The following is a 72089-nucleotide window of genomic DNA, read 5'->3' on the forward strand; positions in this document are numbered from 1 at the left end:
TTGAGGCAGGTTTCTCAGTTCCCATGATGTGTACAGTGTTCGTAAAAGGATTAAATGACAGCGAATATGAAGACCAAAGGTCTTTTTGGGCGCTCATTTTAGCTGAACATTCTGGAATAAAGACCTGTGTTGTCATATCAGATCTTCACAGATGTACTGGTGTCAAACAGTCCATTCTCTGTACTCGATGAGTGATTTTGCTGTCAAATGATAGGTAAAAATTCGAATTTATAAATCAGAAATCCTATTTATATCTCTTTCTGCCATTTACTCAGAATATTTTCTAAAATAATGTACAAAATATGCACAAACACAACATTATTCCAGCAAGACATTTATTACAATGCATATATTTCTGTATCTTTTGTTCATTGTTTTAGAAAATATTCAGAGTAAATGGCAGAAAGAGATATAAACATGATTTCTGATTTATTATTTAGAATTTTCACCTATTATTTGACACCAAAATCACTGAAATCGGCCCAGGAAATGAAATTCTGATGTAAAAGATTGTTGGAAATTACGCCATTTTGAAATTTACGTGGCTGATTTTTCAAAAGAATGACCCAAGAGGTGCAAAGGTCAAATTTTGATGCTTCTTTTAAATGGTGAATGATTTTCTTTCGCTTCTGTGCTCTACTAAGAAGGAAGGAGACGGAAGCAGACATTAGCGTCAGAAAGCTAGCTGGCACTAATGCTAACTAGTAGAAGCAGTGCTTAAAAGGTGCTGTTCATATACTTTAAAAAAAAAGTTATTTACATTATTTTATTGTCTATATATTTATGTTGTCTTATGATGTGGGTTCATAAACTGGGTTCCAGTTGTGAATTTTTTTTTTTTTTAGCTAATCTGCTCTACTAAGAAGGAAGGAAACAGGAAGCAGACGCTAGCTGGCGCTAATGCTAACTAGTAGAAGCAGTGCTTAAAAGGTGCTGTTCGTATACTTAAAAAAAGTTATTTACAGTATTTTATTGTTCTATTTATTTATGTTGTCTTATAATGTGGCTTCATAAACTGGGTTCCAGTTGTGAATGATTTTTTTTTTTTAGCTCATCTGCTCTACGAAGAAGGAAAGACACAGGAAGCAGACATTAGCGTCAGAACGCTAGCTGACGCTAACGCTAACTAGTAGAAGCAGAGCTTAAAAGGTGCTGTTCATATACTTTTTAAAAAATAGTTGTGAATGATTTAGCTAATCTGCTCTACTAAGAAGGAAGGAGACAGGAAGCAGACGGCGACAGCTTAGTATGTGATGAAGTTTTATTGATTCACAGTAATGATGAATGAAAGCATCATGATTTCTGGTCTTCTCACTGATATTTTGCCTCTAACTCAGCCAGTGTGTATCACCGACAAATTCTTAGCGACAAAAATACAGGTTATAACAAGTGCTGAGCAAAAAGAAACAGCCCCAGGTCATTTGGTGTCATCATGTATGCATCACAGCTGAGAGTAAAAACCTATGAAATGTGTTGTGAGATGAGGTCAAAGTCCCTGAGAGCACAGCGTTCTGTGATTATAAATGTCGATCTCTCAGTGTTTAGTGAGTGTAACTGGCCATGGAAGAACAATAATCCCAGTGCTAACGCATGGGTAAAAAACAAAATACAGTAAATGAAATGAGAGTGGTGAACCTGTGAACCAACTTAAGTTATGTAATGTCATATAAATTTAAATAACACCGAATATGAACTGTACATAATCCCTCCCCCTCCCCATAAAAAGTATATCAGCGAACGCTCATTCTGGACCAGCGGTGTCAAACTCATTTTCACTGAGGGGCCACATCAGCATAATGGTGACCCTCAAAGGGGCCAAGATGTAACCGTCATACAGAATAAATGTAACTAAATGTAACCAAATATAACGTAAAATGAAGATACTACTACTCTGAAACATATTGCTAAATAACTTTCTGTATTTATTACTTATTCAATTTCACTCGTCGCATGACGCAAAAACCATTATACACTGCGATCTAGTAGCGGTGCCGTCACTTTGCGGGTAACGCAATCGCCATGCATTGTGGGAAATGTAGTTAAAGCAGCATAGACCTGTTTTAACACAAATTGTTAAGACCAATTTATCACTCGCGGGGCCACATAAAATGACCTGGCGGTCCACATCTGGCCCCCGGGCCTTGAGTTTGACACACGTGTGTTCTAGACTTTTCACACGGATCCACGGACAGTTTGAACTCAAACTCGCATCGGTGAGTCAAATATCGTAAAAAAAAAATACAAAAAAAAGGCCAACGAGGACGAAGACGGCAATCTGCGAAAGAAATTAATTCATTACGTCTACGCGTAAAAAGTCTTTTACGAGAGACGCGTCCTGGAAACTGTCCACTGGACATCATCGTAACGGGTTTAAAACGCATAAGAACGCGATTAACTCCCACGTTGTAAAGAAAATGGGAGTTGCGTCATGGTTTGGCCTAAAAAAAAAGTCACTGATTCAGCAAACAGAGCGTAGAAAGATACGGTTTAGTAGAATAAAATAAGGCCACTGTTTACGGTGTTGAAGCTTGAATTGAGATTTTATATTTTTTTCCCCTCCCAGACAAACATGTTGTTCTCGTCGGTGGAGCTGAAAATGCCAGCTTGTGGTCGTCGTATGTTCTGCCTACAAAAAAAGCAGCTCTGGTAGTAAAACAAAAACAAAAAAGACTGCACGTCTGCAGAAGTCCTTTCCTTCCAACCTCGTTCCCTTCCTATCTCACTTTCTAAATGTCTCTCGTACTCGTTTCAAATCCATATCCAACAGTTCTATAGAGTGTCTCGTCATGAAGCACTTGCTGTAGCCCCAACCTTTAACCGTAACCTTAAGTCTAACCCAAACAGATGTAATTAAAAGGCTTTTTATACGCTCTCAAAAACCCAGCCTGCCTGCCTGCCCACCACAATACTGTGGTTTTGTCAGCATTTGGTTTTTCTCCCCCTCCCATGTGAGAGGCTTCAAAAGAAGAAAAAAAAAAACTGTACAATTACAGTTGTTTTAATAACTAAAATAAAATAAATCAGAGAATTATTAATCCGTGTCATGGAAACAGCACAAAATGCTAGATTTGCCGTCATAAACCCCAGAAATGTACAGTATTGTTATCTGAATGCTAACGAACACGCTCATCACTGCTGTGTTACGTGTGAATTTTCATGAATAAATAAAAATGTACGGCATAAATAGTACAATAGTAGAATATGAAAACTACACACAAACTTTTATATTTCACTTTCTCAAATGTAAAAACAACGTAAAGTAATATTTGATAAACGCCCTTGAAAGTCAATTTAGTTTTTTGTTTTTTTGTTTTTTTTTAATTGTGGGACCGAAACTGGAAATACTGATTTAAAAGATAAAGTGCTTTGTTCCATAAAAATCATTCGACCTCCCGTTTAGAAGCAGAATTCACGACGTCACTTTTACAAAACAACGATTTTGTTAAAACCAAAGCAATTCATAAAAATAAAAACTACGCGTAAAAGGAGACGCAAAAACGACCCAGAATGCATCTGACACAAAACACTGTTCACCTGAAATGTAGTGAGGTTAATTAAAAAAAAGTCCACTAAGCACCAATATTGAAGTAAAAGCTAACAGTTACACAGGGATCCGATAACGAAGGAATTTGGGTCAAATAATGGCAAAAAGAGCTAATATTAGCACTAAATTAGCCTTTCCTGACATCTTCTCCCCGCATTCCCGACATCCCCGTTGTCTTAGTGACAGATTATCTATAGTAACATTAGATCTTTTCACGTGTATACTTTCTGAATAACTAACGTAAGTTACTTAGTAGTCCACATTCACAAAAACCAGTTAAGTTTGAAACAATATCCTATAAGAATAACAATATCCTGTTCCTGTTCCACTATTGTTTTCATTGGCTGTTGAGTTGAGAGTAGAGTTTCTTCGTCGGTCGCTGCTGTTATGAGATGTTCGTATATGAATATTTCGTCCCACACATCTGCAGAGGAGATGAACAGGCAGCCATTTTGTGTGTTCTCTGTTATTATGGCAGGGTGCTAATGTCCCAATGGCGCGTAGAGCTAATCGACCTCAGCCCACCCTGAGTAGTCTCTAGGCCCCCAGTGGAAAAGCCTTCATACTGAGCCGCGCGGCGTGGTCTACACAAAGTTGTTGGTGATTTGCCTCTGATGCTCAAACAGGTCTTCGATCTCTGCACTGTAAGCGTCGCCTATTGGGGAGGGGAACAAAAAACATTTTATTATTAACAACAAAGCAAAGGAGAGGTAGGCAGTAATAAAATGAAGTAAAGAAGAAGCTGATCGAGGCGTCGGGTCCTCACCTGCGTGACATCCGTACATGTAGACTCGGTGGCCGTCGTATTTGCACCGGCATCTCATGACGTTGTTCATGAAGTCGGACTCGGCCATGTCCATCGAGGGGTTGACTTCCACCTGCAAAACAAACGCGATGTTTATATTCACGAGCTTGTTTCTGAATCACCACAGGTGTTTGTCACCTTAAAGGAAGGTTACACACCTATGTTTTCCGAAAGCCCTACAGAATACAGAATGCTAATGCTAATGCTAATGCTAATGCTAATGCTAATCCTAACCCTAACCCTAACCCTTACGATTACCCTGACAAACATCGACTGATGCCGGGTCCGTCTGGAACATTACCTTGGGGATAAATCCGCGCTTTCCCCCACGAGCGTATGGCTCGCAGGCTTTCGGAACATAGGGCTGTTCCCTAAAGGGGTGCTTTACTACACCGTTTTTCAGCTTTGTATTACTTGAATAGGGGTAGAATTTTGGGAAAATTGTCTTCCCCAACCCTCAGTTTCCCCTGAGTTGAGCAATATCTTCATTCTTGCACACCTGGTCCCCACCAGTGACACTTCAGTCCTGTTAGCGTAACTGTTAGCAAAGATGGCGGACACTGTTTACATTCTGGGAATGAATGGGACTGAGGTACAGGTGAATCTATAAAGTGTGGAGTTAGCATTGCAGTTTCTAGCCTTACCTTAACCCAACTCAGGGGAAACTGAGGTTGGGAAGCACAATTTTTCAAAAATACTACCCCTATTCTAGCAATACAAAGCTAAATGCTAATTGTGAAGTGCAGCCGTGTGTTTCATCAGTGGGACAAAATCATTAATCACGTCCTTGTTTTTCACTTTCATCAAACCCTGTATGTTGAGGTAACTTTATATCAGCCTTTTTTTTGGAATTTTGTACATAAATAAACATGATCACAAAAAAGTAATGTGATGGGAAAAGATTTGGCAAAAAAATAAGGCACGATGATGTGACTGAACGCTTCCACATTTCACTGCTCTGGGAAAATGTTGGATGAAGGAAGAAGGAATGATGAGGAAACCACATCATTCCTTGACTACTACAATAATACAGTACATGGTCAGCAGTGACCGTGTACTGTATCATTTCTTGCTTGGTGGTCATTATTTGAATCGTAAATTTGCTAACTGTTGATATAGGAAACACAAATTGAGATGAAATCAAGCCCTCCTTTCTCCTTTCTATACATACGGTACAGACAAAGCCTTTAATATGAAGACCGGTCGGATGCAAATAGTTTCGAGGGCCTGCTATTAAACAGCACTCATGGCTGGTTCGGTCTTTACAGTCAACCCTTTCTCATCTATAAAGGCTTGAATGACTTTTCCATACCGTATTCCTATTTTTTGCGCTTTCTCATCGGAAAGATGTTCACTTGATAGTCCACAGCTAAGTCTGACAACTCCTGTCTGAAACACATTTTACCATGTGTTATGCAGAGCCCGGCTCACATTGGCAGATTGTTTGAGGAAAGCCCATTGTTAAATATTTTATAACGCGTATGAAAACGACGAAAAACAAAGAAACTTCAGCCCACATTAAACATGGCAACTGGCTGATTCATGGAATGTGGTTATTCCACAATTTAGCCTCCAGCTCCTGCTCCTCACACTAATATAGGTAAAAAACAAGGACCGAAGCCTATTGTAGTAGTGTAGTTGTGCATATTTACAGAGGTGGAAAGTAACGAAATACATTTACTCAAGTTACTGTATTGAATTTTTTGGGGGGGTTTTAAGTACAATTTAAAATCAGGATTTAGTATTTTACTTGAGTACGTATTGACTCAAGTATTGTACTTAGTTACTTTATAAATCCTATCCGTTACTGAGTAAAAGGGGGAAAATACAGCAGAACCTGACGAATGATGATGTGATTAGCACCAGCACCACCGCCTGAACATAGAGGGTGCTACGCCAAAAGTTATGTAATGTGTCGCGTCGGGCGCGTGAGCTCCAAAATAGTTTTGGATTTCTGACCCCTTGTCATATTTCTACTACCCTCACACCCCACGCAAAGTAACTAAGGGTGAATTCCAATTCCTTGCTTAACCCTCAATCTCAAAAATGCTCCCTCTAGTGCAAGTGCTGTCTCAGAAAAATTAAGTTGAGGGGCAAGTTTAAGGGCTGTATCGCCCTCAATATTGAGATTTTCCGAGACCACCCTTGGGAGCAAGGGCTACCCAGAATGCATTGCGTGTTTTCACATAACAAAGATGGCGCCGAAAGCGGCGAAACGAGTACGCTACAAATGAAGTATTTTCTTTGTTAATAGAGATATAAAAATGATGAAAACCATTGTATTATCTTAGTTTAGGCCCATATTATGGATTACTGACGTCATTGTTGCGTAACATTTATTTTTATTTTACGATTTTTATTTTGTTTAATAGCCGGCCGGTGCGGACAAGCGACCGTTTGCTATCGTTTACTTTTCAGCTGAATATGTCCGTGGTTGTGGTATTTGTATGAGTATCATCTTATAACTAACTGACAACCTAATAACTTGACTGACAAACGGATCGTAATAAATAATCCTGACGTAAATGTGTTCTTCTTCTTCTTCTTCTTTTTTGGAGTTGACAGACTTGACGTAGCTTTCGCGTTATGCTGCCCCCTACAGTCTGAAGACATATCTGCATTTAAGGGGTGTCCCATTTCTAAGTGACAAAATAACCCTCAACACTTGGTTTTGAGGGCCAGTTAAGATTAAGGGTTAAGATTGAGGGTTAAGATAGGAATTGGAATTGGCCCTAAGTAACTTTTACTCAAAGTACATTTCAAATGAACTAATTTTTACTTCTACTTGAGTACATTTTCAGATGACTACTTTTACTTCTACTTGAGTAATATTTCATCAAAGTATTGGTACTTTTACTTGAGTTTAGTGTTTTTATATATTATTTTTATATTTTAGTTTTTTATTTTAGTACTTTTTCCACCTCTGCATATTTATGTGTCTGAAATCTGTCTTATTTTAATAGCTGCTGTGCTAATAGTCTATCATTTGAAGAGTAGCTCTGTAACTGCTGATACAACCGTTTCTCTTAATCTGGTCTGGTGATAATACTGAGACGACATTTTACTCTTAATAGCTGCTCTGTAAACTGCTACACCCTCTTTAAGTACAGGTTACAAGCGGCGACAGGGAGAACGAGCGCAAGCTACACCAAAAAAAAAAAAGACAGGAAAACATTCAAAGAAAAAAAAAAGTACATGAATGCACAAAAAAAACTGTCTCTTAATTTTAAAATCGGGCTAAATTACAGCGTTGGACCCGAGTGTATGAGGCCTTTGCAGGAGGTTGGTTCACTGCCAGAATGTGTTGCTCGGTAAGAAAGTGGCAATAAAAATAAAAACAGGGCAGGAGGAATTCCTCGGTGGCAAATTAGCCGTTCCTAATGGAAGGGAGAGAGTAGGTGCTGCTTGACTAAAGGGAGGCAATAGTTAATTTGGGTAATTGACGTTTCATTAGCAATGGGTGGTTCAAGGGAAGGGAATGTGTAAATGTGTATCAGACGAGTCAGACATCGTGTGCACTCACTTTACTAGATGAGTGAAATAACACGGCTGTAATAAAGCGGTTTGTATTTTTTTTTCCAATTCTGTAGCCTAGATATGCATTTAACTCCTCTTCTAAATTCGGTTATTGCCGTTCAAGCTAAAACCAAACCTGACCTTTTCACATTAAATACATCCGTCAAATTTATTTTTTGTCTTCCTCGTTTATCTTAAACTCTATTTCTGCCTCCGCGTTCCGTAGCGACGCACCACGTTGTAATTACAACGTGCTCGACATGCCCAAAATACACAGAGTGCGTTTACGTGTGCGTGAGTTACATCTATTATGAGTGAATTAAATAAATCCATCCATCCATCTTCAAGTGTAATTACAAAGAAAAGTGTGAACTCTCAGACGAGCGAGTTGCAACCATTACAGCCGATCCTCCACAGCACCGGGATGTAATTTGCAGCGTGCTACTGTACTGAGATCTGAGGGCTGCTGCATGCCATGGTGAGCGCGGAGCAGGAAATAGGACATAATGGGACACGGAGTCCTTGATGTGTTTTAGTCGAGCAGCCGCAGTGACTCGACTGACTGACCCAGGTCAAGGTAATGACAGACGCAGAGAAATGGCTGAGGTGATGACTGCGACGACGGGGGAAGCTCAGAATGTTTAATTTGAACATAATGGAAACCTCAAGCAGCCACAATGACATCCACCATGACAGCCTGTGAACCTCTCGCTTATGAACAATATCTGTGACCTCATATAGAAGTTAAATAAAGCGTTGGGGAACATGCTATTTCATTTTTTTTTTTTTGCTGAGAGAGACAGATGATGTTTGCTAAATATACAACTAAAGACAAATCCTGTGCCCAATTTATGTTTTCCACCATTGAGTGGCACCGCCATTACAGCATTGGTTAGTCTTTTTATTTATTATAATCACACAAGCGATATTCATGTCTTAAATTATAGTGAAATTGTTCTGACAATAACCATCAAATACAGGAAAAAAGACAGCTTTATTACGCCACATTTTCAATAAATTAATCAATTTGACAGTTGTCTTTAGCCAGTAAGCTAGCTTAGCAAAACACACTGGAAACAGGGGGCCATAGCTAACTATCCTGCCTTTTTTCAAAGCAAAATGGTGCCTCAAAAGCTAATTAATTAGCATAGTATACTTTGTTAGGAAAATATAAGTTTCACTGTCAGTTTTATCCAGTTTTATCCAAAGTCAAAAAGTCGTATTTGTCTTAAGCCAGTAAGCTAGCTAAGCAAAACAAACTGGAAACGAGGGCCGTAACTTGCTAACATGACTCTGTTCAAGGCAAAATGGTGCCTCAAAAGCATATTATCCTAGAGTATGTTTTTTATCAAGCGTTTTACTTAATGTTTGACTGATATGGATAAGTTTCTTTACCAACTGAGCTTAGACGTTTTTTTTTTTTTGTGCTATGCTAAGCTAACTCGCTTGTCACACTACTACCTTCATGTTTGCTATACAAGACGAGAGCATGACGTCCTCTCATCTCACTCTTGCTAACTTGACTTTTCCATAAAACCCAAAGTAAATGGTGTAGTGTCTAAGAATTAAGGCTTTTTTTTCTGTGTAAATAATTTTTTAAGTTTCAAGTATTTTTAGAACATTTGTCCAATGGGATCGTGGTCAATTTTCCCCGTGCTTCCTTTTCCGACAAATTCACAGCTAACAGATCAGAACGAGTGTTGTTGACGACGTACAGTCCAAACATATGGCTCTTTGTAATAAACAAGAAATGTTTTTAAAAATGATTACGATTACGATGTGGAGGGATGGTTGCAATGCAGCTTCAGTGGGACAGAGCTTCAAAAACAGTTTTCACTGACAGCATGTCTCTGACATCTAATGATGAGAGATTGGCGAGTAAGCTTTTGTTTTCTCGTGAACCACAATGACCCAAAACTGTGAAAGGGCACGTGTGGATGACACGGAATTACATCTGACCTGAAAGATGTAGTCTCCTGGTCGCACGTCGGTCACATCAACCCACTGACAGTCGATATCGTGGCGATAGGTGTCCCAGCAGCCCACAGAAATACCCTGGTCACCCATGTTGTAGCAAGAGAACCGCTTTTGGACTCCTAAAACACAATAATAATAATAATATTATCAGTCGTAACATCAAAAGCTAATTTCAGCTCTTATTGTTTCTAGGAGCGTTCTGATATGCACATATGAACATGCACATGAGCGATCTAAAACATTAAAAATTTAAATTAGCTGTCATTAAAACTGCTGGTATTAATTTACTGTCACTAATAGGAACAAGTTGTTTCACTCTGACTAATGAATGGTGAAAATTACCATCAGGGCAATACGTGTCCTCCAGACAGAAACTGGCCTTGTGTCCCTCGGCGACCCTGGTGCCGTTCAGAGTCAGCAGGTCGTAATGCGTGAACACCTCGATGCTGTGGTAGTGCCTGGAACGACAGAGGGTAAAAAATCTGGCTGATACTGTATCTGAGTGTGTGCATTTACACCACCCGAACACTGGCTCCCTATGGCTCGCCTGTAGCCCGAATGACCTCACCGCTTGAACGCGAGCATGGGTGTCGCCGCAACACCTCCCTCAGAAGCTTGTTTCAGTTTTGCGCTCGTCCTGAGTGAATGGAGGGCTTTCAAACGCACGTCCGTAGATGTGACGTGTTGTTGTAACACACTGAGGCGGACCTGAGCCGTGCATGGGCTTCCCTGTGCTTTGTATTACACCTGACCCTGACGGCAACTGCAACGGTTCAGCCGTCATTTGCAATTTGACACGTGCTGCAGTCGCAGCTAATGAGTCTGAAGAGACGACGGCTCCGCTTCGGGTCGCGCTTAACCGGCTCTCGTCACAGAGACGCAGTCTGACAAGAAAACCAACATACAGTGGAATAAACTGAGAGGTTAAGTGGAACGTGTCAAGGGTACACTTGAGGACGACATGTCGTCCATTTAAAAGTGACACACAAAATGCTGCTCGGGCCCCCGCGACACACAAAGGCGCTTATGTTTGCCGCGTGCCGTGCAGGCCTCTCGCTCTTAAATCCTGGCACGTCACGCCGGGGCATGTTTTTCTTTTTTTTCCTGGTGAGCAATTGAATGCAATTACATTAAATATAACTGAAAATTACACACAACCTGGAAAGAGCAATGACATTAATGCGTGCATAAGCAATTTATTTGGAGCCGAGAGCAGGTGTGTCGGAACATTTCACAGTTCACCTGTGTCCCGGACGCTCTCTAAACTGCAGCTCTATCAAAAGATTAACCACAAGGGCGAGTGCCACCGTCGCACATTCAGGACATATTTAACCACTTCTTCCCTGACCCTCTTTTTGGAGTCCCTGTTCGAAAATGACATGCCCAAACTAAATAGAGTAAACCTCTGCAGTTACAAGCTCTATGTGGATTATCTTGGTAACACTTGTGAGATTCCACCAGAGGTGTAAGTTTCACTGTAGATGCCACTGTGTCAGAGTAAATGTACATGGAGCACAGCATAACTGAAGGATTTTTTTCCTCTGGCCTAAAAAAATATTGCATTTTAAAGCAAATATCACCTTTAAAATATGCAGTAGGAGCTTAAAAACACATGGAGGTCAAGTAACAACGTGGACATGAACTGTGCAAAGTCTGATGCTGCTGAAATGAAACAGTGTAAAATTACAGAGGTTTTAGTAAAGAGATGTCTGGGCGTTCTCTCTTTTGGCACAGCTTGGCACCATCTGTGCCATTTGAGATTCCAAATTATTAAAAACCCATTTAATTTTATTTATATGTCACTACAGGTCTAAAAAGAACTTGTTTTGAAAAAAAAAATAAAAAAAAATATGATAACTCGCTGTAAATCGATGCTCCCTGTGCGGTGCATAATAACAACTCTGTGACTCTGTAGCGTCTTCAATTACGCAGCGCCATAGCTCTGGCTTACCTTGGTCAATAAGGGTGATTGACAGCTCGTTTTAAACCTCTAAACCAGTCAAATCTGACCCCGGTCTCCAAATCACTTCGTTAACGAATCAAAAGGACATAAATGCATATGACGCATTTGTGCGGACATTCGCCCTTCTTTAATCAGAACGATCTAATGTCGCTCTATAATGATCAATCAGACCGGGATTTGTCCCCAAAGCATGCTGGAAAGTGTAGTTCTTCATTAGAAGTGGTTTTGTTCCGGTGGAAATAACTTGTTTTGATAAACTGGTGCCAAAGGTAAGACAACATTCCTGCTTGTATTTCTTGAAAGTCAGTTGTTGTTTTGCTCTTATTTTGGGGCTGGATCCGTGAATCTTGGTCGTAGAGTGATAAAAATGGTACCGCTGGAATTCTCCGCTGTCTAGTCGACACGTGTTTTTTTTGTTTACATAATCACGCTGACGCTCCGGTGTCGCTTTTCAATGTGTGCGCTGTGGCGTTTTTTTTCCACTCCTGCTGTTTGATCCATCTGTGTTTTAACTGTGTTTCGCAAACATAAGAATGGTTTATATGAGCTTTAGAGTTTCTGACGTTTCTGTGGGTATGCAGCATGTCTGTGTTTGTGTTTAAGTTAGATATGGTTTTTGTTGCTGCGTCTGACGGTACCGGGGGCAACCGTGAAGAAGAGGTTAAACAGCCCTTCACGTCCTAATATATACCTGTGACACTGGTGCCATGTCCAGCTGTCTCTCCCAGCCTTTGGTCTGAAGTCAGAGCGTCCCAGGTTCATGATGCGAGAAGAGAAGCGTAGCAGGCGTCGGTGGCCATAGGGCCAGTTCATCCTGGCGGCGGACGAGGACAGGCAGTTCTCCTCGTTGGCGCAGGTCAGCAGGTGGAGGGGTCGGTCCTCGAGGTAGGCTGTCTCCTGGACCAGCTGGGCATCCAGGACGAGGTCAGGCGCCGCTGAGGGAAGTCGGATGTCAGAGGTTAGGGTTATGACTCAACAACAGCCAGAGGAGACGTTTGCGAGCTGCAAGACGATCAAGCTCGACTTACTCTCTGAACAGCTGACCCCAGCAGACTTAGTTCCGCCCCCACGAGGACAGTGCACGTGGTTGTTGCGACGGCACTGCTGAATCGAAAGCTCTGTGCCCACACAGTGTGTTCCGCTGAGGATAACCTCGGCCGCATTCGGGTCACCAGTCCAGTACCAGGTCTCCTGGGGGTCATACGTTACAGAAAAGTGACTAGTACCATCAAGTCCAACAAAGTAGATATAAGGGCTGTGACAATGGATTGGCCTCCATTTTTTACACATCGATTTGACTGTTCCTCCATCAATAACTCAGGCACTGCTCATTAGAGTTTGACAAATCTTGGCGGATTGATGCTTCTGTCCACGAAAGTCAGATATTTTAAACATTACCGGAATAAGTTTTAAGTGGGAGTGCCCCATTGTTTTCTTCTTCTTCAGGACATCCTTAACCCATTAAAGTGACATACTCGCTGATCTTGTTTTACCTCATGAGCGCTGACAGCGAAGCCCAGGCCGAGCTGTCTGCACACCACCATGGCCTCATTGATGCCCCAGTTCTCACTGCAGACGGAGCCCCAGCGCTTGCGACCGCCAGCCTCCAACAAAACCTCCACACGGCCTTCTGAGGGGAGTCTACCACCAGCAAGCCTCACCTAGAAGACATCGAATCTGGGTTTGAATGGCCGACTTCGCACTTACAAAAGGTGGCGCGAGTGGTAAGCAGTGTTCTCACCGTGTTCTCCATGCCGGTCTTGGGGATGTTACAGCGCACCGAGGCATCCTGGCTATGTTTGAATGTCCACGGTTGGACCTCTTGGAAGTAGCAGTCCAGGATGGAACGTTCTGACCCCATACACTGGACGCTGTTGATATGGATCGGTCCTGTGCCTGCAGAAGGGGTCGATGAAGATGTTAGATGGTAACACCTTATCACACAAAGAACACCAGTGAGACTCTGTATTCCCTTGACTTGAGTGAGATTTCTTTGTTCAACTCGTCAGAAAGTTCCTATCTGTCATGACGACAAGCAGCAGCTCCACCAACCATCTACTTTGGCATCTGTCACACTTCACTGCCACCATTGTGTTGCTTTTGGCACAACAACAACAACACTGTGTATGCAGTTCACCACCCTGGTTGAACACATCAGGCTTTTACTGGTACTTGTTTGTCCTTTAAAACCCAAATAATCCCCAAACAACATGAAAGATGGTGTTCTGAAGCCTGCTGCCACTATGATGTGACAAAACGGAACAAACCATGGCTTCAGTGTTTTCTTTAAACAAAAGGCACCAAATTGCAAAGTGGGAAATTGGATAGTATTGAAATAAACATCCTAAAAACCACAAAAACCAGGGAGTGGGGGAGGCGAGAAAACCCAACAAAGCAGGGTGAAGAGGACGATGACTGAGAGGGTGAAGACCAAACTGCAGCCGAACCCAATCTGTCTCTCTGTTGGTTTTGGTAGATTGAAGGGTTCTACTCCCCAAACCGGTCACCATGTGTGGGTTCGTACGTATGAAAATGACACATGCAAACCACTTCTGTCTCTATCTGCATGCTAAAGGCCACAAAGTACATCCACGCTCCCAGTGTTTGACTTATCAAGACGAACACGGGGGGCCCCCGGCTTGCAGGATTCTCGAAAATGAACGGTGACACGTTGTATTTAAGCCTTAGTTTTGGGACATCCACGATAAAAAAAAAAGCCTGAAAAAAAAAAATTCCAAGAAAAGTGGCCACACACACACTTTACATGCACACAAACACACACACACCCACACAGCAGCATTTTAGTCCCTGATGTATGTATAGACCACTATATGTCTGTGTACTTCCCAAGCAAAATTACACGGTAAAATAACAATCTTGGTCAAGTAAGGAAATAGAAACAGTGACCCTGTAATTTAACACACTGATGGTGATGATAAAAGTAATGACGATGGGAGTCAGAACATTGGCAGATGGAGTCCAAACACAGCTTCAATTATTCTCTGATTCAAAACTTCAAAAATCAATTTAAAAAAAATTCATTATGAAATCGGCATAAAACGTCTAATAACGATCGCAGACGCTGTAGCGCAATGATGAGTGTGTGTGATCCAAAATGTGGCATCTTAAATTTAGCCTTTTACAAGATGCAGTTAGAGCTTAATTACCATATAATTTGAATTGGCAGATGCCACTGATCATTTGGACGGATTAGAAAAATTCAATCCCGGATATGGAAACAGGGCTAACATCGGTCACATTCTTGTTGAGAATAGGACGAATAGTTGGGTTCGTGGTTACAAGGGAAACCCTGTTCTTTTCCCATCCCTGAAATTACACACATTAATATAGCGTGTGTGTGTGTGTGTGTGTGTGTGTGTGCACAGTGTTGTTATTTCCAACGGGCTGTCTTCCTTTTTTAAACCCTAACACAAACGTACTGTCGTCAGATGGGTCTCTGTTTCTCAGCCAATTACTAAATCATGTAAGGCTGTAAATAGTCGCGTCTGCCTGTGGGTTTTTGTTGGGTTTTTTTGGGGTTTTTTTAGGTGGAAGAAGAAGAAGCTAACCAGCATCACAATGTTTTCTTTTTCTAACAGGATTTTCAAAACCCACGAACAAGAGAGTTAAAGGCTGACACATGCAGTCAGTCAGTGTAAAGCCCAATTTATACTCCTGCGTAAAGTGCTCTGCGTAGCTACGCAGAGTCCTCTGCGTCGACGCAGAACCTGTCGAAGAGCCTCTGCGTCGTCTCCGGGTGCACGGAATATTTTTTAAGTGTCCGTCACTCCGTCAAGGGACTACGGAGACGGCAAGAGCTGCGATTGGTCCTCAGGACAGGCCGAGCTAAGCTGCTCTGTGCCGGCTCTCAGTGCGCTCCGGGCGTCCTGACAGAGGCGGAGCTGATCCCCGCCGATAACGCCGCTGCCGAACTATAAATACGTCATATCTTAACACACACAGCACATGTTTAGACTCTAAATGGCCAATTTCTCGCCTCAAATTATCTTAAAACTGCGTTCCGTGACACAGAAAAGTGAGAAACGGCCACTTTTTCAACAACAACAGTCTTTCTCTCTCTTTCTTTCTCGGACGCCATTGCTCACTGTAGCCAGAAGCACAACAACCTTGCGCAGCGACCCCTACTGATCGGGCGGGAAATTGCAGCGAGTGTCCGTCACCACGACGCAGAAGTATAAATGCTCGAGGCGTCTCCGTGGTGACGCAGACGGATAACGCATACGCAGTCGGAGAAGTATAATGTGGCCTTAACATGCAACCAATCAGATTAGTGAGACCACATCGGGAGCCAAGAATCTCTGTCACACCGGATTATCTCCAGCCAGTCGACCACAACCTTTATCACCTTTGTTCATCATAAATAATCCTGTGGGGTCGTTTTGTTACACTCTTAGAAATAAGGGTTCCAAAAGTGTCCTTCTACAAGGGCTGAGGTTCTACCTGGAACCATTTGATTCTGAAAAAACCCTTTCCCGAAGAAAGGGTTTTTCAAGGGTTCTTGGTCACACTAATGGTTCCAGTAAGAACCATTTTGATCCAGAGAGCCCTTTAAAACCCCTTTCCTGAATAAAGCGTTTTAAAAGGGTTCTTGGTGGAACCCTCCAAAAGGGTTCCAGGTGGAACCTTTATAAAAAGGGTTCTGCTATGAGGACAAGTCGAAAAACCTTATATGGTTCTACTTCGCACTTTTCTACTTGGAACCATTTGTTTTTCAACTGTTCTTGGTAAAACTAATGGTTCCAGTAAGAACCATTTTGATCCAGAGCACCCTTTACAACCCCTTTCCTGAATAAAGTGTTTTAAAAGGGTTCTCCTATGAGGACAAGCCGAAGAACCTTATATGGTTCTACTTAGCACTTTTATTTCGTGTACACTCATAGAAATAAGGGTTCCAAAATTGTTCTTCTACAAGGGCTGAGGTCTTAATTGGAACCATTTGTTTTTCAAGGGTTCTTTGTAACACTAATGGTTCCAGTAAAAACCATTTTGATCTAGAGAACCCTTTAAAACCCCTTTCCTGAATAAAGGGTTTTAAAAGGGTTATTGGTGGAACCCTCCAAAAGGGTTCCGGGTGGATCCTTTATAAAAAAGGTTCTACCTAGAGCCAAAAAGGGTTCTCCTATGAGGACAAGCCGAAGAACCTTATATGGTTCTACTTAGCACTTTTATTTCTAAGTGTACACTCTGAGATATAAGGGTTCCAAAAGTGTTCTTCTACAAGGGCTGAGGTTCTACTTGGAACCATTTGTGTTTCAAGGGTTCTTGGTAACACTAATGGTTTCAGTAAGAACCATTTTGATCCAGAGAACCCTTTAAAACCCCTTCCTGAAAAGGGTTCTCCTATGAGGACAAGCCGAAGAACCTTATATGGTTCTACTTAGCACTTTTATTTCTAAGAGTGTACAGCTTAGACAAACAGTCTAGAGTTTTTCTGTCAGAATCAAGTGTAACACAACGTGATTATGACCCATAACCCCCCACACACCAAAAAATAGAATTTACTGCGAAACATTTGTACAAAACTACATGTTTAAACAATTCAGCCTTTCAGGGACGGTTTTCTCTGTGAGTCTTTCATCAAAGAGTCTAATTTAGGTTTTTTTTTTCCGACAGCAACATATAGGCCTGCGTTTATGTGGCCTTTGAGCACATTGAGAAAATTATACGTCCCAGTAAAATGTCCAACAGACTTGTGTTAGAGACAAGAAGCTGAGTGAGGATAGGATGGGGGCGGGGGCTTTGAAGTGCAATCATCCCGCGATGGCGTACGGGTGTCTGAGAGGGAGAGAAAGTAAGAGTAAGAGAAGTATATTTGTCTAAAAAGTACAACAAAACATGACAAAGTGCTAGGTTCTCAGTGCACCTGCTATTTTGGTTCATATGTGTGCAAACGGGCTGAAATGGAGAGGGATTTTGATCATTAGAGGATGTGGTAATTCATCCATGAGTACAATGGTGACACAGTATAGTTTTTAAAGTTTTTGTTTTTCGTAAAGCATGTCAACGTTAACCCATTAACCCTTTATGGGGTACTCAATCAAGGTCCATGAAGGCACCATATGAGGTTCCATGTCTGTGTTTCGTGTATATTCTTATATAAAGTGAAAGAAACATTATTTTTAGAACATTGTAGAACATTTATAAAGAGTGTTTCCCATTCCTGGTCCCTGGTGACCCCTGTCCTGCATGTTTTAGATGTGATTTCATCAAATTACCATGTATTAGTTACCATAGATCTCTGCTGATTGGTGAAATCCATGCGTTTCTAAGATCTTGGGCTAACACAAATAATAGTTCGTTTGCCCATTCTAGGGTTAAACCAATGACTGAAACAAGCAGTAACTTACATCATTCTCTATCATTCAGCTGTGTTGTCCTTGTATCTGTCAGCTTTATATCAACATCTGCTGACATTTTGCCTTGCGAGTGAATTGAGAGGAAAGTAAAAAACCCAAGTCAAATTGTACGTTTTGTGTACACACACTTAAACGCGGTTGGGTAAAGTTGTTTATGAAATAAAAAGCTGGACTGGAAGTAGCAACTGAAGCACTGAAGATGAAGTAAATGAGCGGCTACACATGAAATTTTACATTTAACGTCGTTTAAAATGCAATCTGAGGTTTGGAGGATGTTTAATTATGACCGCAAAGTTGCATTTTAAGCAATAATTCCCTCAAAATTGATGTAATTCCAAATTGTGTGTGTGAAGGAACTCGTATAGGATAGGAAACCGGCATTTCCAGGGGTGAGACAGTCAGGAACCCGTGGAAGGTAAATGTGTCATTTGTCAAACCAAAACCTAAACTGCAGAGCCACATCTGAACGTTATATAATTGTGAGACTTATTTTATTATACACATATGGTGCAGTCACACACACATAATCATGTGAGGCACAAATAGAAATAGAAATTTGAACGCTTTTGGGGCGACGACTGGATCCACGATGAACCTGAACCCTGAACTCTCTGAAGGTCACAGGTCCAGTCGCTACTGATTCAGTGACTTTAGGAGAATCTACACCAGAGGTCACTAACAGGCGGACCGCGGTCCGAGTCCGGACCCAGACGCCGTCCTGTACGGACCTGGACCTACAGTGAATAAATTATTTAAGTATTTCAAATGTTGACGAGGTGCTTCTATTTTGACCGGCGCAGCTTCTCTAGACTTTACGGTACTGGTTGAGCGAATCCGGAAATCCACTGACCAATTGCATTCGACTCGAGCCATCTAAAAGCCAATCAAATCTGTGCATCCCGCTAAATGGCGAGTGACAGACAGGGAGACGAGTGAGCGATACAGCGAGAGAAGACGGAGAGAAAAGAGAGTTTGCGGCGAGAGAAGACAGAGAAAAGAGAGTTTACAGCGAGAGAAGACACAGAGAGAAAAGAGAGTTTACAGCAAGAGAAGACAGAGAGAAAAGAGAGTTTACAGTGAGAGAAGACAGAGAGTAAAGAGAGTTTACAGCGAGAGAAGACAGAGAAAAGAGAGTTTACAGCGAGAGAAGACAGAGAGAAAAGAGAGTTTACAGCAAGAGAAGACAGAGAGAAAAGAGAGTTTACAGCAAGAGAAAAGAGAGTTTACAGCAAGAGAAAAGAGAGTTTACAGCAAGAGAAGACAGAGAGAAAAGAGAGTTTACAGCGAGACAAGACGGAGAGAAAAGAGAGTTTACAGCGAGAGAAGACAGAGAGAAAAGAGAGTTTACAGCGAGACAAGACGGAGAGAAAAGAGAGTTTACAGCGAGAGAAGACAGAGAGAAAAGAGAGTTTACAGCGAGAGAAGACAGAGAGAAAAGAGAGTTTACAGCAAGAGAAGAACAACATTTTTGACCAAACACAACCCCATCAAATGGGGTTGTGTTTAGGTCACAGAAAATAAGCACTCTCAGAGCTTCTTTTCCTTTAAGAGAGAAGAAAATAATACATATGTTCAGTGTTACATCTGTATAATTGTATAAAAGTGACAATAAATATTGTCCAAATGTTTTTGAATTGTTCTTTCTGTATTTGATCTGACAGTTCAGGCTACTTCAGTATATATCCCACTACTAAATAATAACGCAAGTTAGACATTATGATGTTCCGGACCTTTGCTTGAGGACATTTTCTCAAAGTGGACCTATTCGAATTTTAGTTGATTATCCCTGATCCCCTACATCGTCATCTGAACTCTAACCCAGTGACTAAAGGTGCCGATTGACACCAGATGACAAATAGTTTGAAGCCAGGTGCCGAAAATATCTGATACACCAGCATCTGTGCAGCAAAATCCGCAGACTGTCCGCCCCGTTTTTCCATCTCAATCAGCATGATTACAAACTACGATCTACTAGCCTGAAGCTTGGGGGAAGCCATCCCAACATCTCTTGAAGGGTGGGACTCCTGCAGTGCAGTTGGACACTGACGAATCTGTGTGTCACCAAAGCTGGAAGAACTTTTCAAATTTAAAAGGAAAAAAAAAAAAAAAAAGACCAAAGCACTCAGCGGGTGAATGAAAAAGCTCGCTCGATGCCAACAGGATTATGTCTGTGGCTTTAGTTACCAAATACCAAACCACCATGGCTTATAGTGTTACACTTAGTGTGCGAGTTTGTACGTGTGTGTGTGTGTGTGTGTGTGTGTGTGTGTGTGTGTGTGTGTGTGTGTGTGTGTGTGTGTGTGTGTGTGTGTGTGTGTGTGTGTGTGTGTGTGTGTGTGTGTGTGTGTTGTGCAGCTGGTAGTTCTGGCGAAACACTCGCATAATCACAGTGGCAGATACTGTAATCAACAGCTTCGCAAGTTAACATACGTAGTCAGAGAAAGAGAGAGAGATAAACACGAGCGTACATACATTATCTGATCGGTCAGAGCAGACAGGTGTGGCGTCTGCGCGAGACAAAAACTTCCTGGAAAAAAAAATGTCTCGCTGCTTCTAGAAAACCATGACGCACACAAAAAAACACGTTCAAGAAAACAACTCGATAAACTCTCACCTTGACCCATGAAAGCTCCTTGCAAGGCCTCCTTGGCCGAGCCAAAGCCCAGTTCTCTGCACACCACGCTGGATGCGGTTCTGTCCCACATGTGGTCCACGATGGTGCCCCATTTCCCGTCTCGCAGGACCTCCACGCGACCCTCGCCCAGCCTGGGGCCGGCCTTCAGACGCACGGGCTGTACAGGGACGACACAGGGATTATAGTTTGCTGCAGATATCTAAACACGCACCGTATTGGTGTTGTGTGTTTGAGTGGATGAATCCTACCACAGCTGGATAAGGGGCCTGGGGTCTTCCTGAGGAGATGCGAGCGAACTGGGGTCCCGCTACGCACTTGACGACCGCGTGTCTTCCGTTCTTGCACGGCGTGGGACTGCGGGGGATGGACAGCTGAGCATGACACTCCGACAGGGCGTTCTCGGTGCCCAGGCAGTGGACTTTCTCCACCCAGAATCCCTTCTTCTTTGCCATGATGCTCAACCTAAAAAGAAGAAGAAGAAGGAAAAAACAAGTGTTTTTCAGGTGCTTTCTCACCTACAGCTTTTGGTGCGCACCAAACGTGTTTGGTCCCTTGGTTCGGTCCCTTTGCATCGGTTTGAATGTAATCTCGGTACTTTGGTGCGCACCGAGACTACCCCTTCAGGCAGGTCTTGGGGCTTTATCTGCCCTACTTTGGTCGGGTTCCTCCGGTGTGAAAGCAACCAAACCAAATGGGACGAAACATTCTAGTTTAATGCATTATGGGTATGAGATGTGATACGGGATTCTGTACCATTTTATAGGCACGCATCTAAATCCATATATATATATATATTTAAGGTCTTTAAATGAAGTGTGACAGCTGACAGTATTTCAGAGTTACACAATCGTCAAACACGCTTTAGAGATGTTTCATTACCTTGTTGAGGGATCGGCGACCTTGGTGTCCCAGATTTTCCTGCAGGAACAAAAGACGGACGTTAGTTCTGTCACAGTTTTATTGCACGTATTTGAAAAAAAGTATCGCCTCCCCCCCCCCCCCAAAAAAAAAGATATGCTTTGTTTTAGACAATGTGAACAACACATTTACCGACGACTGAGAGCTCAGATCCCCACTTGATCTCAAAAATCCAAATTTAACGTCTGCCCGGAATAAGCCGAGCATGTGGCTTTATGATGACGCGTGTAAATTTAGGTGCATTGATGTTCATGACTGGTAAAAAAAAAAAGAAGAAGAAGAAGAATGCTCTATTCTTGTGTTCTCTCGGTGGATTTTGGTCTCTCTTTATTGCCTCGTAGGGTTCAGCACATTGCACATACGGTATTTCCATCTGGAATGCAGACTGTTGGCTATTTACTGTGTTTATGTATAGAATAAGTGGTCAACGTATCATATGTTCCTGAACTATACGGCGACAGCACTTCCTGTGTCCACCTACACAAGCAATGAGCAAACAGGAATGTGCTCGGTCCAAATGACCCACACATGCCTCTGTCAAAGATTTAAAGCTCACATAGAGTGGTCCTGTTGCACATATATGTGAGTTATTGAGGTCTACTTACATACATTAACTTGTTTTTATGGTAAAAAACATCCTAGTTGCTGTAAACGAGCCGATAGAAATCTCTCTTTTCTGACGGTGTTTCCCAGCCGCGAGATTTGAGACTCAACTCTCTCACCCAGAAGACAGAGTCTTGTGATTGGCCAGTACCCGGAAGTACCCAAGCTCTCAGAAGCGCAGCTCCCCCCTCTGGAACGGTGGATGCACTGCTACTCATTATCAAAACATTGTTTTAGCAATGTTTAAAAATAGCTTCTTCACGACTCCCCGCCGCAGTCCCTTTTTATGAGTTTGACCCAGAGTCAGAAGACACTGTTGCTCGTGAAACACCTCCACAACGGACGTTCTTCTTCTTCTGCGGTTCAATGTACGCAAACCGGATGTGCCCGGACTAGTGCCCGGAGCAGGAGGATCTGCTGTTCAGGAGAACCGCTGTTTACGTAACCGGACCGGGTTTTTTCAGAGATCTCGCTGAGAACCGAGATTAAAATAAAACACAGCGTTCTCAGCAGTGACTGAAATGTTTGTTTTGAACCTTCAGGGCTTCTTAAACAAGGTAATGACGCAGATACACACAAAAAAAAAAGCATTAATTGGAACTTCCGGTCTAGGTCCGCTTTAAATCTGCATTATTATCTGAATCTGCAGAAAGCAGGATAAAGTGGTAGGAAATGGTAGGATGTCTCGGGTCGTGGCTGCAACTCTCCAGAACATTTCATGGAAATCACTTTTGTAGTTTTTGGCCTAATCGTGCCAGACACTGAACACTGAAAACACGACCGGCCGACTTTGATTACAGGAACTGTTGCGTTGGCTATTGCGAAACTTCCGCGTGTAACATCTATAAAAGGATTAGAAAAACACACACACACACACAAAAACCAACCCGCGAGATATATTTTTTGAACTATGTTGTTAACCTTCAAAGCACTTCATAACATCCAACATCAGCGATGGACAACATTTCTGGGAAAACAGGGTTTGACCAAACACCAGTATCCAAACAAAACCTCTGGCACGAGGCCGCGGCTCTGAGAGAAACAGACGTTTATGCACCAATAAGTAGTCACATGAAGAAGAAGAAGAAGAAGAAAACCCTCTGTTCTCTTGGCAGAAAATCGGCTGCAAAGTGCACGTACCATCACACCACATCCACATCAGCTCCGTCACACAACACAGAGCTTTGATATCGCAGGTGTGCGGCTTCCTAAATTGGCTTCGGTGAAGAAATTCTCATTAAAAACACACACACACACACACTCTCCATGTATGAAAGGAGAGGCAGGGTCAATATTTGTATTTCTCTGGCATGAACTCTCGTCATGTTTCCCGTCAAAATAAAGGCAGAGAACGTTTAAAAACAAACTAATCCTCACTCTTGGAATCAAGAGAAGCATTGTTAGTGATGTGTGTGTGTGTGTTGTGTGAAGTCATAGACTTTCCAAAATCAGGTAAGAAGAAAAACCTCTCTTTTTTTTGTAAATCAAGGAGTCTGAAAGTTTATTCAGCTGAGATTACGAAACATCTGTAAATGAAATCTCAACGCTTTAAATAACAATTCTTCAAAGCCGTTGTCAAACATTCCCCCCGAGATGAGGCGGAAAAAACAATTTCATCAGCGTAAAAATTACATTTCTGCTTCTCTAAAAACAGCCAAACGTCGCTGCTGTAATTTGACTGCATTCCAAACTGCTCGGCGTCTTGATTTACACTCACACACAAAAAACAACTTCAATGTTTCTAACATGTGGTTCTGCAGTAACATGTCATCGGGGGTCAGCCGGTGCAGCCACACTCACACACACACACACACACACACACACACACACACACACACACACACACATACACACACTCACACATTTTCCCATCAGGCAAACATGTCTGTGACTTGTTTGTGACCTCACCACAGACCAATCAGCAAACCATTTTCCCCTCATCACAAACCAAACGCAGGACGACTACTGCATGAGCCGCGGAGTGCGGAATGAAAAGTTTTTCTTTTCCGACTCAACGCTTGTTTCTGTTTAACGCTAAACTCCTTTAAAAGGACAATAAAATGCATGCAGTGTGGGGCGGCCCGGGGCGTTCCAGGGCGCCGCCCCACCAGTCTCACATGGAGATTAAGAAGCCACTTTATCCTCCATGAAGGTTTGCGGGGGCCAATCTCAGCTGATATAGGGCGATAGGCGGGGGTCACACTCTGGACGGTGTCCAATTTACCTAATCCCCATATTGCATGTTTTTGGACTGTGGGAGGAAACTGGAGAACGCGGAGAAAATCCTCTCCACAGAGCCGTTTCTTGCTATATGCGTACTATGCAGCTGCATAGGGCCCCACAGCCACCAGGGGGCCCCGAAACTGCAAGTTCTGGAGGCCATAAAATCCTCCTAATATGTCACAGAGACTCAGGAATAATGTTCATATAACAAACTGAACTCACCAACAACAACAGTACAGACAAAATATTTGCGTTAAACAAAAATATTTTGCAGACTGCAAATCACGTTTATGTTTTGAAATCATGTTTTGGCATGTGGCGCCACCTACCGCCGTCTACCAATCATTGCAGTCAGTAGAGTCTCAGCTGCGACCGCGGGTTGCCAGTTACGTCAGAAAACTAAACCTAAAAGACCTTGGTATTTTGAATTTCAATTTAGTAACCGTTTTTGTTCTTACATATGGCACCTTTAATCCAGGAGCTACTTAGCTTGTTAAATGTTTATTGGACAGTGTAAACTGTAGAACTGCAATCTGGTCATTAAAATTATTACAAATTTTGTTTTTTTTCCTTTGGCGGCCCTCAGTCCAACGTTGGGTTCTTAAATTGGCCCTCAGGTATCAAAACTTTGAGAACCCCTGTTCTACACAATTTCCCACATCCACAGCATATTTTAAGATGCTGTGAAATATTTTGTTTACTTTGAAAAAGAATCTCACCAGACAACAGAAGAAGAAAAAAAAAAAAGAAGAAAAATCACTGTGATTCAACTTGGTTTTTTTAAGCTAGCTGCTTCCACGGTCTGCTCCAAACCACACAAGTCGCCACTGGCATGCATGTAGAAATTAAAAGATGGGATTATAAATTAGAGAGAGGCAATGAACGGTCATTGAGGAGGATCACACAGACAATCAGACAGGAAAACCACACTCGGCACAAAATGTCACCCAAAAAGGCCTAGAAATGATACCCTGGTCATAAGGAGAATTTCAGCGGAAACATAATTAAACGTAAAAAAAAAAAAAAAGGTTAAGTCGCCCAAATCACTACGGTGACAAGAGGAAGACGGACAGCTGCTGACACAGCGGGGGCCTGCGCTGCAAACTGCTGCTGTAATTGGACATATTTCACCGTCACAAGCCAAAATGAGATCTCCACCGACTGCCGCTGCTCTCTCACCATCGTCCTCGTCCTCTTCTCATTCTCTCTCTCTCTCTCTCTCTCTCTCTCGCATACACAGCTATAATTGGGGGTGTGTGTGTTTTTTTTCACCCTCAGCAGAAACCCAGAAAAGAGCCTCGGTCCAGACCGACCTGTAATTACAGCATCTTCAGAGTCTCATCATCTCAAGAGACGCGGGGAGCTGAGAGACATGGCATGATCTGGGATTTCTAAGAACGGAGTGGAGAGGAACGACGAGGGCACTGCCACTGGCTGAATGTGGTCAAACGGTGCATCGCGCGCGGTCCTGTTCGCTGTTTTGGCAAAAAACGTGCGGTAAACGCGAAGAACATGAAGAACGTCTTCGCATTCTTTCGCGCCGAAAAACATCTTCACTTCACATTTTTTGTAATTATAACGGGAGGAGCAATTTCAAGTCAAGAGGAGAAATTCCCTTCGACTTTCCCATAAATCAGGTTTCTGGGAAAACAGAGCGGTTATGTTTGTTTATGTCAGTCGGGCTACGGGCTAGCATGCGTGGCGCGCGCACCTTAAACCTTAGTCTGAAGTTTTGAAAACATGTACAGATGTGCACCTGTTTCCAGACTCCAGATTTGGAAACAAACACGAAAACACGAAAACATGACGGTTCACAGAACAGGCAAGGCAGGCAACTGCTTGGGGCCCCGAACCGAAAGGGGGCCCCCCCAACACTCGGAGCCTGAGGGCTGTTTTTACTGAAGCGTGCAGTGACCAGCGATGTGCAATGACATCTCAGTAAGGAAACCTCCCTAAAGGGGCCCCACCTCACGTTAACCTGTGTGAAGTTATCGTTCTGCAAGTTGGAAACGAAGCTGAAGGAAAATGAAGAGTTAGTTATCGATCAGGTCGTGAGAAGAGGAAGAAAAAAAGGATGAAGAAAAAAGAAAGAAAGACAGTTGTAAGTGGCGCTGCTGACGCAGATAATGATATAATGATAACATTAACAGTAAATGACTGCTGTTACTGTTACTTTTTCTAACTAACAGACACAGCAGCTAACATTAGCGTCAGAACGCTAGCTGACGCTAATGCTAACGAGTTGAAGCAGTGCTTAAAAGGTGGTCATGAGGAATTGCCTGCTGTGGGTTTAGTGCCCCCAAGAAATCTATTTAACTTCTATACTTTATATTTTGTTTATACGTTTATAATGTTAGTTATTTGCAGTATTTTATTGTTCTATATATTTATATTCTCACATACATATCACATATTTATTTTCAAAATTACAAGGTTTTTCCATGTCGTTATTATTATTATTATTATTTATAACCTAATGGTGATGAACACTGGTCGGAAAGGGCCCCCTGGGAATTTTTACCTAGGGCCCCAACTGACTCCAGAACCGCCTCTGGAGTCGCAACCCCTCGTTTTTTCCCTGCATGCATCACTCCGAGCGCCACGAGCCGCCGCAGCGTCCCTGTCCTCTATCATATCTTCCCTCTTGGTGAGCTGCCAAATCCACCCATCTCACTCCTCACCCGACGCTTTACTGTATCTCCTCTCCTGTGTGCGCTGACTGATAAATTCACACAGCAGGCGCGAACAACGTCAACACCTGCAATGCAGCGAAGCCTGAGCTCTAATAAATGATCCTTTACAGGCAGAGGTGTGTACAGTCAGGACAGCTTTCCCCTTTTGAAGGACCTTTTATTGAAGATATGACACCCGGCGATGTCCTCCTCCTCCTCCAAGAATAGGCTCCCAGTTCTGGCTTTACTGCGTTCCCAATAACACGAGAGTTAAACCATGATGGCTTAATTCAAGGGCAAACGCGGAAATACTTTTCTGTAAAGTTAATAAAAAAAAAAAAAAGTTTGGGAAAGGCCCATAAATCAACTGTTGCGGCGTTTCAGTAGCACGAGGAATCTAGCACCTAGAGCGCACAGCAGATGTTGCGGTCGTCTGTCGTCCGCTGAGTCAGATGTTTAACGCAAGCCGTACCAAGGAGGGGAATAACTAAACTGTGAATCACCTAGAGCAGGCAACGCTCTCCAGGAGCGACAAGCAAATGGTTCCCCCCCCCACACACACACTTTCCACTGAGGACAGCGAACGGTCAGAGACTGCTCGTTCTTATAATAGCACTGGGAGTAATTCTGTGCTAATGTGTGGTCCTTCTGTGGTCTGAGAGTAGAGCCTTCCCAAAAAAAACCACTGTCCATGTTTAGTTTTTTTACCCCTTTATTTAGGAAACGAGTGGAGAGGAAACCGTAGATGGGATACAAGGAAACATGTGTGTAATAATTCTGACCTACGGGAAAGAATTCAGGCGATTTCTCACGTCCTGGCTCCTACGTTCACCATCGCGAGGTCTTGTGACCAAAGGCAGGAGTCTGGAATAGCCACACGATTGGTGTAGCGCAGGGGTCTCAAACTGGCGGCCCGGGGCCACATGGGGCCCCCAATCGATTACATGCGGCCCCCCCACTTAATATCAAGTTATAATGAAAACATGGCCCACGACCTCAGCGTCTTTTAAACACAGTGTGTAGCTGAGGTGATAGAATATAAAATATGTTTGCTAGCAATGTTTTTTATAACAGTAATAATAAAAAATCTGGTCATATTTATCCCATTATTAAATGTGTCATTTACAACATTCAATTACATATATTAATATGCTTGTTAGGGCCCGAGCCACGAATGGCAGTGGCCGAAATGGCACGAATGGTACGAATTTTAAATACAGTTGTCCACACTATTATTAATGTAATTTAAAATAAATGTCTGGGTTTTTTCCCCCCCACTTTTTGTTCTATAGGCCGGCCCCTTCTTGACCACAATAGATGCGCATTGGCCCCCAGGTCATTTGAGTTTGAGACCCCTGGTGTAGCGGTTAGCAAAGACAGAATGAAGGGCCTTTTCTGCATGTTGTGGAGTTTGCATGTTCTCCCCTGTGTGTGCATGGGTTTTCTCCGGGTTCTCCGGTTTCCGTCCACGGTCCAAAAACATGCAGATTCAGGGATTAAAGTAAATTCTACATTGACGGTAGGCGTCAATTTGCCCCCGGTGACCCTCATTGTGGAGGTTGAAGCGGTATAAAATGGATCTATGATGGGTCAAATATGTACCTAACGGAGGCCAAAGATGATAGATAGATAAATAAAAGATGCAATATTGCTCACACTGATTGCCTGGATTCTATAGCACACAGACACAGTGGCCGCACACGATTAGAATAAATATGATGGGACGCGTTTGACTCGGTGCCTCTCGTCAACACACTACAATTCCCTCTTTGCGACAGATCCTCATACCGCTCTGCACTTGCCGACTGTCACGCGCACAGTATGGATGGGACAGTTAAAGTACAATCAGCGCTCTGATATTGCACCACGGGCAATGGAATCTAAAAGTTAAAGTGGGGCTGTTTGTCTGAGAGCTGCAGGGCCGCGGAGATAGAGATAGAGATCAGGAAAGACACGGGGGGGGAGTGAGGGGTGAGAGGGAGGCAATGACGGTGAGAGGAAGTGATTTTGTTTAGAGCGAAAGTGTAGAAGAAGGGCAGTAGGAGAAGGCACGGGGATCGCTTTATCATCATCCAGAGACGGACGGAGATAAGGCAAAGGAAAGAGCTTTAATTCAAAGTGGCTGTAAGAGACTGGACTCACGTGCGGAGGCGTCAACTGGAACAACTTCTCATTCACAGTTAATGTGGCACGGGCCAATTGTTTCCACGCTGCGTCGTGGGTTTGTCGTGTTGCTTTCTGAGCTCTCACGACGAGAGACCGTTCTTACTGTTACTGGTGATGTTTGTCGGGCCAGAATGCCCCCAATGCATATGGCGGACATTGTGTGTTGTAATTTAGCAACATTAGCATCTGTTGCTTCAAATTCCATCATGACAGACACGGCTTTGTTGAATTCCAGTAGCTTCCTCAAGCTTTAAGCGTCAGACCCGTCAACATCGAGCGTAAAAAAGACACCTTTTCTAAGATACAGTTCTAGTACAACTGCTGCAACGTCTATATCCGACACAAACACACAAACTAGTGACTTGTAAAGCAGTTCTTTTTGGTGTTCCCAATCAAGAGAATCAGTTCATCAACAGCATTTGTTCACCGCACCGCTCAGTACTTCCTGAAGTGCATTGAACGGGTTGCGATTGGGCTCCTGATCGCCGATTTTCGGTGGTTTACATTTTAGACATTTCCTTTGCTAAATGTTGGAGATTAACGCATGTTTGGGGATTTGTACGTCTTTTTAACTGATCTATCTTTATTTTGTTTGACTCTGACTCTGACAGTCTGTTGACCTGACATTTTAGTATCGGCTCAGCTCTCTTTGAACCTTGCCAGAGCAGATGCCAAGGTACTATCACAAATGGAAAAGCAAAAACAACCAGTAGAGTCAACTCAAGCCGAGTCATGCTCAGACTGTATAATGGAAAAGCACCAGTACAGCAGGTGCTGGTTCAGCAGGTTTCCCATCGTGAAAACAGTCAACCGCCAAATGCCAAATTCACACTCACTTGTATGTTTTAACGTTGTGCTGAACGGCCTCCGGGAAGCCGAGCATCCCGCACACGACGCGGCTGCTGTTCAGACTCCAGCCCATGTCACAGACCTGCCTCCATCTCCCAGCGTGCTTCACTTCCACCACGCCCTCTGTGACCAGGGTTTTCTTCTTGGTCGCCATGAGGATCGGACGGAGTCGGACCTCCTCGATTTGCACCTTGCTGTTACCCTTGGGTGGGAAACAACGGAGCACAGCTACGATTACATGTCTGTCCGAGGATAATGCAGTCGTGTGTCATTAGCGAACCGCTTTACCTGGTAGAGATGGTGGTGTCTTTGGAACCTGGGGACCTCATTTGTATGTCCATTCCCGTAATGTCCATATCCCGGATGCCTGCGAGTGCCTACTTGGCCCTGCCACTGCGGTGCTGGGCTGCCGTTGGGCCTGTTGGCGGTGGTGAGGCTGGGTCTGCTCGCCGTCTGGTCCAGCCTGCGCTGCGACGTGCACACCACTCCCAAGTCTTCAGAGTGTTTACAGTCGTTCACCCCCCAACCGTTGTGCTTGCAGTCCTTCAAAGACTTCTCTGAGCCTTCACAGCGTACGTTATCCATCCAGATTGGGCCTAAGACGGAATAAACCATTCATTAATTCCCTTGATTGTAAACTGAAGACAGGTCTTGACAATGCATTCGGGTTCCACTTGACTTTTACTGGCATGCTAATTAAGGGTGGCACCGCAGTGTTCAGCAGTTGATAAGCCATAAGCAGGGTGATGTAGTAGCTCCTACTCCTACAATCCATTCTACCTTCTCTTTAATTTGGATTTAAAAGCAGCAGTAAAGAATGTCCATAAACCACGACGACTCTGGCAGAGGGAATGCTGTCATTATTGTGAAACAAATGGGCTTTTTCGGCTCCATAATTTTGCTCTGCCGGGCAACCTTAACAAGACGTAGCCTTCAATCTCACAGGTTATCTTTGTCACTTTATGATTTTAGTTATTTTGGATGTCTTATTTGGTGGTCTTTTTCGTGAAACCGTGCACGTTGTGGGTTGTGGGCGCAAGCTAACAGTAGCATGGAAGTGTGGGAGGTGATAGAGTTAGGAGGTCTGAGTCATAGGGAATCTCTTCAAACCAAAATAATTTCATAATAAAACCTACACCTGCTTAAGTATCTTATGTTTTCGCTCTCAAGTTTGTGTCACTTTCAAAAACCCAAAAACCCTTTGAGAAAATCAGCGATTTTAACATCCATACATGGCACACGGGAGCTGATTTATCCACTGCGGCATCCAAAAGTAACTTCAAATGCAGTGTTTTGTGACTTTAATGTTAAACTTTAAATGACAAAAACCATTTACCATATAAGGCGGCAGCAGAACAGGAGCTCCTGTATCAACGCAAGCTTAAAACCCTGATTGGGTTAGGGTTGGGGTTGGGGTTGGGGTTGGGGTTGGGGTTGGGGTTAGGGTTAGGGTTTCAATGGACTTTGGTGTGAGAGGTTTAGAAAGCTTGAGTTCCCAGTCTGACAAGGTTGTCTCGTGGAGAGGAAGCGACAAACTTGAGATGTAATAAGCTCTCTCACCTTCTCCTTCTCCATACTTAGCGCTGTGCGCCCACGTGACGCCGGCCTGGAAGCCCAGCTCTCGACACACCACGTTGGCCAGTTTGATGTTGACCTCGTCGTCGCACACCGTCCCCCAGGTGTTGTTGTGGAGCACCTCCACGCGGCCCTCGTTCAACTCGCGCAGGAAGTTGCCCGCCAGGCGCACTTTGGCGGCCGGCTCGCGGGCCGACCGGCGCTGGGAGGACGAACTCCGGCGGGGTTCGGCGCGAGCGTGGCAGCAGAGGAGGAGGGCGAGGAGGGCGAGGAGGGGGAAGCTGGAACTGAGGATGCGGGTCATGATGGAGGAGGAGGAGGAGGAGGCCTGCAGGTGAAGGTGAGATGTTTTGTATTTTCAGACATGATGCAAATGATTTTAAATGTCCAATTGGTCAGCAATTGGTGGCCCGTGGGCCAAAACTGGCCCTCCAGCATCAGTATCTGGCCCAGCAGATGATTTATTATTTAGATTTAAGCTTTTATTCTGGAAAAAGTATGAACTTATTTAAAATAGACTCTGTTGCTTCAATTTACAGTTGAAAAATAAAAATAGAAGCACTTGTTTTTTGGGGTTTGGGGCAGTAAATGTGCGTAAAAATGTCCATAAATTAACTATTTTAGCATGTTTGTCTCAAAGATGCTACAAGCAGGCAGAAAACAGTAGTTTGTGGTATATGTCACGATCACCGTCGTTCCCTGACACGCATGGGAGAGGGAGTGAGTGAGCAGAGAAGTTAACATTAGACCTTTAATTCTGCATATTTATCACTATTATTTCCATTCTTAACGAACTCTGTGTTACATTTTATTAATTTTGTTTATATTTATGTCTCAAAAGTGCCATATAGATGAAGTTATAGTGCTCAAATGATGACATATTACACTACGTTGTTATGTCATAGTGGTTTTTAACCTCATATGTACATAACCTACGTTATTATTTGGTGTTCAAATTGACCAGTACGTCATTTTTCTGTAACTTTATTAACATCCTACTCTCTTAGAAATAAAAGTGCCAAGTAGAACCATATAAGGTTCCACCAAGAACCCTTTTAAAACCAGGAAAGGGGTTTTAAAGGGTTCTCTGGATCAAAATGGTTCTTACTGGAACCATTAGTGTTACCAAGAACCCTTGAAAAACCCTTTCTTCAGGGAAAGGGTTTTTCAGAAGCAAATGGTTCCAGGTAGAACCTCAACCCTTGTAGAAGGACTCCTTTGGAACCCTTATTTCTAAGAGTGTATAAAAGACTAAAGTGGCCATAAAGTGCTCATAGGTGGGCGAAGTCAACCACAGACCAACGGTGACATCCTCTGGACAAAAGTTGTTCAGGTTGCGTTTCATCAGTGGCAGAATTCCCACCGTTGTTCGTCATCCAAGAAACAAACAGAAGCCGCTAAACATGCGATAACAAAAACCACAGCCGGAGAGATAAATCTTGCCGTGATAGCAAAACCGTGGTGGGAAGCCAAAAATGTATATAATGAACACCTTTCCTCTCACGTCGACCGTATAATTTCACCCCCACGCTGTGTGTTTGTGACGCAATTTACACGAATAAATGTTGCTTTTTGTGCCCCCAGAGCAGGTTGTAACTGCAGGTTTCATCAAATTTAATTTAATTTAAGAGGGCAGCGACGCTGCAGGCCACCAGCACAAACTTACACAAAATCAAAAACAACAAGCAAGTGCACAGTAAACCTTAGTTAATGCAACACACGAGATAATCAAGAGGAAAGAAAAGCCCTCAAAACACCTGTTACAGTCAGAAATCTAGATGAAAAGATACGAGAATATAAAGTTCTCATCTATTATAGTTTATTATAAGGAGAAGTTAAGGTCAACTCACCTGACAGCAGCAAGTGTGTGCAGTGCAGGACGTCACCGCTTAAAGGAGAGTGACTGAGTGAAGGAGTGCGTCTACTAAATGTTCTCCTTCGTCAATCCTCCCTTCTTCCCTCCTCCTCCTCCTCCTCCTCCTCCTCCCTCTCTCCTTCCCTCCCTCCTCTGCTCTTATTTCCCTCCAGGTCTCGTTTTTTTTTTTTTTTTGCTCATAGAAGAAGTGTTAACTTATTTCACATGCTTTAAAAAAAAAAAAAAAAAAAAGCAGATTTATTAGTGCAGAATTATAACAGTCTAATAAAAGTCTAAAAACAGCACAGCAGAGTACAGCAGCCAGGCTTTATTCTCATTCACACTTGAACTCTGAGATTAAACGCGCAACTTGCCGTTTGTGCCACACGGATGAGATTGAAAGTGGGATTATTTCTCAGCATGAATCATTATTTAATCACAATATAGTGGGTTTTTTGACATATTTTACAGGTAATTTGGCTTCTTCACAGCTTCCTGTGTGGACATTTTCCATGAAAAACTCACATTGAATTATATATAAGCTTGTTTCTAATGTTTTACTTACTTACTTACTTTTTTTACCCATCAAACAAACACTTTAATGCATTATGAAGCTATAACTTCAATTTACAGTTCATTTTCCCTCCAAACTGACTAGGTTAGAAGGTAATTTTGAGTTTGAGGCCCCGCTTCACCCTAACCCTAAGTATATCCGTGTTATTTTGATTTAAAGGTGCATTATGTAATAAATCTAAAGCAACTGGCCATAAAATCCTCCTAATATGTCACAGACACACTATGTTCATATAACAAACTGAACTCACCAACAACAACAGTACAGACAAAATATTTGCATAAAAAAAAAATCTTTTGCAGACTGCAAATCATGTTTACCACCTACCGCCGTCTACCAATCGTTGCAGTCAGTAGAGTCTCAGCTGCCGAGCAACCATGGGTTGCCAGTTACGTCAGAAAACAAAACCTAAAAGACCTCGGTATTTTGAATTTGAATGTAGTAACCGTTTTTGGCCACATTCTTACATATGGCACCTTTAACATCTGTTTTTGTCACTTTTTTTACCCATCAAACAAACACTTTAATGGATAAAAAAAGATCTAACTTCAATTTCTAACCACCAAACAGTTGATTTTTCCAGGTTAGAAGGTCATTTTGAGTTTAAAAGCCGACCAGCTTCACACTTGTCGAACACGAAAAACAAGTGTTCGGGGTGCGCAAACGTGTGCGAGCGTAACCGACCGGAAGCATGCTGGCACCAGAATAGTTTCAAACGTCGAGTTTCGAGTGTCCTAAAGAAGCGCCTCCGCCACCGCAGGGTTAGATATTTCCCCTCGCTGAGATGGCTGCAAAAAAAACCACCGACACTAAAATAGGTGCAGCGGCCTCATCACCGTAGCCACGGTGAACCACGTGACTTTGAGAGTTTTTACGCGATACCGCCCCCTGTCCAGGTTTATGTTACTGAGTGTAACCTGTCATTACGGAATGTAAGGAAACATTAAGATTTAACTCCTTTATTTGTAGATTAAGATTAAAATAATGTTTAAAGGCCGTGTTTTGTGTACGTGCTACAGTACGTTTCTCCTCGGGCTCTTTTCCTGAACCTTTGAACTTTATTTGTTTATTTTTTTTAAAGCCATTTCTGGAGGATTGGAGACACTTTTAGCAACATGGAAATGTTTGGCCTCGGGGTGTCGTGTTGATCGACTGTATTTCAGGTTTGAAGCAAACCTCAGTGGGCGCCGTTTTAAGGTTATTCATAGACGTGAAAAAACACCGTCATGACAGCGCAAATACCACAGGAAAAAACAAAAAAAAACACTTTGTATGCAGATTTCCAAAAGGGTGAAAAAGAAAAAATTACACATTAATTAAATTATACAGCGGGGTCTGAAAGTGTGTGTGTGTGTGTGTGTGTGTGTGTGTGTGCTCTCACGTGTAAACTTTTGAAGCTGTAATTGAGATGTTTGTGTGTGCTAGTAATGGTGCGACTGGGTGGCAAGATGGTGGTCCCTCCCTGGATGGTAAACCCGAAACAGGAAGCGCAGACCCCCTATTAGCGGACTCAAATCAGAGGGATCTTCAAGGCCGAAGGAGAAAGGGAAAAAGAGAGAGGTAAAAAAATATATAAATATCATTACTTTGTGTGTGTGTGTGTGTCGTTATACCTCTTGCGTCTCAGACTAATCAAACTGGATCAGACAGGTGTCCCAGTACATAACATCTCAGTGTGTGTGTGTGTTGGGTAATAAAGTTCCAGGTCTCTTGAATCTGAGCAAAGCAGCTCTCTGTGGCAATGTCCTCTCTCTCTCTCTCTCTCTCTCTCTCGCTCCCTCTCTCCACCTCTCTAATTATGCCGACCGAAAACGGCTCTGCCCTGAACCCACAATCTGTGGAGGCATGAAATAAATACACGCTCTCCAACAATAAACAAGTGCCTTTTCAAACGGCAGCACCTCCTCGCGCTCGCCCATGCTGCCGTGCCGTCTCCATAAAGCTTTTACTTTCACGGCGGCTATAGGAGCACGTAGGGACACGCCGTTAACATGGCGTCCTCGACGTCCTCAGAGACTCAAAGCCTATTGGTCTCAATACTTCCAAATGGCCGACCTCCTGTTGAGTTGAGGCCATGGTTACGGTCGACTTTTTTCTTCGTCTTGGTCTATAACATCTTCTTGCCAAGTTTCAGGAAATTCCGTGGAACTCAATGTATGCCAAATCCATACGCCACTTCCTGTTTCGGGATGAATGGTCCAAATTCGCCAAAACGCCAAGGGTTGCCGTGACAGCGCTGTTTTGAATCTGAAAAACCTTTACGATAACTTTTCGTCTTTAATGCGTCTAGTATAAAATTGCTGTAGGTTTTTTTTTATGTCGGCCTCATTTATGTAGGGTGCAAATCGCCAAAATGGTCTTCCAAATTCAAAATGGCTGACTTCCTGTTCAGTTGAGGCCATGGTTACTGTCGACTTTTTTCTTTGTCTTGGTCTATAACATCTTCTTGCCAAGTTTCGTGAAATTCCGTGGAACTCAATGTATGCCGAATACGTAGGGCACTTCCTGTTTTGGGGCGAAGAGAAAATGGCCGACTTCCTGTTGAGTTCAGGCCATGGTTACGGTCAACTTTTTTGTTCTTCATGGTCTATGACATCTCCACACTAAGTTTCAGGAAATTCGGTTGAACTCAATTTTGCCTCTGTTTTCCCCTTTTGGGGGCGCTGTGGAGCTGTAGAGTTTTTATGCACCTTTTATTAATCTCCTCAAAAATGACAAGTCAATAAAAAAGTTGGATATTTGGAAAACACGAATCATCAGCTTTTCGTAGCATGTGATCAATAGCACCTGTGCTTTTACTGCTGTATAACGAGCCAAAATGGCTGCTGTGCAAAGGATCTATTTTGTCATAAAAGGTTGTTTTATTTATATAGAAAACATCTAAAAAAGTGGGTACCCAATAAAACCAGTACGGAGATTATGCTGCGTAGATTACAGGACTGAGGGTTGCAGCGGGGAAACTCGATCCACGTTCGATCCAAACCATCTGCACTCAAAGTATGAAGAAATCGCATAAAAGTGTAGTATTTGTGACACAGTTAGAGCGTTGTGTTGTTTACGGCTTCACCACGGACACGTGGTTAACAACTGAACCGCACGTCCGTATCAGTAGATACGCGAGGTCGCGACAACGAGCCCAGTCCCAGTTAAATCTGCAACACACTGACCCAATATCAGTTACTTTAAAGGACTTTAAGTGTAGTATAACTTGGTTTTACTCTCAAAAAGGGAATTAAAATAGTAAAAATCATTTTCAAAATGATTTTTTTTTTTTTTTTAATTATCCTTTTCTTCAGACAGACAACGGGGAAAAATAAAATAATAATAATATTTCAAATAATTACATAAGGTTTCAGTCAGAGGATACATTTTCAGAAACAAACATATATATATATAATATCTATGAGAAACATTGTACAAATCATTAGAGATATTACTTGTTATATATCTTACCCATTTTTCCCATTTTTTTTAAACTTGATTTCTAATTCTCATTGTTATTTTTTCCATTACGTATATCTTATTTACAAGATCCTTCCATTTGTGATTACTTAAAGTTTCATCTTTTAACCAATTTCTTGTAATTTGTTTCATTAATGCTAATCTTATTATTAAAAACAAATATGTATAAAACTAATGGATTTTTATTAACAGAGATGCCAAAAACTATTTGACAGTTCTCGAACAGAATCTTCCCAAAAAAAACACCTCAAACTTTACATGACCAAAATACATGACTGTGGTTTGCTATTTGCTCTATTTGTTGATTTTTAAGTATTGGCGTGAGCGCACAGATGCTCTGTATTCAAAATGTCATTTACGACGTAAAAGGGCTGCTTTTCCCAATACGTCCCTCGGCTCATGTTAGACATTTGTTTGCGAGGTTGCAGAATAATCCTTAATGCGCCTTTAATGGCAGCCGCAACGAGTATCTCCTCTGAATGATAGCAGGGTTGTCGTATCACACACACACAGACACACAGACTGATTTACTTCTCTGTGGGTTCAGGCACGAGGAATAACTTTGGTTCCTGGAGATCAGAAAAGATGAATGTGAGTGTACACGCATTGTGTAAACTGGCTGGTGGTGACATAATTTCATGCAACACCTTTCAAGTGCAGTGCTGCCACCTGGTGGACGTCAGGGGGGACAGACGCACACACAAAAAATGTGTATGAGTTAAACTGATGATGTGTGCTGATGTTGATTTAAAGGTGCATTATGTAATATATCTAAAGCAACTGGCCATAAAATCGTCCTAATATGTCACAGAGACTCAGGAATAATGTTCATATAACAAACTGAACTCACCAACAACGACAGTACAGACAAAATATTTGCATTAAAAAATATATTTTGCAGACTGCAAATCATGTTTTGGCATGTGGCGCCACCTACCGCCGTCTACCAATCATTGCAGTCAGAATCACAGCTGCCGAGTGACCACGGGTTGCCAGTTACGTCAAAAAAACGAAACCTAAAGGTCTAAAAAGACCTCAGTATTTTGAATTTGAATGGAGTAACTGTTTTTGGCCACATTCTTACATATGGCACCTTTAACTGTCATGCCCGAAATAAACTAATAAATAAATAAACATTCTCAGTAATATATAAAAAAAAAGGAGTCAGAAATACGTGGTGCAGATGGGTTCATTTATTAAATATAAAAACTCTGTTTGCAGTGCGACAATACAAAATATTTAGGGGGGGATTAACAGGATTGCAGTGTTCTGGTTAACCAATAATATGTAAATCATATGCTTTAATAATACATTTTCTGTAAGAGTTTGAAAGTGAATAAAAAGAATTAAAAAAAAAAAAAACACACACACACACGCACATGCACACAAACACAAAGACATTAAACCCAAGCGAGCACAAATACGCCGCACAACCATCACCAGTCAAATAGGACAACCGTTTAAATTAAAGAAGTACAGACTTCAGAAGTTTGGCGTCCAATTCCTCGTTCTTAGCCACAATATAAAATGCAGAAGTGCAGCACGTGATTATTTGCACCTATTGGTCTTTTATTAATAGTAATAATAGTAATAATAATAATAATAATAATGCTCGCCTCTAAAGCCACAAATAAGCATTAATTGCCCTTTCTTTCGTCCGTCATTGCGTAAAAAAAAGACAAAAAAAAGCCCAATTTAAAAGCTGGATTTGGCTCCCAAGGTATGTTGTAAAATAAAACGAGGTCAGTTATAAATAAAATAAATAGCTCTCACTATGCATAACGTGCATAGCTTTTTATTCCATGTGAACGTATTGTGAATTTAACCCAAGGTGTCGATCTAATAGGGTTTTTTTGTTTGTTGTAAATGGACTAGTGTTGATACTCTTAAAGAATGAAGCCGTCTTCAGTGCAGAGCCGTCGTCGTCGAGGTCGAAGGCGTTCTTTGGTTCAATGAAATACTGAAATGGAGGCCCCCGTGCGTTTAAAAATAAATAAATACTGCTTTCTCATAAAGGTTTTTAAAATAGTTAAGTCCCGTTAAGCGTTGCGCGAGTTTGCCGATGACGACGTCGTCGTCGTATACGTCAACGACCTCCAAAAACAACAACAACAGAACATCTATGAAGAGGTGGTGGCGGGCGGGCGGGCGGGCGAGCGAGCGGGCCGACGTCCGCCACAGACGTGACACGATCGGGCACGTGACACTTTTGCATAGAAACAAAGCACCGTCATGTTAACGCAGTGCAAGAACAAAGGCTACTTTGTGCATCGAGTTCAAGAATCGTCATCTTTCTTTCTTTCTTTCTTTCTTTCCTTCCCAGATTCACTGCTCCGGGGGGGAGGAGGAATTCACGTCTATATCCCGGCTCGACGAAAACGACAACAAAAAAAGAACACTTTGACAGGAGCCTCGCCGAGAACAGGTAAACGCCACAGCCGTCTTTCCATCGTCGTACAAACGACTCGTCGTAACGGACGTGCAGCGCGCGCAGTAACCGAGTTAAAGTGACGTACAAACTAGTCCAACAACACAACAATCCTGCAATCCCTCATTCAGTTCAGTCTGTGTACAATTTACCCACTATTGATCATCTTAAGGCTACATAGATGAAGGCTCCTCCTCCTCCTCCTCCTCTTTCTTCTCCTGATCCCTGTAGCTTACGAGTTGAAATAACAAAACAAAAAAACGGGAGGAACTATAATTATATAAGTACGTGTGTCTTGTAGTACGTCTTTGCTCTGGTGGACAGCGGACAGCGTGCTGGTATTGACATAGAGAGACACTAAGTAACTGAACAGGTTCGACTTCACACAGAGCCGTGAAGTTATATTGTACTGTAGGGGGGAAAAGGGAGGAAAACACTGCTTCGTAAAATGGAATTTTGTAAAAAAAAAAATAAAAAGGAAGGGCCGTCAGCACCGTGACTGACGACTCCCTCGCTTTACAGAACAGATTCATCACTCGTTTCTCCCAATAATGAACCAAGGCACTTTCACTTCCTCCCCCCCCCCCCCCTTGTTGTCAGCCTGTGATGTTTTGAAACACTTTTAAAGCACAAAAAGGTCATCATGTACCTGGCTCTGATCCTTTGACTAAACGTGGTCCATTTCTGCCACAGTTAATATTTGAAAGGAACAGAGAACCTGGTGCGGGTAAAAAAGAAAAGTACCAGCTTCCTCGCGGTTGTTGTGTAATCCCTCTTTTTCCTGTGCACTACTGAGACGGAGAGTAAACCGAGTTCAAGGCTGCCAGGGTTTCCGGTCTTTGCCTTTCTGTTCAGGAATGTGTTGGTAGCGGCATTTCTCCCCAAAGTGGCAGCCAGTGGTTCTCCAAAAGTAACACTCGTCCTCGTTTACGGGCCCGCGTCGCCGAGGTCTGGGCACAGGACGAGAAGATGATATTGATATGAGGTATTTTTAAAAAAGCGTAGGGTCACCGTACACTCACCAGCCTCTTTATAAAGTAGCACTAGATGTAGATTAAGCCAGCGTTTCAAAAACTGCATTTGACCATCTGTGCGGTTCACAGAGAACGGGCCGTGTACCTAATAAAGTGGCTGCCGAGTGTTCAATTTCAGTGTTTACAGTGAGGATGAATAGCTTCGTACCCAGCAGCAGCCGCGCCCAAGCCCGCCCCCGCCGCCGCCGCCTGCTGCTGCGTGACAGGGATACAGGTCTTAAGTGGAACAGGAAGTACCCTCTGAGTACGGCGGTCAGGATAGCGCACCACGAGGCGCGTGTTCTCAATACAATAACCCTGTGAAGAGAAAGAAAATGAGTAAGAGATTAACTAAGTAAAAAAATAAGTAAGAACGTAAGTAAGTTAGAAAATAAGAAAGTAAGTAAATAAGTAATTAACAACCTAAGCAAGTTAGAAAATAAATATGTAAGAAAGAAAGTAAGTAAATAAGTAAGTAAGTAAGAAAGTAAGTTAATAAGTAATTAAGAACATAAGTAAGACCGAAAGTAAGTAAATACGTAAGCAAGTAAGTTAGAAAATCAGTAAGAAAGTAAGTAAATAAGTAATTAAGAACCTAAGTAAGTTAGAAAATAAATAAGAAAGAAAGTAAGTAAATAAGTAAGAATGTAAGTAAATAAGTAATTAAGAACGAAAGTAAGTTAAAAAATAAATAAGTAAGAAAGAAAGTAAGTAAATGAGTAAGTAAGTAAGAAAGTAAATAAGTAAGAACGTAAGTAAGTAAATTAGAAAATAGGTAAGAAAGTAAGTAAATAAGTAAGAACGTAAGTAAGAAAGTAAGTAAATTAGAAAATAAGTAAGAAAGAAAGTAAGTAAATAAGTAAGAATGTAATTAAGTTAGAAAATAAGTAAGAAAGAAGGTAAGTAAATAAGTAATTAAGAACGTAAGTTAGAAAATAAATAAAGAAAGTAAGTAAATGAGTAAGAAAGTAAGTAAGTTAGAAAATAAGTCAGAAAGAAAGTAAGTAAATAAGAAAGTAAGTAAGTAAATAAGTAAGAACGTAAGTAAGTTAGAAAATAAGTAAGAAAGAAAGTAAATAAGTAAGAATGTAAGTAAGTTAGAAAATAAGTAAGAAAAAAAGAAAGTACGTAAATAAGAAAGAAAGTAAGTCAGTAAGTAAGAAAATAAGAAGGTAAGTAAGTAAATAAGTACATAAGTAAGAAAGTAAGTCAGTGTAAACACACACACAACTAAGACAAAAGATTGAAGAAAACAAATGTCGAGGAAGCTCACGTTTAGTTTCTCCATCGCTCGAGACGCCATGTTTGCATTCTTGAAGTTGATAAAGGCACAGAATCGCTCGTGCAGCACACGGATACTCTCGATGTCACCATAGCTACATATGTCAAAACAAACATTTCATTTAATTTAATTCCATGTTCCTGAGTTCACTGAGGAGAAATATCAGAATAATGGAGTCGTACGTTTTAAAAAGGTCCCAAAGATGCTTTTCCGTTAGCTCCGTCGTCACGTTTCCGACCCACAGCGATGGACACGGGCTCCTGAGTGAAGTCCACACAGAGATTAAATGTTCATACAAGAACAACAATATAAAAAGTGATCCCCTGGGCTTTTTTAAAATCGATAAACAAACGTACCCTGGTTGCACAACTGATGGATCTTGGCTCCCAGCTAGAAAACAAGAGCATTATCAGTAGAATGTAGACATGATTTTAGCATTATATTAGATTTATTATTGTGTACATATGAACGTGTGTCTGTCTTCTCACCCCTGGCAGCGTCCAAACAAGCTGCCTGAACGGCCTGCACAGAGGAGAATTTATCCAACAGTTGGACGCTTTGGATTTCTTCAAAACCAAGCTCCTGTGGGTATTTAAAGCAAAGGTTTAATTTTTAAGATGAATTGATGAGATGAGTGATTCGAGTAATTCGATTACAAAAATTCCTAGAGGCAAAAACTCTGCCTCGAGTATTCGTTTATATTCCTATCTCGCGCTGCCTTTTCAGCTCAGGGATCATTGTTCCACACGGACCGTTTTAGCAGACGCACACCGCACATCCGGATTTATGCTAGTGCGATGGCGGAGATGTGAATCAGCCCGTAAAAAGCAGAAATTGTCCAGAGTGTGGGACCATCTCACGTTTAAATACGGTGGCCCTGAGGTGCAAAACACAAACGCAAATCAGAGAACACGAACGCAAATCAGGCTACGTTTGTGTTTTTTGATGTGCGTTTCCGTTTTTAGTTAATGTTTTGGTGTTTTTTGATTTGCATGGGTTTGCGTTTTTTTGATTTGCGTTTTGTGATTTGCGTTTGTGTTTTGCACCTCAGGGCCACCGTACTTAAACAAGAAGCCAACAAGGTGCAGTGTAACCATTGCAAACTACAACTGGCGTACTACAACAGCACGTCCTCAATGATAGAGCATATGAGCCGATAGCATCCAGTTGCTAGCGCTGCCGGCACACGCTAGCGTAAACATTGATGTTAGCTGATGTAGTTGATGTAGCTTACTAGGGCTGCAGCTATCAAATGTTTTTGTAATGGAGTATTCTACTGACGTGGAGGATAAATCGGTAGAAAATGGACGCACTCACCATTAACTGCAGCACTTTACAGTTGTAGAGGTCAGTGACGGCCTCCTCACAGTTTTTGTCCAGTTTTAGGACCTGCTCCATCGCTTTCTCTGCCTCGCTGTACCGCTGCAAACACACACAAGTTAATAACACAAGCTAATGTCACCACAAAAGCAAATGTTGAATACATTTATTCATAACTACAGAAAGTCCCCGTTAGCCACCTTCATGCCCATGAGAGCGCTGCCCTTGCGGAAGTATCCTTTGGGCCAGTCCGAGGCTAGCTGGATGGCGCGCTCGGCGTCGGCCAGGGCTTGAGGGTATTGCTCCAAGCAGTAGTAGCAATAGGACCGATTACCAAAGAACCTAAAGGACACGCAAAAGAAACATGTTTCAAAACATACTCAGATTTATTATTATTATTATTACTAGTGCAGTGTCCGTAGGAAGTATGTATTCCTATAGTGGGAGCTGTTATGTTATGGGAGCATTTATGGTAATGCATGATAAGGAACGTAACTTTAGGCTAACATGACCGTCAGCCACGCTAATGCTAATCGAAAATTAAAACGTTTGCGTTGTGCCTAATGGCGTTGCACAGTGTTTGTAATATGTTAGCCCTACACTAATGCCTCGTTAGCTTACCTTTAGAACAGGTTTGCCTCAAAGTAGTAGCATGCAAATGCAAAATAAATATGTGCTCACGTGTTGGTGATAAAACAGCAAAAGTGCAGCGTGATAAATCCGCGAAAATTAAAATTCCTCCAAAAAAAATTGAAAATCAAGGATGCACACCATCGGGCCATGCTCACCCCATATACAAAGTCTTAGGGCGATCTGACTAACGGTCAGCGAGATATGCCCGCCACAGACAGACACAACTTACTTTATCGATAGATTATTATTATTATTATGGTTGTGGTTGTAATGACTCCGCAGCACTAATGACACAGGTACATGGGGACACCATTGTGTTAGCGACAATGCTATTCTCTTCATTGTTTTGGGGTTAATTCATACCGTTCCGTTGAGTCATTGAAGTAAGTTGTAATCCATCTTTTTAGTTGCCAACAGAATTACTTAAGCCTCTGTTAAAGGACAATCGCTCGGTATGTGCCCTGAGGTGTTTTTCAAGCCTGCATGAAACGTGATATCACGCTGTCGGCGCTCGAAAAACTAAACGAGCCGCACCTTTGTTGTATCTTTTACTTAACTTCGCCGCCCTCCGTCAGCGGAGAGGAGAGCATGGAGTGCTTAGAAAGTAAAGTGAAGTAAAATACTCAAGTCTCAAGATGTGCTAAAAACATGAACGCTAAAGGCTATGCTAACGGCCAGAACGTGAATGTGTTTTAGCATCGTGCTGGAAATGATGCTAGCTAGAAAGCAGTTTAAATATTAGAGACATATTATGCAAAATCAACTTTTTAATCATTTTAATCCATATTATTTGGGACTCTGGAGGCCCGATGAGTCGGCAAAGTGTGGAAAAACGCCACAGTCTAAGTACAGGAGATAAAACGCGCGATGTTGACTTCCGCGCTCATTGCTACGTCACAATGACACATTTCCTGGAACTGTTGTGTCGCGGGGCTCCGCTTTGTCCCTAAAAAACACGAGAGTGCAGGTGAGGGTGATAGCGGCCAGAATAGCGGAAGTCGGCAAAGTGTTCTATTCTTGGCTGCACAGTGCAGCACAGAGTTCTACACAAACTTCCAGCCTCAGAGGATTTACATTTTATATATGACGGCAATGCGCCAGCTCGAATCAGCAAATGATGGCTTTTCCAAATGCTAACTGCTGTTAGCTGCCGTTAGCCTCAGTGACGCTGACGTAGTTTCCTGTGTCTCATTTACATATTTAAAGAGACAGGCACTCAAAACCGAGCGTTCTGAACAGGGCTGTTTTGGCAGAGTGTTTGAACTGCTGTGATGCTTCATCCTTAAGGTATTTTTGACCAAAGCATGTCACAGACATGTTCATTAGGACACCAGAGACCTAGGTACTAACTTTAACCAGTAAGAATGATGTGAAAATGAAAGCAAGGCCACTTTGAATGTTGACGGCGCTGTCTTAAATGTCCATAACCACAGGCGCCGTTACCTGTAATCCTTTGGATCACATTTGATGGCTTCTGTAAACATAGTGGCTGCTTGTGTGTACTGCCCCTCTTGCACCAGTTTTATCCCTTTTTCTGCAGGACAGAGAGAAAACAAAGCTTTAACTGCAGGAACGTAACGTAAATGTAAATCAATCATTTTCCCCTCGAGTTATTGTGAGTTATCATTCCTTGCCTGTCAGTGATGTGCTTTTCTTGGTGATGGTGTCAGTTCCGTTTGTCTGTAAGGAAAAAAAAAAAAAAGAAAAAAGAATGCATATGGATGAGCACAGACAGCAGCTTTGGGGAGTGTTTTTGTGTTGTGCGTCTGCACCAATGAGCAAAGTTTAAGCTTCATCGTACAGCGAGTGCATATATACAGATAACAAAGTCCACTTACACACACACACACACACAAGAGTTTAGAACAGCCAGACGAAAAAAAACACTGCCGTCACCAACAAGGACAGACTGAAGCAATAATTCAGGCCAGTGATTTGAGTCATCTGATGACATCATCAGATCACATCATCGTTTTGCAAATCAGCAGAAAGAGAAGTATTTGTGAAATACTTCCTTTGAACAAAGTGTCAAGCAGCAATCGGCCGTTTCTATGCATATACATGACAAATACATTAGAACAATTACTCAATTAATCGATTACTACATTAATCATCAACTATTTTGATAATCAATTTTCAGCTTCTTAAATGTGAATATTTTCTAGTTTCTTTGATTTTTCAGCTTCTTAAATGTGAATATTTTCTAGTTTCTGTCATTTTTCAGCTTCTTAAATGTGAATATTTTCTAGTTTCTTTGATTTTTCAGCTTCTTCAATGTGAATATTTTCTAGTTTCTGTTAATTTTCAGCTTCTTAAATGTGAATATTTTTTTTGTGTAATTTTTCAGCTTCTTAAATGTGAATATTTTCTAGTTTCTGTTAATTTTCAGCTTCTTAAATGTGAATATTTTCAATTTCTGTTAATTTTCAGCTCCTTAAAAGTGAATATTTTCTAGTTTCTGTTAATTTTCAGCTTCTTAAATGTGAATATTTTCAATTTCTGTTAATTTTCAGCTTCTTAAATGTTAATATTTTCAATTTCTGCGTGTTGGTGGCAACAAGCTCGTTTTGTACGGTGCAAAACCAAGAAGCCCCGTAACCATAGAAACTTGCTTGAGGTTACAGGAGGAAGTCCAACCCGTACCCACACATGTACTTCTCGACACTCAAAGAATACAAGGAAACAGTACAACAAGGGAGGGGGGTTTCCTCAAGGTTTCCTCAAAGTTTCCTCAAGGTTTCCTAAAGAAAACATACTGCTTCTTGAACAGAGTATGTGTATATATGTGTTGAACACTAGACCGACGAGGACCCTTGTGTTTGGGGAATGCTTGTGCACACACGCATGAATGTGAAGCAGCTCTCCGCGGAAACGCGGAATGTGGTAATTACGACCCGGCCCTTTGGCGTCGCCTTCTTCCTGCTCGTCACGACGCTGCCGTTCAAGCCGAGAGTTCACGGCAGGCCACCAGGAAATATCCAATAAGAGAGACTCGCTGCACAATGCGCCGAACACGTTCGTTCACACGTTCACTTACCTCCCTCTTGGCCTCGTTCTCCTTGTTTTCTTTGGACTTGCGACCCGATCCTTTGGGTTTGATGTGGCTAGCAGCGTTGGCGAAGAAGGCGCTGCTCACGTCCCATTCAGGCTCCTGCAGCATTGGAGAAGAAGAAGAAGACGTGAACATCGCACGGAAAATCGACGAATAAAACGAGTCCAAACGCCGGAGCACCGACCTCCTCGGCGGCTCGAGAATTGTTTTTCTGATGTCGTCGAATCGCGGGCGGAGCGGACGGTTGGGCGTCGCTTTTCTCCTCTTTCTGTACGCTCGCTTTCTCGTCTTCGGCGGCGACGACCTCCGCCTCCGACTCGCTCTCATCCAGCTCAGACTCGGCACCTCCATCCTCGTCGTCCTAACGCGTCAGAGCGTATATAAACAAAAAGGTAAATATCGAGGGTATTCGCGGTAGAAAAAAGGCTAATCTGTAATCGATGCGACTCACCTGCTCGGCGTTGTCGCTCTGCTTCACCTGCTCTTGTTTCTTACGTTTTCGTTGGCGCTGAAACAGACGTAATGATATAAAGTCAACTTATCAAAAAGGATCTTTACTGACGGGGGCTCAGTGGTTTTGTTTGCCGACCTTTCTCTTGGATTTCCGTCGCTCCGCCTTCCCTTTGACCTTCTCCTCGTCACTCAGATCCTCCACTCCGTTTAATGCATCCTAAAACACACACACACACACACACACACACACACGAGACTCGCGGAGTTGAATACATTGCATGTTCTATTGCTGCAGCGCTGACATTGCCCTGTCACACTGACACCGTTTGAATACCTGTGACAAAATGGCATCGTCTCTCGGTTCAGGGGTCGCGGCGCCAAAGTCCATCTGCTCTTCCTGCGGCTGGACAGGGGGGCCTGTTGGGGAAACGCACAGCGAGTCGTTAGATGTTAGTGTGAAGCAAGATAAGAAAAACCACGCAACTGTTCTGGAGATCTGGAACAGAAACATGTATCAACATTAGTAATAAAAGACGATTAAAGGCCTCAAGTCTCACCAGGGAAAGTCGCGCAGGAAATAAGATCTGGGTCATACTATGCACATATGTCCGCATTAGAGCTGCAACTAACGTGGATTATTTTTAGACTCCAGTAATCTGTCAATTATTTTCTCGATTAATAAGAGTATTCTTTTGTACATAGAATGTAGGAAAGTGTTGAAAAATGCCGTAAATCGGTGTTTACCAAACCTGGAAATCACATTCCGAGATTAGAAAATTTTAGCATTTAGATATTAGAAAATGTTAGCTTTCAGATATTAGAAAATGTTAGCATTCTGAGATTAGAAAATTTTAGCATTTAGATATTAGAAAATGTTAGCTTTCAGATATTAGAAAATGTTAGCATTCTGAGATTAGAAAATGTTAGCATCCTGAGATTAGAAAATGTTAGCTTTCAGATATTAGAAAATGTTAGCATTCTGAGATTAGAAAATGTTAGCATTCAGATATTAGAAAATGTTAGTATTCTGAGATTAGAATATGTTAGCATTCTGAGATTAGAAAATGTTAGCATTCAGATATTAGAAAATGTTAGCTTTCAGATATTAGAAAATGTTAGCATTCAGATATTAGAAAATGTTAGCTTTCAGATATTAGAAAATGCTAGCTTTCAGATATTAGAAAATGTTAGCTTTCAGATATTAGAAAATGTTAGCTTTCAGATATTAGAATATATTCACATTCAGAGATTCGAAAAATGTTCACATTCAGAGATTCGAAAATGTTCACATTCCGAGATTAGAAAATATTCACATTCTGAGATTAGAAAATATTCAGTCAGTGTTTACCAAACCTGGAAATCAAGATTCTCTCAAATGTCTTTTCAGTTTTAATTGTCATTGTTACAATTTTGTCATATTGATAATTGAAAAGAAAATTATATCGTAATAATAATTAGTATTAATCAATTGTAATTACTGCCCCCGGCCAATTATGCGATATGCTTGCTCCATTAAATTAAACTTATGTACTCAACCCACGGTTGTAAAATGTTGATGCTTATGAAATATGAGATGACATTATATAAAGATTGTTACCTTTCACACTAAATTAAGAGCAAGTATCCCCCGGTAGAGAAGACAAGAGTCTATAATCAGCAGTAATGAGTTTGGCAACACTTTCCTCCTGCACGATCTGTAACTATGCATCTTCCAGTATGCAGTCATCATGCAAGCGTCTTTACCCACACAACAAGAAAAACCCCTTGGCTCGTGTGTGGATGGCACACAAAACAGGGCCCTTGTTCCTCATTTCATGTGCAACCACAATGAGCCAGGGTTAAAACAGAAGTTAACAACTACACACGATGGCATTCAGCAAGTTTTTCTGGAGTAGGAAACAGCTCAGTGACACTGACTCATGGTTTCGTTTCGACCTTGGCAGATAGTTAATCCAGACGTTTCAAGGCCACAGGCGTTTAATGTGCAACACACACACACACACAGCTGAGTCTGTTTGAGAACACCCTATCTTTTTCTGAGAAGCTCGGTTGAAACATTGAAATCAATGAAATCAACCGCTGCTCTGGATGGGTGTGTGTGTGTGTGTGTGTGTGTGTGTGTGTGTGTGTGTGTGTGTGTGTGTGTGTGTGTGTGTGTGTGTGTGTGTGTGTGTGTGTGTGTGTGTGTGTGTGTGTGTGTGTGTGTGTGTGTGTGTGTGTGTGTGTGTGTGTGTGTGACCCATAGACAGTTGCTGATTTAAAATAAACTGCAAGGAAAAAAGGCATCATATCACTGAACAATGCACGGATCGATGTGATGTTCAGAGATATAATCTGCTGCTATAGTGACATAGTTAAAATTGGTCGGCTGACTCACCAGAGGACTCAAACTCCCGGCCCGTGGGCCACATGCAGCCCCTGAATTCAATTTCTTGCGGCCTTACCTTAAAGGGACACTGCGTAGTATTTATGGGTTTATATGACCCACAATCCACTTTTTTTATACATATTATGTGCTCCTGCATTTCATTTTCATAGTGTTTCAAAAAGTCATGTAAAATAACATGGTCGCGGGCCGCTGTTGCATTGCCACTGTTAGCGGCGAGACGCCATGTTTCTACGGGAGCCTGCAAGGACAAACGCGAGAGAACAAATCAAGCGTCGCTTTACTTGTAGCGGAAGTCCCGCCTCCGCTGACGGAGCCGATACGATATACAAAAGACACATTTATACATCTGGATAAATACCAGAACCTCATCTGCTGACGCGGAGAAAGACGACGAGGACGACATTTGACCGGCTGAGGATACCGTAGCGCTCAGGGAAGGGAGGGGGTGAGCAGAGCAGCAGCTAGTTGTTGTAAATTTCAGCCTCTCCTCTAGATGGCACAATAAACTACTTACTTGAAACCTTTAAAGTTACGAGTGACTTCTGCGCGTTTCGTTCATTTTGCATCATTAAATATGTTTATGTCAGGAACTATTCATCGTATCATATCAAAACAAACACTTTAATTTTAAAACGATGTTAAATGTTAGGGGTGAAATCGATTCACATAGGAATCGCGATTCTAATCATCCACGATTCTGAATCGATTAATTAAATTAAAAAATCCCAAATTCTTGTACAGTAAGTTATTTGTTATAATAAATGTTAACTTTTGTCTTAAGTTTGCCTTTGTGTGATCACATTATCACATTAACTCTATTGTTTTGATGCCATAGTTTGCCTTAACACACTATGCATTGTATCGAGAATCGTTTGAATCGAGAATCGTATGAATCGAATCGTGACCCTAAGAATCGGAATTGAACCGTGAGCCACCCAAAGATTTGCATCCCTATTAAATATCATCATAAATATAACTATTTTGATGTCTTTTATCCACTTCCACACCTCTACTGACCAAACTAGACACAAACTAGACATTCTCAGGTCATTTGGGTTTGAGACCACATGGTTTAGACCCATAAGAAATTAGAAATAGTACCAGCGGTGATTCAGCCTATGAAATGAAAGTGAAAGGATTAGAAGATGACCGTATGAGTTATATTGTGATTAAAGCGACACCTTTCTTTTGCCTCTTATCGACTGTACACAAAAGAAAGTTTACCGCTCTACCATCAAATAGAGTCGTTGTGTCCAAACGCAGAGCAGTCTTAATCCGGCGCTCGCTACACAAGCGGAATCACTGTCCCTTTAGCAGAATCATAATGGAATGTCTTAACAAATAAATGATCCAAGGCCGGTGGACAGGAGGAGGAGCAGCGACAATAGCCTCTCTGTTTCCCCTCCTTGGAGGAGATTGTCTGGATCAGTGCTGAGCTGAAAGGTGAGCTCTTTCCTCAGGAATGCAAAATAACTGCATATCATCACTGACTGGAGCTTTAAAACAGGAAATCAACTTCTGTTCCTCGACACAGCGGCGTTCAGAGCATAACTTTGTCATGAAATCACTACGACATGGTGTCACTGGTGTTGACAAACTAGAAAACTGTTAGCGGTCTCTGTCCCCGTTACGACAACGAGCGCGGCTCCATGACACACAAAAAAAACGACGAGGTTGACAGATTATTTTCCGATAGCCAGTGTTGATCTTTAGAAATTGGGGCACCTGATGACGAATGTGATGCTGCCTTTAGTTTTTGTTTTGTTTTTGTGGTCTGATGCAACGCTCTGACCTGTTTCTCCAGTCTGCATGAGGCTATATCTTCCCTGCAGTGAACGTTAAAGTAGATAATGATGTAAAAACCAAATATTTAAAAACGGCCTCTTTAGATCAATACATCCTTCTTGACTAAAATACGGCTGAACGGGTTTATAATCCGGGCTCACGATTGCAGGCCTCTGGCGATGCTGTTGCTATGTACACATATTGAGATTTTAGAAATGTTCCTTTGCTAAAAATGTTGGAGATCAACGCATGATTTCAGGATTTTAAGTCTTTTTAAAAAGGTGCATTATGTAATAAATCTAAAGCATAAAATCCTCCTAATATGTCACAGAGACTCAGGAATAATGTTCATATAACAAACTGAACTCACCAACAACAACAATACAGACAAAATATTTGCATTAAAAAATATATTTTGCAGACTGCAAATCATGTTTATCTTTTGAAATCATGTTTTGGCATGTGGCGCCACCTACCGCCGTCTACCAATCATTGCAGCAAGTAGAGTCTCAGCTGCCGAGCAACCACGGGTTGCCAGTTACGTCGTAAAAAACGAAACCTAAAAGACCTCGGTATTTTGAATTTGAATGTAGTAACCGTTTTTGGCCACATTCTTACATATGGCGCCTTTAACTGATCGTTCGGTATTGTTGCGTTTGATTCCCGTGTCCGGCGTCTGGCTCGTGACTTTTCCAGTGACGACACTGTTGGCGTCACTTTTTATGGCGCGTTTCCACCGGCTCGGTACGGTTGTGTCGCGTTTCCCCTAGCATAGTACCTGGTAACAGGTACTTTTTCTTTTTAGTATTTACTTCCGGTTTGATGACGCACCGTGAAAACCCTCTGTAGCGGAAAAAGTTCCTCAAGTCAGACATCAAAAGGTTGGGCCGGGTTAAATATCTTACTGAGAATTGTGTTTTTCATTAACGATACAACTTTTTAAGTCAATCATTGATTCAGAACGTACCATGTTGATTGATTTGAAACAAGATGACCTCACTAAATGCCATCGACAGTGCGACACCGTGTTTTTAACAGACGCCGTCGAACACTTGCTTATCGTACCGTTTCAAATTGCTATTCGAAAAATTAATAATTTACGAGAGTGCGGAGGCCAACCTGCAGTCTCACTCTCGCCACTAGGTGCCACTAATTCATCCATAGTGGACCTTTTTACGAAGCAGAACTAAACTTTTACATTTTATTTTAATACGTGAATCTACTCAAAACGTATTACTCAAATACCAAATAATAGGGTGATTGCACTGTCAATTCTAAATGAATAATTTACGAGAGTGCGGAGGCCACCTGCAGTCTCACTCTCGCCACTAGGTGCCACTAATTCATCCATAGTGGACCTTTTTACGAAGCCGAACTAAACTTTTACATTTTATTTTAATAAGTGAATCTACTCAAACGCAGTACTCAAATATCAAATAACAGGGTGATTGCACTGTCAATTATAAATGAATAATTTACGAGAGTACGGAGGCCAACCTGCAGTCTCACTCTCGCCACTAGGTGCCACTAATTCTTCCATAGTGGACCTTTAATGAAGCCGAACTAAACTTTTACATTTTGCTTTAATAAGTAAATCTACTCAAACATCAAATAATGGGGTGATTGCACTGTGAATTATAAATTAATAATTTACAAGAGTGCGAAGGCCAACCTGCAGTCTCACTCTCGCCACTAGGTGCCACTAATTCATCCATAGTGGACCTTTTTACAAAGCCGAACTAAACTTTTACATTTTATTTTAATAAGTGAATCTACTCAAACGTCAAATAATGGGGTGATTGCACTGTCAATTATATATTAATAATTTACGAGAGTGTGGAGGCCAACCTGCAGTCTCACTCTCGCCACTAGGTGCCACTAATTCATCCATAGTGGACATTTTTACGAAGCCGATCTAAACTTTTACATGTTATTTTAATGAGTGAATCTACTCAAACGTATTACTCAAATATCAAATAATGGGGATTGCACTGTCAATTATTAATTATTTAGGAGAATGCGGAGGCCACCTGCAGTATCACTCTCGCCACTAGGTGCCACTAATAGTGGACCTTTAATGAAGCTGAACTAAACTTTATTTTATTTTAATGGGAATGAATATACTCGAAACATATTTCTCAAATAACAAATAATGGGGTGATTGCACTGTCTATCATTTTTATTTTTTAATTTGACAATTACCTGAACAATTAGCATCGCAGCTCTACAGTGAACTCATAACCACACGAACCACATGACAACAAGCCACTGCTCTGATAGCTAACTCTACGTGTACCTCACAGCATTATCAGCGCTCTGTGGCTGTGTTATCATACCAACATGGTCGCAGGGAAAGCATATTAATTTTTGTTTTGTTTTTAAATCCCGTTATTTTAGCTTAAATCTTAGCTTAAAAACGACACACACACGTGTGTTAAGTTATGTTTAGAAACAGCGAAATGTGGGGAAAAGTTTGGACGTGGTGCGAAAAGGCACGTCAGGGTGTAACTGGCAACGACAGAGGGGAACTTTCATTGTCGTTTTTTTCTTCTCTTTTTTTTCACCCGAGCACTTTTAAGTGTGAGAACTCTCCACGGCGAACGACTAGCTGCCCACAAAATACCTGTTAAATGAGCCAAGTGCTAACCAGTATCCGCTGACACACACACACATACACGGGCGTGTGTTCCACTAAAAAAAATCACCACGGAGCTTTTTTTTTTTTCTTTTTTTTTTAAAGCGAGGAATTAAAAGTTTAGAAAGTTTCTTCGGTTTTTTTTCTTTTTTGAAAAGTGGAAACGCTTCTTACCGCTCCCGAGTCCCAAGAGCCTGCATATGTCCCTGGTGAACTTCATGAGCGTCACCATCCAGCATTATCGTCCCCCGAGGATCGCACGGAAACGTCGCGGACAAAGTGTGTGTGTGTTTGCGGCGGATCGGACACGTTTGTTTCCACACAAATCGGGATTTTAGTCGCTATCGAATCTGCGGGAATCTCTGGTGGTTGAGTCCACTTCCTGAGCGTCAAACACCGACGACTGGTCCACCCTGAGCAGCGGCGTCTTAAAGGCACAGTACACCATTAATGTTGAACGGGGCCAGCAGGCGACGACACTAATGCAACCAATTTAATAATCATAATTAACATTTAACATAATTTATACATTTATAATTATATAATTATTATTATTATTAGTGTTATTACTATTATTGTTGTTATTATTATTATTATTATACACTCTTTAACATATATCTATCCTACAATCAGTCAAGGGCCACTTCACCTTGCCCAAAAAATAAAATAAAATTGACAAAAAGTAAATTATAAGTTTTTTGAATAAAAGATATGAAAAAAATATTATTTTTTTTAATCCAACTCTGTAATAGAATTGTGAATTAAACTAACCCAGCAGCAGCAGCATAATGATTTAAAGTGTTTTCTTAATTTTACCAAATGAAAAAACTGGGTGAAACAGCCCTTTAATGTGTTTTTCCCATTACAGTTGTAGTGCATACAGGGAAATACTGTCAATGACACCCGAGACTTCAAAGTCTTCAAAGCAACTGTGTAATAACCTTTGTACATGGACTATACCATTTGAAAGAAATACATTAAAGGAATGGTTTTCTGTACTTAAAAACATGTAATGGTCAACCCAGAACCTTATGGATAAAACAGCAGTTTATAATATACTTTAATATATTATTAATGACTGGAGTCTATTTAGCTGCTGCAGTTACAAACACACCAGAAACCATTAAGTTACAATTCACAGAAAATGAAACACATCTGCTTGTGACGTCACTTGAATTTATTCATAAAATGTCAGTTTTTAAAAAAAATGCTGTTTTCTTCTTCTTTCTGCTCCTTTTTTTGTCTTCTTCTGATGATCGTTTTCAGCAGACTGTACATTGAGAGTTGTAATGCTGCCCTCTACAGTTCAAATCTCTTAATCACACTCTTAACCCACATTTAAGGACACTAAAATATCAAATTAAAATATCAGTCTTTTTGTCTTCCACATTAGTATTGTTTTGGTGCATATTTTTTTGATCATCTCCTGGTTTAAAAAGATTGTTTAATGGCTGTTATCAAACCACAGATTTTGCGTGGCAGTAATGTTGAATATCATGGATGATATTTGATATATACAGTACAGGAGAGCGTTAACAATTTGTTTTTATCGTACAGAATCAGCCGTGTAGAAGCTGGGTCAGGTGTCAGGTGTTTCAGCTATGTTTTGAGGTCGGCAATGACCGCTCGTGCTGCGTTCAGCCCAGAACTGCCCATCACGCCGCCACCTATAAGCAAACACATGAACCCTTTAAGGTACGATTCAACCATTTGGTCGAGCACACTTTAAGTCACTATCATTGAAAAACGCATCAAGCTGAACTCACTAACACTAAATTAATGTGACTTGTTCTGAATGTTGTATTTTATGAATTATGCAAACCAGGTTTATTATGAACAGACGTCTCAACCGTTTGGTAGAGGCCTGTATCTAAAATACTGTCGGGTCTAATTAAAAAAAAAATATATATATATAGACTGTATATTGATTGTCATTATTTTTCCTTTGCTTTTTTCTTGTTTTTTCTTGGTGCGTACCTTAAAGCAATGTTTCCCAACCCCGGTCCGCAGGGAACACTGCCCTGCCGTGTTTTAGATGTTACCCTGCTCCAAAAACACCTGATTCAAATAACCCTCAACATCAAGCTCTGCACAAGCCTGATAACAAACTTTTGTCATTTTAAAAGATAAACAATTTAATGTTTCAACATTTGTTAAAAAAAAAATTAAAAAATTTTGCTTCAGCTTTTGTCAAATTTTTTCCAGGAAAATGTTATGTTTCAACTTTTGTCTTAAAAAAATGTATGTATTTTTTTTTTTTTTTTTGAAAAAAATATTTTATATATATTATATATCATTTTTTTTATTTTTTTTTTAAATGTAAAAAAAAATAAAAAAATTCTAAAAGTTGAATTATTTATTTTTTTTACTTTTTATTGAAAAAAATGTTTTTATATATACTTTTCATTTTGTTTTTTCAAAAAAAAAATTAAAAAAAAAAAATTCAACTTTTAGAAAAAAAAAAATGAATGTTTAATCTGAATCAGGAGTGTGGGAAAAGGGCAACATCTAAAACATGGCTGGAAAGTGTTCCCTGAGGATCAGGGTTGGGAAACACTGCCTTAAAGGGTTAAACAGAGGAATTGTAATGTACAGGAATGAGTTAATGTGAGTGTTTGCAGCGGGGAAAACGAGACATAGCTTACTTGGCCACCTGACATCAACTAGTGACTCTGGCTCTTTGTCAGCAGCAGTGAGGGTAAGATTTCATCCAACGGTTCATAAACTGTACTGTACTCTATACTATAGTATATACAATACCTGGATGACATCCGCTGCTACACAGATACAGGCCTTTGATGGGTGAGCGGTAGTCTGAGAGAAAGGGCAAAGGTCGCGCCAGGTAGAGCTGATCCAGTGACATTGATCCATGAAAGATATTCTGCAAAGACGAGACCAAAAATGTTGTTGTCTGACATTTTCTGTGAGGATACAGATATTTAAAAAGGGGCCAGTTTCAGATGAGAAAGCGAAACTTTCACTTCCACACCACACCAGGGAGATTGTGCCACTTCTTTACACACAAGTCAAATCTCTCATGGGATGTGGTTAAAACGTATGTAGCCATTAGCGGCTAATACAGGAAGTTTACAGTTACAGAAGACGCAAATCGGCCAGTTTGATAATAACGTGTGCACATGTTTACCCCTCCGGTGAGCCCAAAGATCCTCTCCAGGTCAGGTGGAGTCAAGATGTCTCTCCCCACCACTGACTTCTTAAACCCGGGAGCGTATTTCTCGATCCAGTCAAACACTAAAAAAAACAAAAAAAAAAAAACACGCAAACACACGTCTTTTATCAGATTATTAAACACAAAAATGACAGATCCAGGTAATCGTTGTTTGGACGACTCCTTCCTTTTCCTTCACATTCCCCCCTTTGACTCCACGATCACGTCATTAAAAAAAAAAAAACAGGTTTCAGATCAGCTGTAGGAGCAGCATGTTAGCATGTGTGAGTGTGAGAAGAAGTTGTGTGTCTGACCCGTGTCTGCAAAATCCTCTCGGTCCTCGTCCGTCCACTCCCTGCCTTCGATGTAGTAGGGGGTAAACTGGGTGAACAGTGACACCACATGGCAGCCAGGGGGAGCCAGAGTGGGGTCCAGCACAGAGGGGATGGTCATCTCCACCATAGGTCTGCAGAGGTAGAGGTAGAGGTGGTGGGTGAATGAGTTGAGATAGAGGTTGTCTCACATGATCGGATTTTACACTACCGTTCAAAAGTTTGGGGTCTTATACAATTGTTTTTTTGTTTTTCCATTAAAAGTCACGCTTATATTCATCAAAAGATTTGCGAAATGAATAGAAAATAGAGTCAAGACATTGACGAGATTAGAAATACTGATTTTTTTGAACCAGCAAAACTGTTTTCAGCTGTGCTAACATCATTGCACAAGGGTTTTCAAGTGTTTTCTAATCATCCAATAGCTTTATAACGCCATTAGCAATCATAATGTACCATTAGAACACTGGAAATGGGCCTCTATACACCTATGTACATATTCCATTAAAAACCAGACGTTTGCAGCTAGAATAGTCGTTTACTACAATGTATAGAGTGTATTTCTGGTTCATTTAATGTTATATTCATTGGGAAAAAAATAGCTTTTCCTTCAAAAATAAGGACATTTTAAGTGACTCCAAACTTTTGAACGGTAGTGTAGAAGAGACTTCAAGAAAAAGGTGGACTTGACTATTTTGAAGACTAAATTGATCCATTTCGTCTCCTGCATATGTGTGTGTGTGTGGACATACATGTTTACAGCTGCAGGGTTAATCTCTAAGCTGCAGTAACAAGCGTCTGTCTCCTTTTGTCCTGTAATGAACATGAATTCTGGGAACATGTGAGCGGTTTTCCATTCACGTGCAGTGTAACGACGACAGCAGATTGTTGGGCCTCAGGCAGTCGTTATAGCACAGTATATACATATATGTACACAGCTGCTACAACTTTCATTGATGAAGCTCGCATATCCAGAACATCCAGTATATGCTTTTTCTTCCCTTTGTTCTGTTGTTTGTATACATTGATGTTTTATGTCATTTCTGCCACTAGGGGTCTCTCAAGAAAGAGAACTGGCAGGTGAATGTGCAGTGAATGGTGGACAAAAACACTGGTTAAGTATTAGTAGTATTTCCTTCCTTTAAGGGACTCAACAAAGTATATCACATTAGTTTAAACTCTTTTTTTAGATATTTTGAATGCACTTCCTTGCAGGAGTGTGGAGGTACAGTATACAGCATTGGTTCTCAAAGTGCGGCCCGGGGGCCAATGGCGGCCCGCAGAAACATTTCTGGCGGCCCCGCAATGAATTACAGTTGATAGTTTTAATCCAGGAGCTACTAAGCTTGTTAAATGTTTATTGGACATTATTGGATACAGACCAATAAGTGTAAACAAAAATACTGGGTATTTACCTGGTTTCTATATGGTGAATTTTAGTGTATTGTGTTATAAGCTGGTAATAAGCAGGTAGCTACAGCCCCCAATTACTAGCTATTTACCCAGAAAATATATGGTAACAGAAATGTGTTACTTGGTATTAACCTGTAATTAGAAGGTAAGAACAATGGCCAAAATACTGGGTAATTACCCAGTAAATGATTATATTAACGCATAATGACATTATATTAACGCTTATATTACTTAACACTAAACTGTAGAACTGCAATCTGGTCATTAAAATGATTACAAATGGGATTTATTTCTGTTTTTTTTTCCTTTGGAGGCCCTCAGTCCAATGTTGGGTTCCTAAATTGGCCCTCGGGTATCAAAACTTTGAGAACCCCTGGTATACAGTATTATGTACCTGTCAGAGGGGCGTCCATCCATGGCCTGTCTGTACGCTGCCTCCAGCACTTCGGTGCTCTCGCAGTTAATATGAATGGAGCACTGGTGGTGAGGTCCGGGTTTGTTGTCGGGCGTGGGACACGCGAGGAAGTTGGGTAGCTTGTCCACGGCCACTGTGAAAACACGAGTTCAGTGTTTGTGTTTTTGCTGCGATTGTCAATTTCTGTTTCTGGTGCAGTTTATGATACGATTAACGCAGATTTATGCTCAGACTTTGAATACACTGTAATAACCCGCAGTCTCTGAGAACATTGTCGCTTTGTTGTGGCTTTTGAGAAATGTGCAACATTATGCACATTATTGAGAAACTCTGTGATTATCAAGAGTAATGTTTAACTGGAGCCAGTTAAAGAGTTATTTGCTGATTTGTCTTTGCCCTGAGTCTGTCTGCAGATTCCAAAGGCAAGAGAAGTTGCGAAAAAGCTGCTTTTATTGAAGCATATTTGTTTTCCTCTTTCTTTGGACCCTTCATGACCTGAAACATTATCTTCCTCTAAGGAGTAGTAACGTAAACACAAACACATATAAGAAGAAAGTAAGCATTAACTGATTCACCATTGATCTTGGTAACAGGTGACGTGAAGTCGATCTGGTCGACAGCTTTGATAAACTCTGGAGAAAGTGCAGCCTGCAATGAAAACACAGAGTCAGAATAAAGCATATAAATAAACTGGTGGTAACACGTTTAAGTGTGATTTCCTCGCTTACCTGTGGCGTTAGCTTCTTAAAGGTGACGTGTGGCGTAGCATTCGATAAGACGACTTTACTGTGTATCTCCGTGCCGTCCTTTAGCACCACCCCTCTGGCGGCGCCGTCCGAACCGAGCAGGACGTGTCCCACATCCTGCCAAGGACACACACACACACACACACACACACACACACACACTTGATGATGTTTTCAAATGTCTTGTTTTTGTCCACAAACCAAAATGATGCAGTTTTAATGATTTCTTTGTTAAATTCACATTTAAGAATCTGAAAAAATCAGAAAACTTGTTTTAATCATGAAAAAAGCTTCAAAACTAGAAAAATAGTTGACGATTCATTTTGTGATTGATTCATAATGGAGTAACTGTTTCAGCTCAACTGGCGAACTGTCCAGGGGGCGTGACCCCGCCTATCGCCCCATGTCAGCTGAGATAGGCACAGCACCCCCCGAGACCCTCCGGTGGAGGATAAAGCGGTAGATAATGGATGGATGGATGGATGTTTCAGCCCAATACTCGCCTACCTTCTCTGTGAATATCTCTGCACCGTAGGACTGAGCAGCACGAGTGATCGCCTTGGACACGCCTCCCATTCCTCCCTCCACGTAACCCCACGCACCTTTCGACTTCTCCAGCTCTCCCATCACATGGTGTAAGAGCACATAGCTGCAAAGACAAGACCGTAAAAAGGTTGATTTTGGGTGAATTCCAATTCCTTGCTTAACCCTCAATCTCAAAAATGTGCGCTCCCTCTAGTGCAAGTGCTGTCCCGATTTTCAGAAAAATTAAGTTGAGGGGTCAAGTTTAAGGGCTGTATCGCCCTCAATATTGAGATTTTCCGAGACCACCCTTGGGAGCAAGGGCTACCCAGAATGCATTGCGTGTTTTCACATAACAAAGATGGCGCCGAAAGCAGTGAAACGAGTACGCTACAAATTAAGTATTTTCTTTGTTAATAGAGATATAAAAATGATGAAAACCATTGTATTATCTTAGTTTAGGCCCATATTATGGATTACTGACGTCATTGTTGCATAACATTTATTTTTTATTTTACGATCTTTTGTCAATAGTCGGCCGGTGCGGACAAGCGATGGTTTGCTATGGTTTACTTTTCAATAAGTCGTGGTGTGTGGTAACTGTCAGCTGAATATGTCCGTGGTTGTGGTATTTGTATGAGTATCATCTTATAACTAACTGACAACCTAATAACTTGACTGACAAACGGATCGTAATAAATAATCCTGACGTAAATGTGTTCTTCTTCTTCTTCTTTTTTGGAGTTGACAGACTGGACGCAGCTTTGGCGTTATTCTGCCCCCTACAGTCTGAAGACGTATCTGCATTTAAGGGGTGTCCCATTTCTAAGTGACAAAATAACCCTCAACACTTGGTTTTCAGGGTTATTTAAGATTAAGGGTTGAGCTTGATGGTTAAGATTGAGGGTTAAGATAGGAATTGGAGTTTGCCTTTTAATTCTTTGACAATTTGTTGTTTTTCTTGAAGGCTAACTTTGGCATACTTGGCCCCTGGTTTGGTGTTAAAATGACGATGTAGATCGTAGTCTTTGTCGACCGACACCGCCTCATAAAACAAAAGACATACCGTTTTTTCTCCGTGACTTCACGGTAACACAATCGCCATGCATTGCGGGAGATGTAGTTTATGGCCAACACATGCATTATAAAGCAGCAAAGACCTCCCTGGCCACATAGAATGACGTGGCGGGCCACATCTGGCCCCCGGGCCTTGAGTTTGACACATGTACTTTAAGTCTACGCTAGATTAAATATAATTGTGAGGGCGTTAAAATGTGTCTCACCCTGTGCCGGTGTTATGTGAACTCGTCATGACTCCGATCACAGCATCAGTAGCCAGTGTTGCTTTCAGTGGCTCCGACTCAAACCACTGATTGAGGATCTGTCACACGAAAACAGGAGTTAGTCACGGCGCAGCAACACTAAAACAAACTGCTGTTGCGACCAGCAACACACTGCACCTTCGTTGCCGGTGCAGTTAGAACCTCATAAAAGGCCGGAATGTTTCTGCCCAGCTGCAGACCTACAGTATAAATACATCAACACATAACATAACACGTGATGTCATTGTCCTCACACGCCACAATTATAAACACACACACACACACACATATCCACCGACGCACCACATTTGACGACGGGCAGCAACGTCGTCGCCGCACTCAGCCTCTTCCTCAGCGATCCGGTCATGATGCCCGGGATGTCGACGGGCGGAGTGTCCAAGAGAGGCTGAATGGCTTCCACTATTCTGTCGAGGTGTGCGACAAAACCTTGAAAAGCCTGGGTGGAGGTGGGGTTAAAGGGACGAAAAAAAATGATAATTAAGTTCATACACCTGTGGCAATGGCGTGAAATATTAAAAAAAAAAAAACATATATGCTTATATCACCTTAGCATCCTTCTGGGAGAACTTGCCTATCTCCATTTGGTTCATGGCCAAATCTGAGCCCAGGGTGAGAGACCTCGGCGGAGCGCCGTTCACGCCGTCCTCCAACATGGGCGTGAAAGCATGTGGGTCTCTCATGTACACCTTCAGCCCGTGTTTCTGTACACGCACATACATACAGATGCAAACACAGTGTTTAAACCATTTCCTGAAATCCTGAGACAAATGGATGTGCGGTATGTGTCTTCTGTGTTCACCTTGAGCTCCAGGTCTGCGGATATCTGCGGTCGGAGCAAACTGAGCAAATAGGCACACCTGGAGAAGTGGAAACCTGCACAAGAGAGTGTTCTGAGGGTTAAAAAAAAAAAAACTACAAGAACAGGAAAGAAACTACAGCCTAAGGGGGTGAGAGCAAGAACTTGTTTGTTTGAATCGACCACTTTTTGACTCCGAACCTACCAGGGACGAGCTCTTCTGTCACAGCCGCTCCTCCGAGCACATGTCTGCGCTCCAATACCGCCGTCTTTAGCCCTCCCTTCTGAAGATAGGCAGCCTACACACACACACACACACACACACCCCTATACGTCACTTTTACCCTGTATTACTGTACTACTATGGATTATTGCTGGTCAAACCAGTTCATAAACTCACTGCCACGAGTCCATTGTGTCCTGTAATAATAAAGAAAAACGTGTTAATGATGGATGTAAATTCATTATAACATTATATATGCTCCATTATTTCAGGGTGTGGTTATGACCTACTGGGCACAAACCTGGGTGTTTCGGGGAAGACTGAAGGAGTTTTTCGCAGAGGAATTTCACTCACTAAAGTATATTTTTGAAGTATTTTCCTTCTGAACGTTGCTTTACTCTGCAGGACTCTGGAGTTGTGTTTCTGCTTCTCTGCAGGACACTACAGTATATGATCTTTGTTTTTGTGTATACACACTTGCTTAATGTCAGCTGGGATTGGCTCCTGTGACCCTCAAAGGATAAACTGTAGATAGCGGATGCATGCATGCATGGATGGCAGATACCTGCGAGCAATATTTGATCGTTTTACCCCAGAAATCCAGAGTCTGTAAATGTTTCCTTAGAATTGACTCAACATTTACCCAAGAGTGCAACGTCTGCCACGTAGATAGCAGGCGTAAAGAAGATCAGCCAGGCTGTATTTGCATGGATTGTGATTAAGCCTGTCCTGTTTTTCCAGATATCCTGGATTTTTTTTTTTGTTGTTGTTCATTATTTCTAGCTCAGCTGCCTTGGTGTAATCGCATATAGCTGAGTTGCACGTGGAACACAGTTATATACGACTCAAACCATAAAGACGAGTCTATGAGTTGCAGAAATTTGCTTTTCTTTGGTCCACTAAGACGCACAAACCTTAAGATTTGAGATTCCTCTTTATTGCCATGTGCTGAGTAACAATGCTCGGTTCTTACCCTGTGTTATACACAGTATCTAAAGCTGTGGTCCCTCTTGTGTAATCTATTCTAAAGTTAACTGGACGTCTTTGTGCGCCTCAGTCATTGGTCTGTGTCTATTTACAAAACGATTCTGGCTATTATTCCTTTCTATTTTCCGCAATTTACACAATTTCTCGTCCCCAAAGTATGAACTGAACTGGGTCGTATGAAAGCATGGAACAAAGTACAATCTTGAACTTCTAATCCAAGCCCTTGTTGAGTTTAATACCTTAGGTTTCCATTGTAAAAGAGATCTTGGGAATATGCAATCTGGTTAAATAAGTCAAAAAAATCAAGAATATATTGAAATATGAAAAATACATGACATAAAATAGTAAAATAGTAGTATAATTAAATGTAAAATGGTGCAGGTGATGCAGAGTAATTGAAACAGTGTAAACAAACGTCCATAAGGAGAAGCTTTTTTGTTTTAAACGATATAATACTGCAGTTATTACTCTGTAATAATAGAGTTCAAAGTTCCGTGAGAACGTCCACATCCGGTCAGTTGATCATAATATCACACAGTTTTCACACAGTGTTTACAAATGACTCAAAAAGTTTGTCAACAATTCTGAAAGATTATCATCTACGGCCACAACAGTGATGTTTACGCCGTGGTCCCACGGTCATTTCATTCCGGGCACAAACACACGCTCACATTTCAGGTCCTACTCTTAAACTTGCAAACTGAGCAAGAAACTTTAAAATTACTACAAAATAAATTAAATAAATAAATAAATAAAATGCACTTTACATATCCACTCCAACCTCACCTCCTCCGATAACCAGCGCGTCATACTGAGTTTTTAAAGTGGATTTGGAGCGAATCACTTTGCCCACTGCGGTCACGGAGCTTCGTCCTCGGCGAGTCCACATCGCTGCAGCCCTTATCTGCTCTCCTACTACTGTAGAGCCTGCAATGAAAAAAAAACGAAAAAAAAAAAAAACTAGTTTTATGAGTCGAAAGTGTCACGATCAGCATCTGCACCTTTCAACGTAAAAGCACTCGCTCGGTTCCTTGAAGACGTTCATTGTTCAAAAAAGGCTCTTATTGCGAAATGTCTTCACGACAGTTCGGGTTAGGTCATATAAAAATATGAATGGAGGCGGAGCAGTTGCTTCTTGCATCAGATTTTTTAAAAAAATAAAAAAATCACATTGACCTACATATATAATGTTGTTTTCAGTGACCTCAGTTCATTGGATTATCAAAAATCAGTACCATACCAAGACTTTATTCAAAGACACAGCACTTTAAATGGTTTAATTAAACAATAATGTGGGGAAGTTAATATGAAATTCAGTCCCTAGGCCCAGGTCGCACTGTTTCCATCATGGTACAGCTCAGTTTGGCACAGCATGGTTACGGTTTGGGCAGAGGCTATTCTAGAGTCTGTAGGGGCCCTATAGGCAAAAAATCCCAGGGGGCCTCTCCAACCAGTGTTCATTACAAATAATCTGACACCAACGAAAAATGTGTGACTTCAAAAAAAAAAAAAAAAACATTCAAAATGAATGAAATAACATGGGAAAAACCTTGTAATTAAAAATTATGTGAAAATATAAACGTAAAGAACAATAAAATACTGTAAATAGCTTTTAAAAACTATATAAACATAGTTAAAAAAAATGCATTACACTGTAAAGAACCCACATTATAAAACAATATAAATATATAGAACAATAAAATACTGTAAATAACCGAATCAATGGTCAATGCACATTTCATTAGTGTGGGCCCCCTATATGGCCTGTTGACAAGCTGCGCCTCTGCGTCCGAGTAGCGTGGCGTTCTACTGGTGCGACGACAACAAACGCCGGCATCGAAAGAGACAACAACAGAGCAGTATAGTTTGGAAGGGTACCGCGGAAAATTGGAGACATTTATTTTGGTACTGTTCCTAATAGAAACATCAAAAAGAATACGTACGGTACCGAATCAAACCGGTGGAAACACGCCATTGGACATGTCTGCCTCAATCACACTAGTGGTGCCTGCCCCCACCGGTGCGCAGTATAGGGGCCCTTTTTAAATTTCCGCCCTTCCAAATTTTTGCGCACACCCCTGGTCCTGCCATTAGAGTACTGTGATGTAATGTACTTTATTTCTATTGCCCTTTACAACAACCCTCAATTGACCAAAGTGCTTTACAAAATAAAAGCATTACATGCACCCAGCATCGAAGGCAGACGGTAAAAAATAATACCGTGGAATATTTTGTGTTCCAATCGTGCAGCAAGGACTAAAAACAAGCTAACCATGAGATAAAATTTGAATAAATAGATACAAAGTTGACCATTTGTAAGAAAAGCATGAACAAATGTAAAAGATAATCTTTATTTTTTTCTTTATTATCATGAGTTGCATCCACATGGTTTGACAGTGCTTGTTGTTATTTAGTTTATCCATTAGGTGGCACACTTGCTCCATTGGAGTCAGGTTTGTGTTTCAACACCCTTTAAACATGATATTTGCAGCATGAATACATTTTATATTCTCTCTCTATATATATACATGCAGAGGCGATTCTAGAGTATGTAGGGGCACTAAGAAAAAATTCCCAGGGGTCCCTTCCAACCAGTGTTCATCAAAATCAATGAAATAACATGGAAAAACCTTGTAATTAAAAGGTATGTGAAAATATAAATGCAAAGAACAATAAAATACTGTAAATAGCTTTTAAAAACTATATAAACTTAGTAAAAACAACATTACACCGTAAAGAACCCACATTATAAAACAATATAAATATATAGAACAATAAAATACTGTAAATAACTGAAAAAATACATATATAAACTGAGTAAAAAAGATATGCATTACACATATGTAATGCTAATAATATGATAAATATGCAAATAATCCTCTTCACACAGGTTAAAGTGAGGTGGGGCCCCTTTAGGGAGGTTTCCTACTGAGATGTCATTGCAAATCGCCGATTGTTTTTTAAGGGGGACGGGGAGGCGGCTGCTCACTGCACATTTCAGTAAAAACAGCCCTCAGGCTCCAAGTGTCGGGGGGCCCTTATGGGCTCGGGGCCCCAAGCAGTTGCCTGTTCACAAGCTGCGCCTCTGTGTATATCTTAATACTACAACAGCTTGAGAGGTGGGAAATCAGTTGAGGAATTATATCTCAATTATATCTCAAAATCTCTGTTGGGGGTAATAGTAATTTCCATACTCTTTCTAGAGGATCCAACATTTTCCGTGCAGATCTCATTAGATCCAGTATAAAAACGCAGTCCCAGACATCAATTTGAGGACAGACACAACTTGACTGGAAAGTAAGGGCCCACCTTAAGAGTCTTAAGATGAACCCTTAAGGCCAAATGGTCTCTAACTGTTGAAGATGAGTGCTTCACTCACCGTGCATTAATAAGATAAGAGGCCATAGATCATCCTGTGAGCCTGAGTCGCGATCCAGGCCAAAGACGGACATAGTTCACCGCGATCAAAAGGAACGAAGGCGTCAATTTGGTCCGAAATCGCACAAACACAGCAGAACGTAAGCAAGTTATGTTCTCACCGTGTCTCCGTAATGTAGATTTTTGGCCATGTTTTGCTTAGACAGTGTAAAATAACTCCTCAAGCCGATATAGATTGTGCACTCTCTCGGTAGAGGGAATTAAATGAGGTGTTATGGTGATATAGAGTTTCCTGCCAGACACTAACATGCCTCTCCCTTTAGTGTATCAGAGCGGGCATTAGCTCCAGGGAAGAGAGCTGATCCTCACATGCTGTCTGCTCCCTTTTCCCTTTAAAGAACCTCTGCAGACAACAGCCGATCGTCCATAACTCGATCAGAAGCAAGAGAATTTGTTCTTGTAAGCAGAAATTAACACTTCATTCCCCTTTGTCGGCAGAAATCCAACACTGCGGCCCTTGAAGGCTCTCCCAAGCAATAAAGGGAGAAAATTCAATTATGTTATAATAGCGCCGCACCAAAACACAATTACCTAATTTTCTGGGGGAAAAAAATGGGATCCTTTTGCCTCCAAGGCAGAGAGGTTCACTGACGAACACATCAGGCCTCTCAGCATTTATAATTATTGAATCGTAAGCAGCAGAAGTTCTTCAAATGAAAGAAATCTGAAGTTTCCTTCAAAGAATGAACATTTGAAACAAAATTAGAACATGTAAATACAAAGCAGAATACAGTATGATCTATTTTTTAGCATCAAATAGTCATAGACATTGTATTTATTTCATCCTTCACCTTGAAATTATGCTGTGATTTGAAGAGAGTTAAAAATGTAAACAACTCGTTTAGTGTAGAACAACGTGTGTAATCATTAAAGGTGCATTATGTAATAAATCTAAAGCAACTGGCCGTAAAATCCTCCTAATATGTCACAGAGACTCAGGAATAATGTTCATATAACAAACTGAACTCACCAACAACAACAGTACAGACAAAATATTTGCATTAAAAAAATATTTTGCAGACTGCAAATCATGTTTTGAAATCATGTTTTGGCATCTGGCGCCACCTACCGCCGTCTGCCAGTCATTGCAGTCAGTAGAGTCTCCTCTGCTGAGAAACCCCGGGTTGCCAGTTAGGTCAGAAAAAGAAACCTAAAAGACCTCTGTGTTTTTAATTTGAATGCAGTAACCGTTTTTGGCCACATTCTTACATATGGCACCTTTAAATCTGCTGAAGAAGTCAGTGATTAACTTTCAGAACAAATCACTAATCACTATTTTCCTTTTCTTAATCTGGACAAACATTAAGAAATTGTACTTGAAATTGAACACTAACAACCCTAATTCAGATTATTATCATGAGTAACCAAAATTGAAATTCACAACATTTGTGCACAGAAGGAGGAAAAAATTAATGAAGGGTTAACACCAAAAATGGCCCAAAATAGTGTTTTGTTGAACTAACTTTATAAAGAAATGTGTTACCAAACATTTTACATGATTTAACGTGACTTCAGAATATAAGTAGACACAAAGGCGGACTGTCGGGTCGCCAGCTAGTAGCTATTTGTGTGTGTGATGTTTTTGTGTTTGAGAAACACAAAACAAAAACTGTGGATGAAGTCGGAATCAATGTTCTAAACGAGAGTGAGCAACATTCATTTTTGGGGGGTTCTGCTCACGCGACAATCGTAAAAATATTAAAGGCGCCATATGTAAGAATTGTGTCCAAAAACGGTTACTACACTCAAATTCAAAATACCGAAGTCTTCTAGGTTTCGTTTTCTGACGTAACTGGCAACCCGTGGTTTCTCGGCAGCTGAGACTCTACTGACTGCAATGATTGGTAGGTGGCGCCACATGCCAAAACATGATTTCAAAACATAAACATGATTTGCAGTCTGTAAAATATTTTTTTTAATGCAAATATTTTGTCTGTACTGTTGTTGTTGGTGAGTTCAGTTTGTTATATGAACATTATTCCTGAGTCTCTGTGACATATTAGAAGGATTTTATGGCCAGTTGCTTTAGATTTATTACATAATGCACCTTTAATATTTACGGATATTTGAAATCGGGAAAGAGTCTGACGCTGCTAACTCTGATGACGTTCAAATTGTTCAATCGATCTCCGCAACAGTATGTATGTGTTGAGTGATTGCTAGGGCCGGCCCAAGGCATAAGCGAACTAAGATTGTGCACATTTTTAGATTTTCAGACCTTAATATCTTAATATTTTATTCATAAACTGTTTGGTTTTATGTATTGATTCTCTGTGTCACCAGTAGGGGGAGTTGCTGAGTTTGCCAAATATTAATCAAAAGATTTTTCTGTAAGTTTTCCAATCTGGTGCCTGCTTCCATGCAACAAAAAGTTCTCACATCTCGTTAGTAAGTGTATTCGTATTCGTGACAGAGAGTAGAATAAGTAGAATACCTTTAGTATAGTAGGTGTGTGAATGATCAATAATCATTATAATTGGCAGTAACAGAGGGCCCCAAAATCACATTTTGCTTAGGGGCCCCATGGAGGCTTGGTCCGGCCCTGGTGATTGCTTTTCGCTTTTAGATGCACGTGATTGACATGTGACTAGATCAATAGCGTTCGGGGGGGACATGGCCGCGGCAGCCAATCAGAGTGCAGCTCTCTCCGCGGCCTGTGCTAATGCTAGTGGTGCTTAGCCTCGCGGTGCTTCGCTGTGCTCTGGCTGCCTGTTGTCAGACAGAGGCGGGTGGGGACGCTCAGGTGTTTGGCGGCATCACGCTGGGAAACGGAAACTACTCCGTGGGGGGATGTAGAAGTTAACGGCTAACGACTTCCCGCTGGATTATCCGTGTGCTTAACGACGACATTTAAGACTTTTTTTTTCTCATGGAAGCAGATGGATTCGTGAGGAGGCGTCGGATGACAGCGGAGAGTGCAGGCAGCGATGCCGGGGTTGCTGGCGCCTCTGCGGGCGCAGAAGTTCGCTGGCTCGGGGGCAGGTTCTGGGGAGTTTCCGAAAGTATCGTGGGCAGCCTGACGCCGCGGATCGCGACCGAGGCGGAGGTGCAGACTGTGGATTTCATCCGCAGTGGACAGCATGCAGAGACGGAGGACTGCGAGCCAGACTACGAGGGTCTGCCACAGGGAGCCTCCACTAGCACCCACATGCTGGCTGGAGCCGTGGCTGGGATCATGGAGCACTGCCTCATGTTCCCCATCGACTGTGTCAAGGTAGCATAGCTCCGTGTGTCACTAGCCGAGCCGCGATTTGTCCTGTATGTGCCGTGATTTCACTGCTCAGTCTCTGCCGTGTTGTGCATATTATCAGCATTAACATCGCGTGTTATTGTAGCTTAGCGTATTAGCAAAACACGCTGCAGAGGCAAGGTCAGACCAGGGCTGTTAGCCATGCTAGCTTAACTTATTAGCATGCTATACACCGCATAACGTTACATAGCAGGCTAGCTTTAGCAATGGTTAGCAGCGTAAACACAGGAAGGAGTTCGTTTCGTCGTGTTGTGTAAGCAAACTAATTAATTAGCATTATCAAATTAAACTGTTGTCAGACTTGCAACTGAGATGTGTTTGTGGTCAGGTGTAAGTTAACAGACAACCACAACAACGTGACGTTATTAAAGTTTAATTAGAGGAACCAAGTGCTACAACTGTGGAAAAGTTAAGGCAGATCATAGTTTTGGTTCTTATTCATTTACACCCTCTCTGCAACTATTAGTACACACTCACTGTGTTTTCTTTTCATGGAAATACAACACTCATTTTAGTATTGTTGATATAGAGTCACTGGCCACTTTATTAGGTACACAAGACTCATACTAAAGTGGCCAAAGTAGCCCTTGGTGTGGCCTTCTACTGCTGTAGTCCATCTGTCTAAAGGTTAGCTGTTTTTAACATTTAAAGAAGGTTTATTTGTTTTACTTTTGCCAACAACAACCATGCCATGTTTCTAAAAGTCAACTTAAACTGCCTTTCCTCCCAATTCTGATGCTCCATCTACTTC

General features: G+C 41.6%; 4 protein-coding genes across 4 annotated transcripts in view; 1 reads left to right on the forward strand and 3 right to left on the reverse strand.

Moving 5' to 3' along the window:
* Positions 1–4128: 4128 nt before the first annotated feature.
* On the reverse strand, positions 4129–32127 carry loxl4 (lysyl oxidase-like 4; the record flags this gene model as incomplete). Its single annotated transcript, XM_083898134.1, has 14 exons — positions 4129–4199; positions 4311–4422; positions 9825–9961; positions 10185–10300; positions 12497–12740; positions 12834–12996; positions 13299–13466; positions 13547–13701; positions 20797–20974; positions 21066–21279; positions 21697–21735; positions 30236–30450; positions 30537–30844; positions 31809–32127. 14 exons carry the CDS (start codon positions 32125–32127, stop codon positions 4129–4131), a joined length of 2439 nt encoding a protein of 812 aa, XP_083754260.1.
* An 8829-nt stretch (positions 32128–40956) lies between these two features.
* LOC310933882 (uncharacterized protein) lies at positions 40957–50306 on the reverse strand (the record flags this gene model as incomplete). Its single annotated transcript, XM_083897452.1, has 16 exons — positions 40957–41092; positions 41325–41473; positions 42429–42531; positions 42620–42697; positions 42794–42827; positions 42926–43019; positions 43755–43859; positions 43958–44099; positions 45834–45924; positions 46025–46070; positions 47428–47541; positions 47627–47803; positions 47894–47950; positions 48032–48112; positions 48230–48312; positions 50273–50306. The coding sequence occupies 16 exons, from the start codon at positions 50304–50306 to the stop codon at positions 40957–40959; spliced, it is 1524 nt and encodes a 507-aa protein (XP_083753578.1).
* Positions 50307–55904: 5598 nt separating this feature from the next.
* pyroxd2 (pyridine nucleotide-disulphide oxidoreductase domain 2) lies at positions 55905–65714 on the reverse strand. The gene is made up of 16 exons (XM_083898042.1): positions 65437–65714; positions 63841–63860; positions 63646–63739; positions 63444–63517; positions 63190–63345; positions 62927–63080; positions 62762–62823; positions 62585–62682; positions 61287–61428; positions 60762–60896; positions 60609–60681; positions 60013–60166; positions 58188–58339; positions 57850–57956; positions 57465–57585; positions 55905–56371 (listed from the first exon to the last, which is right to left on the reverse strand). The coding sequence occupies exons 1-16, from the start codon at positions 65537–65539 to the stop codon at positions 56304–56306; spliced, it is 1713 nt and encodes a 570-aa protein (XP_083754168.1). The 5' UTR covers positions 65540–65714; the 3' UTR covers positions 55905–56303.
* Positions 65715–70771: 5057 nt separating this feature from the next.
* Positions 70772–72089, forward strand: part of slc25a28 (solute carrier family 25 member 28) — a 7549-nt gene continuing 6231 nt past the window's right edge. Inside the window, exon 1 of the mRNA XM_083897819.1 lies at positions 70772–71302. Within this exon, the coding sequence (XP_083753945.1) occupies positions 70958–71302 (345 nt within the window). The 5' untranslated portion in view covers positions 70772–70957. The remainder of the gene's footprint in view (positions 71303–72089) is intronic.

Source organism: Microchirus variegatus, assembly GCF_963457635.1.
Source record: "Microchirus variegatus genome assembly, chromosome: 11".
Taxonomy (NCBI): Eukaryota; Metazoa; Chordata; class Actinopteri; order Pleuronectiformes; family Soleidae; genus Microchirus; species Microchirus variegatus.

What these genes read in the sequence shown, in the direction of transcription:
- pyroxd2 (XM_083898042.1), bottom strand. Translation starts at nt 65,539, where the DNA reads ATGTGGACTCGCCGAGGACGAAGCTCCGTGACCGCAGTGGGCAAAGTG. An exon ending in GACAGAAGAGCTCGTCCCTG is followed by an intron (nt 63,518 to 63,645) that starts GTAGGTTCGGAG and finishes TCTCTTGTGCAG; the next exon opens with GTTTCCACTTCTCCAGGTGT. An exon ending in CAGAGATATTCACAGAGAAG is followed by an intron (nt 60,897 to 61,286) that starts GTAGGCGAGTAT and finishes TGTCCTTGGCAG; the next exon opens with GATGTGGGACACGTCCTGCT.